The sequence below is a fragment of the Pteropus medius genome, unplaced genomic scaffold (genome assembly GCF_902729225.1).
Source record: "Pteropus medius unplaced genomic scaffold, Ma_sr-lr_union100, whole genome shotgun sequence".
Taxonomy (NCBI): Eukaryota; Metazoa; Chordata; class Mammalia; order Chiroptera; family Pteropodidae; genus Pteropus; species Pteropus medius.
In genome coordinates, this window is record NW_024345601.1 from 4,328,310 (window position 1) to 4,391,543 (window position 63,234).

The 63,234-nt window shown below is 38.9% G+C and overlaps 2 protein-coding genes and 1 non-coding gene across 5 annotated transcripts; all 3 read right to left on the reverse strand.

Annotated features, from left to right (window-relative positions):
• Positions 1-11,856: 11,856 nt before the first annotated feature.
• KAT14 (lysine acetyltransferase 14) lies at positions 11,857-41,669 on the reverse strand. 3 transcript variants are annotated; one of them, XM_039874422.1, is made up of 10 exons: positions 40,966-41,669; positions 39,001-39,119; positions 37,281-37,402; positions 32,112-32,293; positions 30,289-30,705; positions 29,603-30,171; positions 18,037-18,173; positions 16,885-17,060; positions 15,377-15,567; positions 11,857-12,851 (listed from the first exon to the last, which is right to left on the reverse strand). In XM_039874422.1, exons 1-10 carry the CDS (start codon positions 41,222-41,224, stop codon positions 12,678-12,680), a joined length of 2,346 nt encoding a protein of 781 aa, XP_039730356.1. In that variant the 5' UTR covers positions 41,225-41,669; the 3' UTR covers positions 11,857-12,677. The 3 variants fall into 3 exon arrangements, with proteins under 3 accessions (XP_039730356.1, XP_039730355.1, XP_039730357.1); XM_039874421.1 differs by having other exon boundaries at positions 30,289-30,708; positions 40,966-41,293; XM_039874423.1 differs by having other exon boundaries at positions 30,289-30,708; positions 37,281-37,425; positions 40,966-40,984.
• On the reverse strand, positions 22,869-22,975 carry LOC120612086 (U6 spliceosomal RNA). The gene has a single exon (XR_005655350.1). It is a non-coding gene; the product is annotated as a U6 spliceosomal RNA (small nuclear RNA).
• PET117 (PET117 cytochrome c oxidase chaperone) lies at positions 41,403-45,241 on the reverse strand. Its single transcript, XM_039874424.1, has 2 exons — positions 45,053-45,241; positions 41,403-41,669 (listed from the first exon to the last, which is right to left on the reverse strand). The coding sequence occupies exons 1-2, from the start codon at positions 45,146-45,148 to the stop codon at positions 41,523-41,525; spliced, it is 243 nt and encodes an 80-aa protein (XP_039730358.1). The 5' UTR covers positions 45,149-45,241; the 3' UTR covers positions 41,403-41,522.
• Between the last annotated feature and the right edge of the window lie 17,993 nt (positions 45,242-63,234).

Here is a 63,234-nt window from a genome sequence, read left to right on the forward strand (position 1 = left end):
GGGCATGGACTACAGACTAGTAGTTACCAGAGGGTAGGGGGTGAGGGTGGAGGGGGGAGGTAGACACGGTAAAGGGGAACAAATATAGAGGAGTTGGGGGAGGGCGAAGTGGGTAAAAGGGATCAAATATACAGTAGCTGAAGGAAACTGGACTTTGGGTGGTAAACACACAATAGAATACATAGATGTCAAATGATAATGTACACCTGAAAATTATATAATTGTACTAACCAATGTTACCCCAATAAACTTAACTTTTAAAAAGTAAAGTATAAAAATAAATAAATTAATTAATTAATTAATCGATTAATTAATTAATAAAAAGCAGGAATAACTAATGAGGAACAGTAGAATAACTAAGAAAATTGGTAATGAAACTCATTTAGAAACTTGAAAAAAATGCCCATAATAAAACATTAAGTGATAAAAGAAGGACACAAAACTTCATGCGTGCCATGATTACATTATGATTAAAAAATAAACTGACCCTCAGAAATAAAAGCAATTTGAATATAAAATGTTTTTGCTTTCTTTTTAAAATGTTCTATATTGTGTTTACAGCAATTTACATACAAAACATCTGATTTATATTAAGGAAGCACAACCTTCTGGATATAGGATGGAAGCTGGATTGAAGGTGGAACAATGAGAAGGTTAGTACAGTAACTCAGGTTACTGAGAGAAGGTGATTGAAAGGGGTGAAGAGGGCCGGTCAGAGTCAAGAAACATTTAAAAAGCTGAGTAGGATGAAGTAAATCAAGGCTCAACTCACTGCGTACAATGCATTGACTAGTGAGAAGGGCTTTTCCCTGAGCTAGAAAACACAGCAAGGAAAAAGACGAAGCAAAAAGGGCCCCAGCATTCCTTCTTCTTTTTTTTCCTTTTTTTAAAGTTAAAAGTTTTATTGTGGTATAATTTACATACCATAAAAGTCACCCACGTTAAGTGCATGTCTCAATGATCTTTAGCATATTTAGAATTGTGAAACCATCACAATTCCATTTTAGAACATTTCTAATAAGAAACAGTCATTCTCATTCTTATCCCAATACTGGATAATCCCTAACCTTTCTGTCTCTATAGACTTGCCTTTTCTGGACATTTCATATAAAAGAAATTAAATAATGGTTTTGTGTCTGGTTTCTTCCATTGAGCACAATGTTATGAAATGTTTTGATGATGATGTTTTGTCCATGTTGTAGCATTTTTCAGCGTCTCTTTTTTATTGCTGGGTAGTATTCTGTTGTAAGTATATACCACATTTGTTTATCCATTCACCAGTTGATGACTACTTGGGTTTTTCTCCATCTGGGGGCTATTGCGAATAATGCTGCAATTAACATTCATGTACACGTCTTTGTGTGGACATATGTTTTAACTTCTCCGGAGAGGATTGCTGAGTCATATGGTAATTCTATGTTTAACATTTTGAAGAACGGCCAAACTGTTTTCTAATATGGCTGTACCATTTTATATTCTCACCAGCAATGTATGAAGGCTCCTATTTCTGCAGTCTTGTCAACATTTATTATGTCTTTTTTGATTATAGTCATCCTATGAATATAATTTGCATTTCCCTAATGACTAAAGGTGCTGAGCATCTTCTCATGTGCTTACTGGTAATTTATATATCTTCTTTGGAGAATGGCCTTTTAAAATCGTTTGCCCATTTTTAAATTGGGTTGTTTGTTGTTTAAAATTTTTTTAAATAGACTTTTTAAAAGCAGTTTTAGGTTCACAGAAAAAATGAGAAGCTACAGATATTTCTCACACCACCCCTCCCCCACATGCTCATAACCTGCTACATTATCAATATCCCACACTAGAGTGGTGCATTTGTTACAGTAGAACCTACATCAACACATCATTATTAATTGAAGTCCATAGTTTATATAGGGTTCACTCTTTTTTAATATAATTTATTTTAATTAGTTTCAAGTATGCAGTACATTGGTTAGACATCTAGTTTGTAAAACGATGCCTCCAATTGCTCCTTCCCTCTCCTGAACCCTCCATCTAGCCAACATATTAATGCTAACTGCATTCCCTATGCCGTGCTCCCTATCCCCGTGACCATCCATCAGCTACTAATTTGTACTTCTTTCACCCTTCACCCCATTCTACCAGCCCCTCCCCTCTCCGTCACCAAATTGTCAACTATATTTGTGAGTCTGTTTTTATTCCTTAGATTCCGCATATAAGTGAAATCATATAGTGTTTATCTTTCTCTATCTGACTTAAATACTTTCTAGGTCCATCAAAGCAATATCTTTTTCCATCCCCTTCCTTTTAGTCTCTGTGTGTCTTTTAATCTGAAGTCTATCGTACTTTTTCTTCTTAAAGAAGTCCCTCCAACATTTCCTGTAATACTGGCTTGGTGTTGATAAATTACTTTAGCTTATTTTTGTCTGGGAAGCTCTTTATCTATCCTTTGACTCTAAATGGTAGCTTTGCTGAATAAAGTATCCTTGGTTGTAGATCCTGGGTCTTCATCCTGTCGAGTATTTTTTGCCAAGCCCTTCTATCCTGCATAGTTTCTTTTGAGAAATCAGCTGCCAGTCTTATGAGTTTTCCCTTATAAGTAACTATCTGTTTTTCTCTTGCTGCTTTTAATATTCTTTCTTTGTCTTTAACCTTTGGCATTTTAATTATGATATGTATCAGTGAGGGCCTTTTTGGATCCCTAATTTTTGGAATTATCTGAGTTTCCTAGGGTTTTATGTCCATTTCCTTCACCAGATTAGAAAAGTTTTCCATCATTATTTCTTCAAACAGCTGTTCAACATCTTGACGTTCTTCAGTTATGCTGATCAGACGCGTATTTGGACCTTTAATAGTATCCCATATGCTCTTTAAATTATTTTTATAGTTTTTGTATCTTATCTCTTGCCATTCTGCTTGCATGTCCTTTGCTTGCATGTCCTTCCTTTTCTTTATTCACTTTGTTTATTCCTTTGTTCATTCCATTTAATATACTTCTCATCTCACATAATGTATTCCTCATTCCAGACTGGTACCCTTTTTATAATTTCCTTTCCATTTTTTATTTTTTTATCTCTTTGTTAAAGTTCTCACTGAGTTCATCTACACTTCCCCTAAGTTCTTTGAGCAACTTTATAACCAGTGTTTTGAACTCTGCATCTGTTAGATTGCTTGACTCCATTATTCCTGGATCTCTGTGCTGTTCTCTTATATGGTTTGTTTCTTTGTCTTCCCATTTTGGGTGCCTTTCTGTGTCTGTTTCTATGTACTAAGCAAAGCTCCTAAGTCTCCCGGTCTTATTAGTGCAGATTTGTGAAGTAGGTGTCGAGTGGCACAGTCCTGAGAGGGGTTCTCCTGCAGGCCAAACTTAGCCCAAGCCTCTACCCCTCCGGGGCCACTTGTTAATCTGCAGATGCTGTGTTTATAGTTGCCTCAAAAGGCCACACCAGAAACAGAGGTCAGCTGCCTCCAGTGTGAGTCTAGGCACTGCTCAGCAAGGAGCACCTGACTCGCTGAGGATATATGTGGATGTGGTTTGGGTGGAGCCGTAAGTTGGGGGAGGCAGGGTTTCAGGGAATCCTCTGGGTGGAGTGACTTCTGTTATCCAGTTTGATGACCTCTGGGCTATGGCAGTGCAGTGTCCAGTGCACTGGTATGGGGGAGGACTCAACAGGGAACAATGGATATCGCCGGCACTTCTGTGCCAAGCGAGTCTCACCTCAGCCCTCACTCTGACGATGTCTCCCTGTAAGTCCCTGGTGCCTCCTGCACACAGCTGAACAGACACTGGTACTCAGAGAAAGCAGGTCTGTCACCTCGAAAATCTGCTCACGGGTGTGGCCTCTTTAAGAGGCATCTGCCACTGCTGCTGCTGCAGCCTCCATCTCACTCAGCCACTCGAGACAGGGCAGCACTGCATACTCATCCCGTCCTACCTTCTGCTATTGCAGGGTGCTTTCTTGGACTTCTCTCTGGTTGTATGGCTTGTTCCTCTAAATCCCAGGCGATTTTTCCTTGCTGCTGCTCCTTGTTTCCATCACAACTTTGATTTGGTCACCAGAGGGATGAACAGAGCCTCTATCATGTACGCCAATTTTTTTCCCCTCTCCCATTAGGGTTCACTCTTGGTGGTGTTCATTCTATGGGTTTGGACAAATGTATAATGTCCTGTATCCACAATGAAAGTATCATACAGAGTATTTTCACTAAAAATCCTCTGCTCTGCCTATTAACTCCTTCCTCCCATACTCCTAGAAACTGCTGATCCTTTTACTTGCTTCATAGTTTTGCTTTTTCCAGAATATCATACGGTTGAATCATACAGGATGTAGCCTTTTCAGACTGGCTTATTTCACTTAGTAATATGCATTTAAGGTTCCTCCATGTCTTTTCATGCTTAGGAGCTCATTCTGGCGGAGGTGGGGTTGTTTTAGTGCTAAAAAATATCTCATCAGGATGTACCACAGTTTATCCTATCCATTGACCTACTGAAGAGCATCTTGGTTACTTCCAAGTTTTGGTAATTATGAATAAAGGTTCATTTGCAGTTTTTCATGTGGACATCTTGTCATCTCATTTGGGTAAATACAAAGGTATGCACTTGCTGGATTGTATGGTAAGAGTATGTCTAGTTTTGTGAGAAATTGCTAAACTGTCTTCTAAAGTGGCTGTACAATTTTGCATTCCCACCAGCAATGAGAGTTCCTATTGCTCCACATTCTCACCAGCATTTGGTGCTGTCAGGATTTAGGATTTGAATCTAATAGGTGTGTAGCGGCATTTCATCATTTTAATTTGCAATTTCCTAATAACATATTATGTGGATCATCTTTTCATATGCTTGCTTGCTCTCTGTATATCTTCTTAGTGAGACATCTGTTCTTTTGCCCATTTTAAAATCAGGTTGCTCATTTTCTTATTGTTGAGTTTTAAGATTTCTTTCCATATTTTAGAAAACAGCCTTTTATCAGATGTGTGCTTTGCAAAGATTTTCCTCTCAAGTTTATGGTTTGTCTTCTCACTCTCATGGCAGTGTCTTTAACAGAGCAGAAATTTTTAATTTTAATGAAGTCCAGCTTATTAAATCTTTCTTTTATGGATTGTGCCTTAGGTGTTGTTATTTAAAAAGTTATCACAGTTCCCAAGGTCATCTAAATGTTCTCCTTTGTTATCTTCTAGTTTTATAGTTTTGCATTTTACATTTGTCTATGATCCATTTTAATTTTTGTGAAGGGTATAAGGTCTGCGTCTAGATTCATTTTGTTGTTTCATGTGGATATCTTGCTGTTTCATCACCATTTGGTGAAAAAACTATGCTTTCTCCATTGTATTGCCTTTGTCAAAGATCAGTTGATTGTATTTATGTGGATCTATTTCTGGCCTCTCTATTCTGTCCCATTAATCTATTTGTCTATTCTTTCACCAATATCACAGTGTCTTGATTATTGCAGCTTTATAGTGTAGTGACAGTCCTCCAACTTTGTTCTTCTTCAATACTGTGTTGGCTATTCTGGGTCTTTTAGCTCTCCATGTAAACTTTAGAATCATTTTGTTGATATGCAAAAAAATAATAACTTGCTGAGATATTGATTGAAATTGCATTGAATTTATAGACCAAGTTGGGGAGAAATGACATCTTGACAATATTTTTTATATTCACAGAATTTCTTCCCATATATTGTTTCATCATGGTTTTCTAATTTTCTTCATGTAGATCTTGTACATATTTTGTTAAGATTTATACCTAAGTGTTTCATTTGGGGGATGCAAACATAAATGTGTGTGTTTTTAATTTCAATTCTACTAGATCACTGCTGGTATATTGGGAAAGTTACTAACTTTGCATCCTACAATTTTGCTGTTCACTTATTAGTTTGTTTGTTTGTTTTTGTCAATTCTTTTGGATTTTCTATATAATCATGTCATCTGCAAATGAAGACAGTTTCATATCTTCCTTCTCAATATGTATACCTTTTATTTCATTTTCTTGTCTTACTGCATTAGCTAGAACTTCTAGTACAATGTTAAAGGAGTGGTGAGAATGGATATCCTTGCCTTATTTTTGATCTTACCTGGAAAGTTTCTCGTTTCTCACCATGAGGCATGATGTTAGTGTAGACCTTTTGTTGAGGAAGTTCCCCTTTATTGGTACTTTGCTGAGAGTTTTATCACAAATGGGTGTTGGATTTTGTCAAATGCTTTTTCTGTATCATGTGACATAGTCATGTGATTTTCCTTCTTTAGCCTGTTGATGTAATGAATTACCTTAATTGATTTTCTGAAGTTGAACCAATCTAGTATACCTGGAATAAATCCCACTTGGTCGTGGTGCATAATTCTTTTTCTAAATTGTTGGATTTGTTTTGCTAATATTTTGGTGAGGATTTTTCATCTATGTTTATGAGAAATATTGGTATTTCCTTTTCATGTAATGTCTTTGTCTGATTTTAGTGTTAGGATAATGTTGGCCTCATAGAAGTTATTCCTTCTGCTTCTATCTTCTGGAAAAGATAGTAGAAAATTTGTATAATTTTTCCTTAAATGTTTTGTGGAATTCACCAGTGAACTCATGTGGGTGATTGCCTTTTTATTGTTGAGTTGTAAGAGTTCTTTAGACAGCCTATATATAAGTACTTTATCAGATACGTAATTTCCAAATATTTTCTCTAAGTCTGTGGGTTATCTTTTCACTTTCTATGTGGTGTCTTTTGAAATGTGAATGTTAATAAGTCCAATTTATCATTTTTTTCTTTTATCACTTGTGCTTTTATGTTCTAAGAAAACATTCCTTAATCCAATATCAGTTAAGATTTACTTCTATGTTTTCTTCTAGGAGTTGTATAAAGTTTCCGTTTTTACAATTACGTCTATGATACATTTTGAGTTAATTTTTGTATGGTGTGAGGTAAAAGTACAAATTTATTTTTTTGCATATAGATTTCCATTGTCCTAGCACTATATGCTAAAAAGACTATTCCTTGCTCAATGATCAGTTGATTATAAATAGAAGTGTTTACTTCTGAGTTTAATCTAGTCCATTGTTTTATCTGTCCTTATAGTATCACCATATTGCCTTGATCACTGTAGCTTTGTAGTGAGTTTTGAAAATTAGATATTTAGGTTTCCAACTTTGCTCTGGAATTTCATCTTGAATCCCACAAATTGTCTATTCAAAACAAAAGTAGGAATGGTAGATATAGTACAATGGGTTGAATTATATAAATAATATAAAAACATTTTTTGTGGTTAAAGGTTCTGGAGCCAGACCGTTAGTTAGGCTGCGCCAGTTACTAGCTGTGACATTTTGGGCAAGTTACTAATTTCTCTGTGCCTCAGTTTTTTTTCCCACTAGGAAAAATGAAAATCAGAATAGTACCCACCTCACTGAGCTGTTGAGAGATTTAGATACATATCTGAGTTGTTCAAGGTTCTTAGAACAGTGCCTGCACATGAGAAACACTCAGTAAACAATAGGCATTATTATGATTACTATTGATTGCACCTCAGGATGGTGTATCTCCTTTAATCCAGCAATTCTACTTCTAGGAATGTATTCTAAAGAAACAGTCATAGATATATATCCAGATTTAGCTTCAAGAAATTTCAATACAGTATTGTTTACAATAGAAAAACTGAAAACAAGGGGGATTTGTTATACTCCTTATATTATACTCCTTAATGAAATGCAATCCTATCATACATATTTTTAAAATGTTTGATAAATGGGAATGCTATTTGTGATCACTTAAAGAAAAAATAGAAAAAAGATGTAGAACAAGATATACAGTATGATCACAGTTTATTTTAAACATTAGTATATGGAAAAAAGTTGGTACATGCAATGGCATGTGTTTGCACATAAAACAAAAGGCTTTGGAAGCTTTATACCAAAATATCTAAAGTGACTGGCTCTGCTGGGTTAGAGAAACCTCTTTGGTAGCTGGTAATAGAAACCAACTTGAGGTAAAGCAAAAAATAGTCATTTGACATGTTATGTCTAGAAAAGGCAAATCTATTGACAGCAAAAAATTGACAGTGGTTGCCTAGGGCTGAAGGTAGGAGCAAGGACTGCAAATGAGTACCAGGGATCTTTTTGGCCCTATGTTCTAACACTGGACTGGGTGATGGTTGCACAACTCTAATAACCTACTAAAAATCACTGAATTATACACTTAAAATTAGTGAATTTTATAGTACATAAATTATATTTCGATAAAACTTTAAAAGTGGGGAGAAGCAACTTATTCTAAGAATAGGATGGATGTAAGGGGAGGTCATTCCAGATTCTGAGGAGGAATCACAGCCAGGCCTCATGAAGAAGCCTCTCACCTCAAGTCTATCTACAAATGTCTCACCCTTCCTGGTCCATTCCTAAGACTGGCCCAGAAACAAATAAAAGACCACGGCCACTCCAGAGCTCCTGCACTATGGCCAGTAGTGGTACTCTTACAAATGTTCCCAGCATGGATGAGGTGTCCACCAGCTACAGACCACCCAGATGCCCAAAAGGGGAACTATTCCAAGCTGGGCAGCTGCCAACTAAGTATTAGAATGTTGGATGACTTTTCTATAATGGCCTTTTGTGTTTGACTATAGTTTGGCGGCCTCCCTCATGAACCACATATCCTAGTATTTGTCCCTGTGAAGCCCTCCCACATGGACTAGAAGCTTGACCATGTGACTGGCTCTTGCCAATGAGTCAGTAGTAAGCACGTTACAAGCAAAGGCTTGATAAGCAACTGGGGTTTGTTCTCTTGGAATATTGGAAAGATGTTCCTTCTTGGAACCCAGTCATCATGCAGTCCAAGTGGAGAAGCCCACTTGGGAGAGAACCAAGACCCTGGCCAGTACCTCCAGCTGAGCTCCCAGGTGATCACAGTTGCCCCAGTGCCCCAGCTGGCACCATGTAAAGATAACCACCCAGAAAATCAACAGAATCCAAGAGAAAATAAACTGATATGGTGTTTAGCCACTAGATTTTTGTGGTGGTTTCTTATGTAGCACTAGGTATTCTTTTTGTCATCAGAAAGTTCTGGTAAATGTTGAGATGTACAACCTACAAGGCATTGAGTGACTGGCCCCAGAATGAAGTCCCTCACCTTCCCATGACACTGCTGCTATGCTCCTGCAGCGGCAGAGGGAATGTGGGAAGACTTGGCAGCATTTTACTGAAAGGGGACAGATATGACCTACTTAATGTACCTGGGCCCTCCTTGAGCTCAGTGCTCCATGCACCACAACAAAAGAACAGGGCATTGCTGACCCACCTCCAAAAGCTGCTTCCTCAAGGAAGCCTGGACAGCTTTCTTCACATCTAAAAAGCTAAAAGGACATAGTTTGAATGCTAAACCTAGTGGTGGAAAGTTTGAAGGCTAACATGATATTTACATCTTCTCAGTAAACCTCCCCACTGAATACTTAGTTGCAAAGAGTAGATCAAAGTTAACTTTTCCTGAAATGGGACTAGTGGACAGTATGTGCTTTCCTAAATGATGTGCCTAGAGAACTCAGGATCATGTTATGGTATTCTTGCCAATGTGCCTAACAGAACTCCCAACAGGAGGAAAAAGCAGACACCCCCAAAAGTTCTGGGACATTCTGCAAATCAAGTAGCCAGTGCTCTTTAAAAATGTCCACACTAACAAAGACCAGTGCAGCTTCAGGTTGTAGAAGACTAGAGAAGCATGAAAACTGAATTCAACACTTGATCTTGGACTTCTTTTGCTCTAAAGGGCAGTATTAGAACAATTAGTGAAATCTGAATTAGGTCTATAGGTCTATAGGTGGCAATGTTAACATCCTTGATTCAATCATTGTTCTGTGGCTAGGCGAGAACAGTCCTTGCTTTTGGAAATGCACACCAAAATATTAAGGGTAAAAGGGCATTATATTTGCAACTTACTTTTAAATAGTTCAGAAAAAAGCATGTAAGTGTGTGTGTACACGTATGTAAAGAGAGCAAGGAAGAGAAAGGCAAATGAGTAAAATATTAACATTTAGGGAATTGGGATAAAAGGTATCTGGGAATTCTTTGTCCTCTTTTGCAACTTTTCTGTCAAGCCTAAAATTTGGTCAAAATTAAAAACAAAGCATTTTAAAGGTATTGTTTGCTGAGTCATTCCTTTTGAACCTTTGTCACAATCACTTGGCTGGCTCTATAAAGTTCCCTCCTCCAATCTGAACAGGGTTTGTTACTTTTTGGCTCACACACCTTTTGAATGTTTGTATCTGATGGAGCTTCAGACCCCCTTCCCCCAAAAACATTCATACTCTTACACTCTCACTTACTTGCCTTTGCACACAACCACCTCAGTTTATGAACCCTGATCTGGGAGACCCGCAAAGAAATACCCCCACGCTCAGAAGGTGGGAGGTCCAAGTAGTGAGTGCGGGAAGTGAGTGGCTTAGCACTGAATCACAGGTCACCATGCAGGGACCAAAGAAGACCCGTTGGTCTCAGGGAGAGCTCCTCCTCCATTTCACAGACCTGCAGACAGACAGAGGGGTCAGCACAGAGGCAGTACTAGCCTAGATGGGGTTGCTGTCCTCTGCTTTCTATCTGCACGCCCTTGGGCACAGTTACTCAAACTCTCAAGCCTCAGTTTTCTCTTCCATAAAATAGAGGCCATTAAAGCAAAATCTCATGGAGTCTTTGGGAGAATTAAGAGCTCAGAAGTGATAGCTGCTATTATTTTTGTATTTTTATAACCTAGTATGTGTCTACTCACTGTCTTATGGCTTTGGGGTTTTCACTCAACCCAACCTGCTGGCTCTAGAAATTCCAAGTGCTGTTCTGCTGCTCCTCAGAGACACAAGGCTACTGCCTAAGGTTTTAAGCCCCAGAGGCCTAAGATGTCAACCATTCTTGTTTTTCCAAGAATCTCTGAGATGGGGACTTTGCTTTTCATTCCACTTGGAACCTAATGTCTTTTGTTGGAAGTAGCTTTTACTTTAATGTAGCCTTTAGCCATACTCAGTTTAACTAGAATACTAGACATTTTGACTAAATGTGAACTTCTTAGTAGTATGTTTGCTTTTCAGCTGACACTCATCTTTATCTCAAAATTCTCTCAACATGACTCGAATTAAAAGGTGTCATTTAAAAAGAAGACAGGTCTGTCTTGAAACCCTTGAGTATCATCACTGAGGAAAAGAATGAGACGGCAGCTCTGAGCTGCACATCCATGCACTACAAGGGCTTGTATCAGCAGAGGCTCGAACTGCCCATCTTCCAATGCTACCTAAAGCTTTGGGGTGAAAAAATCCATTATTTTAACATTAGAACAGATATATTCAAAGAGTAAAATAAAACATACTTGTAATTTTAAAAAACCTTAAAGGACATGAGTGCATGTCAGGTAATAGCTGGTCCTACCCACTCTGTTGGGTCCTTGCAGAACAAGGCTGGGAAGTGCTGGTTTAGCTCTCTGGAAGGGGAGGAAGGTGATAGGAGTCCTGAGGACTTGTTCCCTGCACATGAGCCATCACTGCTTTGGGGAACTTGGCAGCAGAGTTGTTCTATGTATCCAGCACTGAGCCAAGTGCTGGGCAGGACAAAACTGGCACGGAAGCCCTGAACCTGGTTAACAGAGACAAGAGACAAAACAACTTCCAAATTGTCTTCACGAAGAAGCGTGACACATTCTCCTTGAACAAAGGGATTCGAGTGAGCTCTAAGCACAGTCTCTAGAGCAGAGGTTCTTAACTTGTGGTCCACAGGTCTCTGATCCAATTTAAACGTGCACAGTTTTCTAGAGAGTATTTGGCTTTCTTTGGATTCTCAAAAGGATCTATGTCCCCAAAAGTGAAGAACCACTGTGCTTAATTAAAGAGAGTTTGAAAGCAAACTGATTAGACTGAAGCTATGGCCAGAGGTTGTTACACGGAAAGATTTTTATTTGAGAACATCTAACACTTTAGGAAATGCTCCTGCTGGATCCAAAATATCCCAATGGACAGTCCATCTCCAAACAGCCTAGTCCTGCAGACAGTACAGATCTGTCCATGGCTGGTTCTTCTTCCATCACTGCACAGCTTCATCTAGTGGCACAATATAAATGCAGGTTGCTCAGCCCCTCCAACCCCAAACCAACTTCACATGCACAAGGACAATGAGACGCTCTACTCCTAGGCCAAGACCCTGGCGGGAGATGCTAACAATAGCACTAGTAAAGTGATGTGTAGACACATTTAGTTTCTTCTGACAGTGACCAAAGTCAAAGAGAGACAACAGAATCTCAGTTCCCCAGAAGTCCTGCTGGGTTCAATGATAACACATTGAAGCTGGGAAAAGGGTTGACATCCCTTTATGTAGTACTCTCATAATCTCTCATCATTCCAGAACAGGAGGGTGCCTCTCGGGCACTGCATGAATCTTTAATAGCAATCACGTTTGCTCATCCTTCAAATTAGGACAGACAGATTCTCCCTCACCCAGAGTGTCAGTTTGGAGGGAAAGAGGATAGCAGCATCTTTCAGCTTTAGTTAACTGTAGAGTCCCAAGATGTGGGTCGAAGGCCTCTTCAGAAAGGACTGGACAGTGATTTCAGTGAAGGGCTGCTCAATATTCATTCCACTGCCTACCTCTTTTCTCATCTCAGTTGAGAAGTTTGAATGAATGTCTAATCCCAGAAGGTTAGAACCCACGGTGAAATGAATAAGGTTTATGTGAAGATCTGTCTCTTATTCAACTCACATCAGCGTCGGAGCCTCAGAAAGAATGCATGTTTACACTCTGTGCTCTCCAAGGGGTAATACTTATCATAAAAATCTAAAACGTATTCCTCAGTCTTGAATCCAAACTTCTGGTACAGCAGCATAGCGGGGTTGCTTGCTGAGACGTGAAGGGTTACATCCTTGCCCATGCAGGTCTGCCAAAAGAGTGGAAAAATACAAGATGAAAAGGAGAAAGCCTGAGGGAAAATGAGTAGGTGAAGAAACTCTTTTAAGGGTAGGTAGGTAGGTAGTTATGGAAACTAAAGAAGGCAGGAACTGAAGTTGAGACATTGCAACACCTAGCAACCGCTGAAAACTGAATGACATTGTGCTGATCAAAACATTCATGAAAACATTCATCAAGACTAAGGAAACTGATGGTATGCTGAGTGTTCTTTCTCATTTCTGAAGCAAAGGGCCAAGGGGGATATTTTATTGTCAACTATATTATTTATAATTCAATTACATTTAAATATGTCATACATAGCAATATCAAACACTATGACAATCTTGAAGAAACAGCAAACAAGATGTTCTGCTTTTAAAAACTAAATGTTATCCTGTAAGGGAATTGTAACAATTGCCTTCCTAGACCTACTAGAAATATGTTAAATTATGTGGCCAGATATTAAATATTAAGACTTTAATTATAATACCGGAAGAGTCTATATAGACCTTCTGAACTCCAAAGTCCACCTCCCATTCCTCCCTACCTGATGGAATTCAATTCTCAGAACTGAGAGATCTATCTATATTTAGCATCGGCCCAATCCTAGGGGAAAAGAGTAATAATGGTTCTACCAATCTAAGGCAAGTCTTTAGATTCTTTAATTAGCTACACAGAATAAAATGCCCCAAAAGTCATATATAGAACTTCTTTTTAATGAGGAAGGCACTGAAGTGTGGAGGTTGATAGGGTTCTTGAGATTGTACAGCTCATCATTTCCCAAGGCCTCTATTTAAGAACACTGTCAAAGGTAGACAGCTACCTTCTTTTCTCTGCTTAATTCACATTCTTCATCCAAAGGCATTTTTAGGCTAAGATAGTACTACTAGTATACCAAGGATAAGAACGTGTTATGAGTGTGTATAAAACTAATTTTGTGGGGTGAGCCTAGTGTTCTTTATGCAGTCTGACCACGGCCATCACCCAGTACTACTGACTGTGTCTGGGCCTGAAATATATGTCTGGCTGTGTTCCAGGTAACTCGCATTCAAAGAATAACACTCCTCCTCCCACCTAGGAAACTTTCTGTGAGGACAGACTGGGCCTGGCCTTGTGTCAGGCACACACATCAACTGTCTTCCCTGCTCTGCTCTCAAGCCTTAGCCAGTGAAGGGAAAGGCAGAAATCCTGTAGGTGTTCTGCTAGGACAGGAGAATGACCATACAGTAGAGGTCAATTCTGTGAGATGAGTGAGGCAGAGAAAAGAGGGGACACAGTAGAAATAACCGAGAAGGTCTCAGTTCAAGACAACACAAGGTAGCACATATTAACTGCCAAGGGAAGAGAGACGAAAGCAATCTCTAGGAAAATGGTTCTCAAGGTTCCTGCCAATACTTGGGAATTATTGAGCAAGTTTCATTAAAAATTGGGAAAAAATGTTTTATCATCTCCATCCTCTATTTAAAAAGAATCCGAAAAAACCAAGCTTATAGAAAACAGACTAGTGTTGCCAGAGGTGAGGGGTGGAAAGTGGGCAAAATGGGTTAAGGGAATCAAAAGGTATTAACTTCCAGTTATGAAATAAATAAGTCACAGGATGTTATGTACAGCATGGCAACTACAGTTAATAATACGGTATTGCATATTTGATAGTTGCTTTAAAAGAGTAAATCTTAAAAAGTCTCATCATAAGAAAAATGATGTTTTGTAACTATGTGTGGTGATGGATGTTAACTATACTTATTGTAATCATTTCACAATATATATAAAAATTAAATTACTATGTTGTACAGCTGAAACTAAATCAATGTTGTATGTCAATAACGAAAAAGAATCTAAAAAACAAAAAAGGAATTGACCAATAACAAAATTATCCATATCAAATAATTTATAAATAAAAATTATCAGAAAAATTCTGGGAGAAAAAAAAAATCCTTGAATGTTTTTCTGATGTTAGTATATAAATACGTGGTATATTTTCTTCACAGATGTAACAAAGGATGAATTATAATTCGATATGAGAATCAAGTCTTAGAAGATTCATACCAGCTTATACAGGGATAGTAAAAACAATCAGCAATAACAGAATATGTACCACTGATTGATAACAGTTTAGCTAAAATGTTTAAAAATAATTAAAAAACTAAAATTCACAGTTCTACTTCCACTTCTCAGAGTCTGGTGGTGCTGCTTCTAAGAGCAGCAGCATTACCAATATGGATAATGCAAGTGCTTCAGGCTCTCACTTTTGGTATTTTATCATTTTATTTACTACATGTGTTCAAAAACTGGCTTCTTTAAAACCTGGATCTGAACAGTAATCTTATTTTAGAGGTGCAAACGTTTTGGTCTCTATGTTTTAATAAACTCATGAATGATGGTGCTTGGCCTTCTTTCACTTGGTCTCACATTCCACTGGGCAGTGCTGGGAGGGCCCTGCTCAGCTTCACCTCCTACAAGTCTTTCTGAAAAGCCCAAAATAAAGTGGGTAGGTGATGAGCACAGACAAAATACCTGAATCAGATGATAAATCATGAAAGTTGCGATCCCTGCTCTTCTCCATTCAGGATGAACAAACAGAAATGAAATATAAGCTTCGTTGTACTTCACATCGGGAACCATGAAACCAAAGGCAATGATGACTTTTTTATACAGAACGACAACACTGAAGTCTGGGTACTGCAGGCACTCAGACAGGTCAATACCTAAAGAAAGAGACAATTGGAGATTCAAACCATATGCCTTTTGGAATTAATGAACGCCAAGCTGTTGAGTCTGTACTTACAGCTACACCTGCATGCTAAGAAAAAAACAAAACAAAAAATGAGACAAAGATATTACTATAGACACCATACATCCAGATCATTAAAAGTGAATTTTAGAAAATAAAAAATTTAACATTTTTTTCCTAAATACATATGTTAAAAGGAGAGAGGCAAAATAGGGTGGGTAGTAGAGAGTGCACAGCTGCAGAACTGGACACACCTGGCTTTGAACTCAGCCTCTTTGGCCACGTGTATCAGCAAGCACATCTCTAAATGTCTCAGCCTCAGTTTCTACAATGCTTATAATGAGAGTGTACCTAGACCTGATAGATTTTGGGTAAAAATCTCATGAGAGTATCCATATCATTGTATTCTTTACCTCAGACATATTCAATTTATAAGCTCTTTTGTACAAATGCTACATTTTACAATAAAAAGATTAAATAAAAATGATTCCCTTGCATAATGTATGGAAGCACCTAGTGTAAGGGCAGGAAGTAGTAAATGCTCCCAGAATGTTCCTTTCAGCCCCTATACATTCCCAAAAGAGTGAGCACAACTCTGGCACCACATGCAGTTACATGATTATCAGACAATAAAGATGACAAAGCTCTCATCCTGATGAAATTTTACCTAACATCTGGAAGACACACATTATTTCCTTTACATCTCAAAGCAGAACAATAAAGCAGATCCGCAAAGAATGTGTTTATATTTAGCAATGAAAATGTGTTCCTTTAATTGATGGCTTTGGTCTTTAGAGACAGTATGTTAACAACAAATCATATTGAGTTTACTCTTACTTTCAAAGTCTGTGATTGGGGCATTTGGCTTTTTAACAACACCTTTTGGCTGTACTAACACTCTAAGGAATAGCTAAATAAACAAAGTATACAGAATTATTAAGCATCCAAAAGTATCCAAACGTCTCAGCTACCAGTCTGTGTATGGCTGATAGACATTACCTGGTATCTAAACATATGCGGAAGCAAACAGGATGAATCTTTTATTCTGGAAGCAGAGACAAACAGGAAAGAGAAATAAAAACACTGTTTATTACTTTAATTGTAGGCTTCTTCTTGATCTTAGGAAAAAAGAGGTTTTTATAGTTTAATATTTCTATGTTAAGTAGAAACAAACTGAATGAGATTATATGAGTAAAGGTTTTAGGGTCACATGGCATACACTAATTTTAAAAATTACTAAGGTGAACTATACAGAAAACTGATCTGCCCAGTTTGGGGTGGGGGGACATACCAGGCCAGAAAAACTCCTGACACATAGAGTTTATCGTTGGGATGTGATTTGGCCGGACGTAGCAGTAATCAAGAGGTGCATCAGGCTCCGGCATCCAATGAGGGTCACTTCTGTGCAGATGGGAACGAATCTGTGACAGGAGTTGCAGTTTGGGTGGCTTTGTTTCATAATCACGCCTCCAGTACCACAGAAAATAAATAAATAAATAAATAAATAAATTCAAGTCAATAAATAAATAAATAAATTCAAGTAAAAAAACAAACAAACCAATATTATTCCTAGCAATTTGATTCACACAAACTCTTCGAAATTTTGAACTAATTTGCACTAATTTATATGGCAGCTAGCTTGATAACAGCTACAATACTTTTCTGGTAGGAATTTAAAATTCACTCTATTAATATTTGTCAGATCAAACCCCTTTGCACCCGCCAGAAACTCTACTCAAGCTGGTCAGTCTTATGGTCAGAGTAAGGAAACAGACACACCTTCCTAATTTAGCCCTCTGAGTGCTCTAACCAGGACAGAGACCAGGACAGGGAAGGTCCAATCCTGCTAGGGCAGCTGAGGGGCACCAGACACCAGGGGAACTGAAGCAGGGTCACAAACTGCCTTTCCACATGTCTGCCTGGGTGGCAGTGCGGGGAAGGAGGGTCAGGTGACTATGGAGCTACAGAGCACAGATGGTCAACTAAGACTACGTGCTCTGTCAGTCACAGCCAGGACAGCACTGGGGGCCTCTCTCTTCAGCTCAGCTTCCACAGCACAGCCTAGACTCATTAGAAACTGTCCCAACATGCAGCCTAGATACAGGCCTGATTTAGACAATTGCTCCCATTTTTTTTATTTCACAGATTACTAAATACATACAACTTTAAAATTTAAAACAAAACAAGTATGATCATCCTAATGAAATCTAAGAGTTAACTTATCCTTGCTTTTTTATGTTTGTATCAAAGGACCATCCTTTATGCAAAAAAGTACACCTGAAACAGGCCAAGGCTGAGACTGAACACAGAGCACAGACCCAGTTCTTATCAGCACCTGCTCACAGGTTTCAGTATTTATTCACTCCAACAGAGGGATGGGGGAGCAGAAACTACAAACATTACTTCTCATGATACACTCAGCATCGCAGCTTTCTCTGTGTACCTGATGTATGGTTTCAAGATCCGAGAAGTGTAAGGGCTGACAATACTTTGGTCCACGGCTAAATCTTCTGATCCCACCAAACGATACAAAAACTTGGTGGTTTGGTGCCGAAATCCTTTCCTGGATGGCAAGGCAGTCTATGAGAATGAAACATTGTTCATACAAAAATAAAATTACTCAAAGGATTGGTTTAATTTCCACAGATAATTAGTACTCATGACATTTTATGTGTCAGAAAGGTCTTTTTACATTATGTATTTGGAAAGCTCAAGTTTGAACAAAATTTCATAGGTAACTTTGCATAAAATTAGATATGCAAAACTAATCATGGTTTTAACAGTTTAAAATCAAAATAATTTAAAAATGTTTATTTTAAAATGTTTAAAACCATTTAAATATTTGATTGAGTACTGAATTTACAGCTTCTCTAGGTTTCACTTTGTCTATAGAACACCATCAGTCCATTCATCAAATATTAACCGTCACTAGGTGGCATATAGGTAACATGGGTCATGTTTTATGAGTAGTTTGTTATGCACACAGCCATGGGGGCCCATTTTTGGTGTAATTGTATATGGATTTATTAAAATATGTCTTTATTGAAATGAGTAAATTTGACAAAAGTAGGACTGATGTAGATGATCATTCTTAAAACAAATCACGATAGTGGAGAGGCCCTGCTAGTGATTCAGTGAGGATGTGGTCTTTGCTCCTTAGGCAGGTTTCCTAACTGAACTGGTGGGTTTCACCCCAGGAGCCCAATTGGAGAGATCTGCTGCTCAGTGAGTGCTGCTCCAGGGCCCTCAGTCATGTAGTAACAGAACATGTGCAATTAAGGTTTTATAGCAAAGAGCTCAGATGGAAGATTAAAAGGCACATTTATAAAGTAGTTTGCCAAAAGCTGGATAAAGTTTAGAAACTTGAGTTGTTTTTATAGAATCAGTTTGCTCCTAGCCTAGAAATAACTTTGTTGGAAGAAGAGCAAAAATTCCTTCTTTTACAATTTGCTCTCATTACTTTCCCAAACTGGACAACAAAACTTTCAAAGGTCAACTTTGAAATTCTTCCAGGACTTTCAAATAAGTTTCAGAGTAAAATTGAAAGCTGTGGTATATAGTTTCCAAACTTGACTCCATACTTGTTCCCGCATCTCTCTAGGTACACGTGGCTTCTCAGATCGAAATGCAGAGTCAATTTCCCTTCTCCTTGAATCTGGGTGGGCCTGTGACAGGCTCTGACCATCAGAAAGTGGCAGAGGCAACACTCTGGGACTTTTGATCCCAGGCCTTAAGAGAACTGGCAGCTTCCACTTTTTCCCACTTTTGAGTTCAGCCGCTATGGTGTCCAGGCTGGACCACTGAGTGACTAGAGGTCACACAGAGACAGGCTCTGGAGGAAGAGAAGCCATCCTGTTCATTCCAGTCTTGACCCTGCTCCCAGCTGAATGCAGCCACAAAAGAACCACCCGGGTCAGCCTGGTCAACCCACAGAATCAGAAGAAATATTAAATAGTAATTTTGGGATGGTTTGCAATGCAGCAACAGATAACCAAAACACCAGCCATTGAACCAATAGACCAGGAAAGACTATCTGGTTAATGTCTCAAGATGAGTTCCACGGAACTCTATAGACGTTACACACTATCCCAACTTCTTTCCATCTTCACTGCTTTCTCCTAAGTCTAAACCACCCTCAACTACTGTCTGGACCACTGTTACTACCTCCTATTAGTCTCCCTGCTGCCTGCCATTTTTACCCCATCATCCATTCTCGATAGCCAGATTCTTCTTTCAAATCCTAATAAATTTGATGGAAATGTCTATGTGGCTTCCCACTGTGTTCATAATACAATTCAAACTCCTTGTCTGCCCTGCAGGATCTGGCCTTTATTACACCTGTGGCCTCATCTCCACTTACCCCCTTCCTCTGGCATCACTGTTTCAGGTCCACACACCAAACTGACTCTTGCCTTAGGTCCTGGGCCTGGGCCTCTACCCTGAACCTTCCTCAGCCTGGCTCCTCCTTGTGGATCAGGACTTGGTTCAAGTGTTACCTCCACAGAAAGGCTGTCCTTAACTACCGCATCCAAAGTGGTGCCACTGCCCTCTGCTCCTCCACAGCACTCACCTTGTAGGAAGTGATCCTGTTTGTTTAGGGTATTAGTACTGTCATCTCCCTGCTCACAGATGGCAGCTCCATAAAGGAGGTGTGGGGGGACTTTATCTGTCTTAATTCACTGCAGTATCACCAGATAGAATTGTGCTCAGCACATATGAAGTACTCAACTTAGGTTAGTTAAATGACAAAATGGTGAGAAAAAAGCATCTCAAAGTCAAATAACTTCAGAAAATGTTAAATGAGCTTCTTCAAACTTCTGGTTCTAAACAAAATGGAGATCTAGGTGGGCCGCTGTGTCCCTTCCCCAAACCCAATCTGGGAGATGCCAAAAAGTGAGAGAGAAGATTGAACACAAAAGCTGTGAGAAAGCCCAAACGAGATCAAAGGTAACCGGGTACAGAGAAAAAGGCTCATCATGATGGGGAAGCTTCCTAGTTAGGCTACTTCCTCTGCTCTGGATAGATCCCTGTCAAGCAACTCTGCGACCAAGTATCAATTAGAGGGATGATATCAGAGTAGTGCTAGAGCCTTCTTGAGGTAGAGGGCAGACACCCTCAGGACAGCCCCTGAGTATTCCATAATCCAAGCATTAAGAGCAGAGGGAGATAAAAAGGAGCATAGGGGCCAGACGTCCAAGGAGGTTCTGTGAGGTAAGGTTGCCTAATTATGAAAAAGGTGAGGATGAGAAGTGGTCACCTGATTGTGGAGAAAGTGAGGATGGGAAGTGGTTGCCTGATCATGGTAAAGGTGATGATGGGAAGTGGTTGAGCCAAGAGCCTCTCATTTTATAAAAGTTGCCAAGAAGGTGACAAGGCAGGAACCAGGCTTTTGCCTGTCCCTCCAGGTGTATATTGCCAACAAAGGCAACTTATAACACTAAGGGAATATGCATTCACAGGGGAAAAAATCAAGAGGTAAATAAGGAGTGCAAAACAAAAGACAACCGAGTAAACAAACTGTACTGAAAAAAGGCAGAAATAATTTACCAGACAGAAAATAATTTTTAAAAAGCACAATAACTAGTCATCGGGAAAATGCAAATCAAAACTACAATGAGATATCACTTGATACCCACTAAGATGGCTGTAATCAAAAAGACAGGTAGTAAGTATTGGTAAAGATGTATGGAGAATTCAGAATCTTCATACAGCACTGGTGGTAATATAAGATAGTGCAGCCATTTTGGAAAACTGTCTGGCAGTTCTTCAAAAAGTTAAACATGTTGTTACCATTAAACTGAGAAATTCCACTCTAGGTATACACCCAAGAAAAATGAAAACATGTACACACAAAAACTTGTACACAAATGTTCACAGCAGCATAATTCATAATAGCCAAAAGCTGCAAACAACCCAATGTCCATCAACTGATGAATGGATAAAGTGTGGTATATCCATATCATGGGATATTATTTAGCCATAAAAAGAAATGAAGTACTAACATATGCTCCAACATGGATGAATCTTGAAAACATTATGCTAAGTGAAAGAAAGCAGTCAGAAAATATCACATATTATGTGATTCTATTTCATAAGATGTCCAGAATAGGCAAATCTATAGAGACAGAGAGTAGATTAATGGGGGCTAGGTGTGGGAGATTAGACGGCTAGAGTTGAGGGTTTCTTTTAAGGATGATGAAATGTTCTAAAATAGATTATGGTGACAGTTACACAATTCTGTGAATATATTAGAAACCACTGAATTGTACACTTTAAATGAGTGAATTATATGGTATATAAATTGTATCTCAATAAAGCTGTTTTTAAAAAGCATAATAAATAGGTTCCAAAGTAATGAAGGAGCCTGGAAACAGGAATGAGTAGTTATGAAGCATCTCTACATCATTATCAGATATTAAATGCATGATCACAGAAGTAAAGCACTCGATGAATGATGTTATTAGAGACAGGTTGAGTGTCTCTTCAAAAAGGCAAAGGAAGAAATAAAGAAGTAATGGTGTCAACATCTATATTAGGAGTCCAGAAGGCGAGGAAAAAAGTAAAGGAGGAATATATTTAAAGAAGCAATGGACAAATTAGAGAGAAAAATCTCTGGCGGTAGGAGGGGTCCCATATTTTCGTGAGTTTTACTTTCAAGACCTCTACCAGGTTTTCCTAAGGATGAAAGAAAAATCCCCCCATGCCTCTGACAAGGGGAAGGGGAAAGTAGCCATTTTGAAGTACAGCACAGTACAGTGTATTCTTTTCAACAAGACCTGCCTTCAAGAGAAACCATTTTGCTAGAGCCTAATCTTTTGTTTTTTTTAAATAGCTTATTAGAAACCTTTTTTCCCCAATTTTATTGAGAAACAACTGACACATATCACTGCATAAGATTAAGGTGTACGGCATGACGGTTTGATATATATTTATTGTGAAATTATTACCACAATAGGTTCGGCTAACATCCATCTTCTCACATCAATACAATTAAAAAAATAGAAGGAAAAAATATTTCTCCTGGTGATAAGAACTCTTAAGATTTATTCTGTTAACAACTTCCTATACACCACTCAGCAGTGTTAGCTGCAGTCATCATGCTGCACGTCACATTCCTAGGATTTATTTATCTTACACCTGGAAGTCTATACCTTTTGACCACCTTCCTCCAATTCTCTTCCTCCCATCTCCCACCACTGGTAACCACAAATCTGATTTTTTTCTACGAGTTTTTTAATACCTCATGTAAGTGAGATCATACAGTATTTGTCCTCGTCTGACTTGGAAGGCTTCGCAGATTTGTATTATCACCATTGCACAGAGGCCATGCTAATCTCTGTGTCTTTCCAATTTTCGTATTTTATGCTGCCGAAGTGAGCACACTGGGGTTTTATCAGAGTCTAACCAACTGCAGCTCCCTCTAGCCATCCTGTCCTCCTTAACTGGGGAGGAAGAACTCAGAAGCACTTATGACTGTCACAGCCGAGGGGCACATGCTCACTCAAAGACAGGTAAAAGCTGTGTGCAAAGCATTAAGATCCCCAACTTCCACCTCGACTCCCTGCTGCTGAAGTCCAGAGATCTGATCTCTCAGATGAAATGTTAACTGGGGCTCTGGATAGGGTAGCTCACATAGCACTGATGTGTGAGCACTGTACAAGCTAAAGGCCAAGTTCCCCTTTCCCCACGTGGCAACCAGGGTTCTGAGACTGGAACACTCCTCTGTGGGGACTGTGATAAGAGAGACCTCAAGGAAGAAACACTGCAGATCTTCCTGAGGACTCACCTACACAATGGGGCTGTGTATAGAATTCCAGGTTCGACCTCATTTTCCCTCAGAATTTAAAAGCACTGCTCCATTATCTATTTGCTTCCAGTACTGTTGTCAAATTGGCTCTCAGCTTTAACCAATGCTGACTTAGGATTCTGGCTTTAAGTTCAAAGCCTTTTCAGATATGGAAAGTCTCAAATTTTACTTCCCAGGCAGCTTTCCTCAGGAAGCTACTAAGGATGTGCTCTATCAAAACAGAAAGTAAACCTATAAAAAGTAAAGATGGGTCTCAGGAAACAGGAGAGTCAATACAGAGGGGGGCAAATATATCTCCAGTGAGGGGTGATCGCAACACCACTGAGTATCATAAACAAAGGGCAGCCAGTAGAGTGACAAGTGTGACACAAGGGGCAGACACACTGAAGCTATCATCCTTGTCATCACTGGACCATCTTTTAACCCTAAGAAGTTGTGGCCCGGAGTCTCACCTGTGCCCTGCTTGGCTTCATTCACCATGTACTCTGACACTCTACTCCCTCCATGCCTGCTTGCTGTTATCAGCTGAGGACACTCCCCCCACAAATAACTGCTCTGGCCTCCAGCAAGCTGGAGGGAAGCATGTTAGCCCAGAGTCAGGAAATATAGTGAACCCCATTCCCCAGCTCAGACTCCTGCCACACTGCCTGGCATACATTGCAGCCTGACCTGATGCTCAGACAGTGGTAAGCCTTATGTTTCCCAGGACTCTCTAATGACCTTGACCACTGACTTCTCCAGGAGGGGCTCATGAAAGTTGCAGCCAAAACATGACTATATCAATTTCCTGGGGCTGATATGTCAACATTCCACAAACTGAGTGACTTAAAACAACAGAAATTTATTCCCTCACAGTTCTAGAGGGTAGAAGTCAAAAATCAAGGTGCCATGCTGTCTCTGAATGCTCTGGGGGATAATTTATCCCAGGCCTTTCTCTTGGCTTCTGGGGCTGCTGGCAATCATTGGTGTTTCTTGGCTTGCAGACGCATCACTCTGTCTTGGTCATCGCATGGCATTCTCCCTGTGTATCTGTCTCTGTGTCTCTTCTCTCTGAAAGGGTACTGGTCATACTGCATGAAGGGCCCACCCATTTTCAGTATGACCTGGTCTTAACTAATTATATCTGCAAGAGGCTTTTTCCGAATAATGTCACATTTGTGGGTACTAGGGGTTAGGACTTCAATATGTCCTTTTGTGGGACACAATTCAATCTACAACAATGACCCACAAAGACTGTATAGCTTATCTTCTAGAAACCTTCATCTAAGAGGCAATTTCCTTACATAGCTAGATATGTACTTCCTACTTCACTTTTTTAAACTAAAAACATATTGTGTAGGGATATAGACATTAATAAAGCAGAGGAATTAACACCAAATGTCAGAGAATGGCTCCCTCCAGGGATAGCACGTAGTGCACCCAAGGACTTCTCAGTCGTTTGTAATACTATTTCTTAACCCAGGAACTAGAAGCACAAGAATTTATTTTATTAATCTCTAAGCTATACTCATAAGTTCTATGCATTATTCTATGGGTATGACACATTTCATAATTAAAAAAATAAAGTATAAGAGACTGGGCAAAATGGCATAGATGATGGGGGCTTTGTTCATCTGTTCTTATGACCACATCAAAGGTGTAATGGAAATGAAGAGCAATCAGCAAGCAGAGTCACCTGGGGTCTAGATGAACAGAAGCTCTAAAACTAGGGAGAGAAATAAGAAATCACCCTGCAACAGTAGGAGGTAGGAGGGGGCGAAGACACGAGGCTGCTCAGTCCCAAGTGGCTGAGTGGGACAGAGGCTACAGCAGCTGCAGACATTCCTCTTAAAGGGGCCGTGTCCACTAGAGGACTCTCACGGTAATGGACTCGCTCATTCTGAGCACTAGCACTGGGTCTGCTGCTCTGGAGGGCACCAGAAATTTACAAGGAGACACTGAGTTGTTGGAGTGAGGGCCAGAGGCAAGGCTTTCTCCCTGGCAGAAGTTCAGGCAGTATCCATTGTTCCTCTGTTGAGCCCTCCCCCTCCCAGTGTGCAAACACATGGCTGCCATAGCTGAGACTTCACCAGTCTGGATAACAAAGGTCACTCCTCCCAGAGGATTCCCTGAAGCTCCGCCTCCTTGAACTCATGACCCCACTCAAGCCACATCCAGGTGTGTCCTTGGCAAGTCAGGTGCTCCTTGCTGAGCACCTCCAAGACTCACACTGATGAAAGCTGGCCTCCGTTTCTGGCATGGCTTCCTGAGGCAACTATAAGCACAGCATTCGTGGATTGCTTGCTGAATCTTAACAGGTGGCCCCAGAGGGACACAGGCTGAGGCTAAACTTGCCTGCAGCTGAACCCCTCTCAGGACTGTGCCACTGGACACCTACTACACAAAGCCGTACTAATAAGACCAGGAGACTTAGGAGCTTTGCTTAGTACATAGAAACAGACACAGAAAGGCAGCCAAAATGGGAAGACAAAGAAGTAGAAACCATATGAAACGACAGGACAGAGATCCAGAAAAAACTGAGTCAAGTCATCTAACAGACACAGAGTTCAAGACCTTGGTTATAAAAATGCTCAATGAACTTAAGGGAAGTGTAGATAAACTCAGTGAGAACTTTAACAAAGAGATAAAAAACATAAAAATGGAAATGGAAATTATAAAAAGGAACCAGTCAGAAATGAAAAATACATTATCTGAGATGAAGAGTGTACCAAGAGGAAAGTGGATGAAGAAGAGGATCAAACCACAGATATAGCGGATGGGGAAGTGAAGGACGCGCAATCCGAATGGCAAGAAAAAAAACCCAAGAATATAATAATTATTTAAGGAGCCTATGGGACAAAAATGATGTAAAATCACCCATGTCATAGGGGTACCTGAGGAGAAGAGGGAGAACAAGAAGTTGAAAACCTGTATGAAGAAATAACCAAGGAAAACTTCCCTAACCTGGTGAAGAAAAAAGACTTACAATTCCAGGAAGTTGAGTCCTAAAAAAGATGAACCCAAAGAGACCCACACCAAGGCACATCATAATTAAAATGCCAAAGGTTAAAGACAAAGAAAGAATCTTAAAAGTAGCAAGAGAAAAGCAGTTAGTTACCTACAAGGGAGCCCCATAAGACTGGCAGCTGATTTCTCAAAAGAAACTTTGCAGGACAGAAGGGCTTGGCATGAAATATTCAAAGTGATGAAAACCCAGGATCTACAACCAAGAATACTTTATCCAGCAAAACTATCATTTAGAGTCGAAGGACAGAGAAAGAGCTTCCCAGACAAAAATAAGCTAAAGAAATTCATCAACACCAAGCCTGTATTATAGGAAATGTTGGAGGGATTTCTTTAAGAAAAAAATAACATGTATCAAAAACATGAATAAAGACTAGTAATAACTACAGATCTATCAACAAGTACCTCAAATTGAAAAGAATTAAGAGCTCCAATCACAAGACAGAGTGGCTGAATGGATAAAAAAACAAGACCCCTACATATGCTGCCTACAAGAGACTCACTTCAGATTAAAAGACACACACAGACTAAAGGGAACAGGATGGAAACAGGTATTGCCTTAATGGACCTACAGAGTATTGTGCTAAATGAAGTAAATCAGATAGAAAGACAAATTCTACATTATTTCATGTACAGGTGAAATCTAAAGATCAAAATAAACAACAACAACAAAAAACGGAAACAAACTCATAGATATAGAGAATATTTTGAGGGCTACTAGATGGGAGGAGGTTGGTGGGATGGTGTAAAAGGGCAAATGGATAGTTACAAAATAGTCATGGAGATATAAAGTGTAGCATAAGGAAAATAGTCAACAGTGTTGTAATAAATATGTAAGGGGAAGAGGGATACTAGATTTAGTGGGGTTATCACTCTGTGAGTTATATAGATTGCTAATCATTATGCTGTACAACTGAAACTAATATATTTTATGTCAACTACACAATGTAAATATGTAAATATAAATGTTATATTTCAATAAAGCTGGGAAAAAAATAAAGTGTAGAGATAAAAGACAAACTCGTGGGAACAAAGAACAGGTGAACAGATGACAGCAACAAAAACATATGAATAAGTGGCAAATAACTTAGAACAGAGTGCCAAAACCTAAGGCAGCAGTGAAGACAGGCCAGGAGCAGTATGATTTACATGCCAGAGTCTCAGGATAGTGCAGCAATCGAAGACACCAGGTCCTGCTAAAGTTGAGTCTTTCTTAAAGCCCCCTCTGCCTACATCCAGAAATGATCTTCCCCACCAAAGCAAAACTGGAGAGGTTCAAAAGAGAGATTCTAGAGAGGGCACCTGACACTCAAATATGAAAGTATTGTCCTGAAAACAGGCCAACTCAGTGGAAGTTTACTAGCTGAATGGTCAGCTCCTGGCCCAAGTCACTTGGTTCCTAGGATACAGGCAGGCAGGTTAGTACTTTCCAGGAAAGGGAAGATAGAAAATAGGAGAAAAAAAATAAAATTACGGGGATCCATTTGGAGTAGGGGTCACTGGCAAACTATAGCTCATATAACAAATCCAGCCTGTTTTGTAAATAAAATTTTATTGGAGCACAGCTATGCTCATTCATTATATCTTATCTGTGTTGCTTTCCACTATAACAGCAGCATTGAATAGTTACAACTGAGACTATGTGGCCTGCAAAGCAGAAACTATTTACTATCTAACCCCTTACAGAAAAAGTTTGCTAATCCTTGGTCCAAAGGATCCAGTATCCAAAACGTGGTGCTCTAAAAAGACAGAACAGAGAAAATAGATGATAGAAAATTATGAAAACTTTCCAAAAGTCAAGGAGAGTTTCAAATTGAAAGGGCCCACATACCAAATGCTGAACACAATAAAAGAAAAAGCCTCAGACATTGTACATCACTGAAGTATCAGAACATTTGCAATAAGAGCCCACTAGTTTCCAAAGAACAGGATAGAAAAGTGTACAAAGAATCCTAATAGTCAATTCAGAGTGAAACAACTAGGAAACATGAAAAATGTTTAATCTTACATATAATCAAAGAAATGTAAATAAAAAACAAGATTTCACTTTACAGCCATCAGTTAGCTACACTAGTTAAAGGCTGGTTAACAGAAAGTGTTAACAAAGTTACAGGGAAATAAGACCTTCCATTCCTGCTGTGTGAAGGTATGTTCTGGCAGTTCCAAGAGGAATTCATTGTTCTAGGAGTCCACTTAGACTTGGGTTCCACTGAATAACCTCAAGCAACACTGACACCACTGATCCCTTGGCTGCTCTTTCTCCATGTTGTCTCCTAACCATACCTGTTTACATGTCTTCAATCCTGTTCAACACAGAGTATGGTATACCTAATTCCCTCAACACAACTGTCATCAAAGCTATGACACAAACCATGTATAGCTACACTCAGGGACTAAGAAATACAATGAAAACGTCTAGATTCTGCCTTGAATGCCCAAAGGAGAAAAAAAAAACTCAGATGTATTAAGGGGTATTCGTACAGAATAATTTCAAAAAATAAAGCCCAGCAATTTTTGTATTTTTTTCTCTTGCTGCTTTCTTCTCTATCCCAAAATTACTCAGGATTTTAAAAGTCCTGAGTGGTGTACACCAATGTTCATAGCAGCATTATTCACAGTGGCCAGGACATGGAAGCAACTGAAGTGTCCTATGATAGATGATTGGATGAAGAAGCTGTGGGACATATATACAATGGAATATTACTCAGCCATAAGAAGAGATGAAATACTGCCATTTGTAACAACATGGATGGACCTCAAGATAAGCATGCTAAGCAAAATAAGCCAGACAGAGAAAGTTGAAAATCATATGTAATCACTTACATCTGGGATATAAACCTAAAAGCAACAAATGAACAGGACAAACAAACGGAAACTGATGGACATGGACAATAGACTAGTGGAAGGGGGAGGGGAGGTAGATGGGATAACGGGAGTCAGATATGTGGTGACAGAAAGAAATCTAACTATGGGAGGTGAACACACAATGTAAATATATATATGTCTTACTATTAAAGTGTACAGGTAAAACATTGGATTTCATTAACTAATGTCACCATAAAATAAATATATAAATTTTTAAAAATAAGAAATAAATAAAATAAAAATAAAAGTCACAGCATAACTGTATCCACCCCATGGTGCTGCCTGTCCTACCTCCACTCCCACCTCTAGAGTTTGAGAGTGTATGCTGACTCACCTGGTATCGGTCAAGAATTCTGAAGTCCTGACAGGTGGTTCTATACGTGGCTTGGCCAGCCGGAAGCCGGGAAATTCCTCCTTCTTTGGCTCCATAAATCCCATCAACTAACAGAAGAGCAGCATTAACAACTTGATCCAAGTCAAAAAGTGGTAATCCCCTATCCCTTTTCGCTTGTCTGACAATCAATTTACGCTTCAGTCTCCGAGCTTCTGGTGTCATGGCAACAGCACTAGGACAAGCTTCCAGCCTCTTCAGGAGCATCTTCTCCTCATAGATGCTCACAGGGGTATACTTGGGCCCTTTAGGTTTCCTGTCCTTCTCCAGCTGTGGCTTCCTCTTTTCTCGAGCCCTTGTTTGCAAAGATGTGTTGGAATCTGTGTCTTCACTGTCAATGTCCATCCTGTCAGGTTTTTCCTCCTCACTCTCTACTTCCTGCTTTATTTGTTCAGGTGCTCTGACCTTCTTTCTGCCCCCGACCACTGTCCCAGAAGCTGCTGACCCAGCAGGGGGTGGAACGTACTCCATCCCTGGGTCTATGACTCCATCACCTTCCATCTCATCATCGTCTATGCAGAGAATAAGACAGGAAAGAAGAAATGCAGAGCACACCACCCACAAGGTAAAAACATAACACTTTTATATCATGTGCCACACATAAAAGACCCAAGAAAGGTAAATCTTACCGTGAAACAAGGCTTGTGGTGGCATCACATCTGGAATCAGATCTGCTTCTGAAAGCAAGCTAGGTGTGGCTGAGTGAGAGGCAGGGGTCCCAGGGGCAGAGAAATCCAGAGATGGAGAAGGAGATGGGCTGGTCAGTGGAGTGCGGTCAGAGGAACTCAAGGATGAAAAATCAATCACTTCTCCTTTTTCTAGAATCACGTCAGGCCTGCGGCCTCGGCTTACAAATTTTACAGGGGTCGAAGAAGTGCTCCTGTCAAGAAAGCCTGCTGCCTCCTTCTGGGCTCTTCTAATGTCTTTTGCTTCCTGAGTACGAGACCGTTTTTCTTTTAATTCCATGGCGGATTCCACAGGATTGCGACTTGCCCGTTTTCTAAGTCCCTCAACGGTAATGATGGGATCTAAAGTTGGTTTTGAGGCTGCTGGAAAATAATAAATATCTAAATGTTTAAATAACCATTTAATCTTAGTTCCTTTTACTAATTTATTATTGTGAACCTTCTACCATATTCAAAATAGAGAAATGTTCAACGAATGCCCTAAACTGGGACTTAGATATCTCTTACCAAGAAAAAAAAATTGTCATGCAAATTTAAACAATTAAAAACTATCTTTCACCTATTGGAATTGGTAAACATTAAAAGTTTAACAATGCTCAGTAAGCATATGGGGTAATGGACATTTTCATGCCTTATTAGTAATTTAGCAATACTGATTAAAGTTTTGAATGAACATATCTTTTGATATAGCAACCTGTTTCCAAGAATTTATCACAAAAGAAAAAATTTGCACATGTATCCACATATATACAATTGTAATCTTGTTTAAAATAACAACCAAAGGTAGAAATAACCAAAATGTCTATCAACAGGGGTATAATAAATTATCATAGAGACATCAGATGGAATAAAATGAAATAAAATTTTTAAAAAGGTAGATCTACATGTACTGCTATGGAAAAATATACAAGATATACTGATAAATGGGAAAAAAATGGAGAACAAGTATTATAGTATGAGTCCATTTTTTTTTTTTTTTTTAAAAGAAAATGCTTAAATGTACGGAGACAATTCTAAGTGCATTTACAACAGATAACAGTGGTTATTCTGGGGAGTGAAAATGCAGGCAGGGGTGGGTGCAGAAGAGCAACTTTCATCCTTCAATTCTATTTTATTTTTTTCCCAATTATATTTTTAAAACTTTAAAAGTTCATTAAAAACTTTTTAGATTAAAAAATCAGATCAATGTGTTGTTACTATTAAAGAGCTACTATTAATTTTTTTGAAGTGTGAAAATGGCATTATGGTTAGACTACAAAAAAAAAGAGTCCTTTATCACTTAGAGATACATAATGAAATATTTAAGAGTGCAATGTTGATGCCTAGAATATGCTTCTAAATAATCCAAGGGTAGGAAAGAGTGGAGATTTGGGGTAAAGTACCCACGGTCTAGATAAAATGAGATCACCAGCCGTTAACTGTTGAAGTGAAGTAAAAGGTACATGGGGATTCATTGTATTACTCTCCTCACATTTGTATGATTAAAAATTTCAGTAATAAAAAGTTTAAAAACAAAATCAGATTAAAATAGAGAACCTTTCAGATATCAAAGGAAATTTATAAAACTGAGAATCTGATTAGGAAATTATCAAATATTTTCACGTAATATTTATGGCATACAAAAAGCACGTCACAATAAAATTGCCAAGCAGAGTTGCTCAGGAGGCAGATGAGCTGTGCCTGGCAAAAGTGGGCCTGCCTCCTAAGGTCATGCTTGCTTGGCTTTGCTCTGGCTAGCACCCCTTGTACTGCTCTCACAACGGTACCTTTTACTTTCAAAGCAGAGACAGACAACTTCTCTCCTTCAGGTTTCATTGTTGGGGGCTTGTTGTGAACAAGTTTCCACCATCCTGGTTCTCCGAATTCTTGAGCACCCGAACGGAAGTACATAGGACTTCCCACGCTGAGGCAACCTGCTACTGTGCTCCACCAGGTTGAAGTCTTTTTCCTGTAGGGTCCCAGAATTCAAAAATTATTGGCTTTTCAATTCTATCATCATATGGAAAATACACTCTAAGTATACTCTGTGACTCCTAGCCTGTGATATGCTACAGAACCTCCAATCTTTGAAGAAACAGAGATGAGAATCAAGGGGGCTCTGAAGTCTGTCTGGCTTCAAATCCTGGCACTACCACCTTCTAGCTGCCTCAGTTTCTTCATCTTTAAAATCTGGATGATAGAACTTATCTCACAAGATTGCTGCGGGGATGAAATAATTCAAATAAAGCTCATGAAACATTTCTTTTCACAATCATCATGATTACAGACTTCAATAAACTAATTTTAATTAACTTGAGTTGCTTTTATATGTGAATTAAATACAGCTCTCAAGAAAGCAAGCAGGAGAATTATTAGCCTTGGTAAACTGTTCATTTTACCCAAGGTGTCAAATGCATCTCTAGTCTGCTCCTATTGGCCTTTAGCAGTAGAGTGGGAATAAAACTACATAGTATGTTCCATAAACACAGAGTTGATCCTTGGAGGAATACAAAACTTTGGCAAAAGAAAAAGGCGAGCATTTCAAAATCACTACACAAGAGAGTATGTAACAAAAATTTTAAATATGTAAAATTTCAACTATTCAGTTCCCTGTCAAAAATTCTTTTAAAGGCAACTGTTCTACTTCCACCTTGAAAACATAAGTCAATTACCAGAAATCCTAAAAAAGTCATTCATAAAAAGGCTAGTGTAACTGTTGGAAAATATTGCTAGGGAAGCGAAAGGAAAATACTTTCTTAGGAACAAATATGTACTAGAAAACACATTAAAACCAAAAAAGTCAACTTTAATAGACATAAGCACTACCTGAGATGGGGCAAACGACACCATAGCTTCTAGCCTCAGTGTTTTCATCCCAGAGGACCTCTCCCCCATTTGTAACTTTTTCTAACCTTTCCCCTCCTCTTGCCCAAAGGATATACCAATGAGGAAGCCATCCACTTGCTTTCTCACACAATGTGTATGTTAGTCCAGTTGGTGGTGTCCCATGGGTCCCTTAGGCTCTATTTGTTCACTTCTCTTTGATCTTTTTCTATTCCTCAGACCTGATAATTCCCATTGTCCTATCCTCAAGTTCACCGAATCTTTCTTTTGCCTACTCAGATCTGTCTTTGAACCTCTCTGGTGAATTTTTCATGGCAGTTATTGTACTTTCCAGCTCCAGAATTTCCTCTTTTCAAGTTTTCTATCTCTTTGTTGTATTTTTATTTTGTTTATACATCATTTTCTTGACTTTCTACACATCTTCCTTTAGTTCTTTGACCCTACTTAAGGCTATTTTAAAGTCTTTATCTAGTAGATTCACCAATAGGGCTTTTTCAGGAATGATTTCTGTTGGTTAACTTTTTTTCCTTTGAATAGGCCTACTTTGCTCTTTGTATTTTTCCTAATTTTGTTGTTGTTGTTGTTGAAAATTAGACATTTGAATTTAATAACGTAGTAATTCTGGAAATTATATTCTCTTCCTTCCCCAGAGTTTATGGGTTTTATTCTTTTGATTGTTGTAGGTTGTCCCCCTGTGCCAAAGATCAGCCTGAGTTGTATAAACTTAAGGTTTTCTCAGGTCATTACTGAGCCTGTGCCTTCTCCTGAGCATGTGTGGTGACCTTCTAATATTCCCTGTGTGTAGTTGCTTTTGAATATCTTAGTCTTCAATGTCTGGCCCCCAAAAGAGAACAAAGAAAAATGAAGAGGGGAGAGGAAGGTGCCAACCTGTTAAATCTCCTTAAAGTTGGTTCAGGCAGAGGGGCAGGGGTTTGCAACAATGGGGGAGGTGCAACAATAGTGCTGCCCACCTCTTTGTCTGCACCTCTGTGATGAGAAGCAGTAATCAGTGATCAGAGCACAGACCCCAATGTTTAGAGCAGAGTGTCCTTTCTGTTCACCCTGGCTCCCAGAGCTGTGCACAAGCTGCTTTGGGAACATGCCAGGAAGTATGGGATAGGCAAAAGCTACTAGGCTAAGTTTAAATTGATGAAATTAACAGTAAGTAAGTCTTCAATAGACTCCAGAAATCCAAAATAGTTACGTAAGACAGATTCTGCAATTGCAAATTTTGTCTAGGTCTGGAGACAGATTTCTGGTGCTTCCTACTCTGCTATCTTCTGAAAATCCTTGTCATATAATTTTTCAAATTTTAAAACTATGAATGTGTTGTATCATATTTCATCAACTATAAGAGCCATTGAGTTTAAGATATGTCATTTCATGTACAGAAAAATAATAATAAAACTATCTAATTTTGACACACCATCACTTGTAAGATAGTTCCAGTGGTCAGAGAAACCAGCATTTGAAATAGTATGCATCTTAAATCGATTAAATATAGTAACACAAAAAGTGTTCAAACTATCCTTCGCCAATCAGTTATCTCTTCCAGAAGAATTCAAGGCTAGGATTCTAAAAGCAAATTAAGTGATCACACATAAAATAGCAACTAAACTGTAGTAATTAATAAAGCTTTTGTATACTTTTTGTTTCTACAATAGGTATATAGTTATTTAGGTTAGCCCTAAATAATCTTTTTCATGCTTAAACTTTGATAAAAAAAATTAAAAGCGTAAAAGCAAAACTTGTAAGTATCTGAAAGAAAATGTATTCAAACTTAGAACGTTATTACACAGTACACTATTCTCTTAGCTGCTATGGCAAATGAGAAATAGTTATTATTGTCGAGAATTTAAAATATGTTCTATGAATAGCAGAATTAAAATCTTTAGTAGCTATAAAAAAAGTATGACTGTAAATGTTCTGTGGAGCCTGCTTCTCTGGTATGCAGTCATTCGGTATATGTTCATACACAGAGATGTCTGAGTGTGCACTGATGTTTAACACCAATCACTGAGTGTGCAGTGATGTTTAACACCAATCACTGATGTTTAAAGCAGAGTTCCCAAAGTGAAGGTTAGCACTGGGCAGGAATCTGAGTGACAAGGTCACGAAGTAATTTTTAATTCTCTTTCAATCCTGGTTAGATCAAGGAGAAAGTTTGTTGCTTGAAATTCTCACTAACACATGCAGTCTCCTTTTTTTTTAATCAAGAAAGAGGGCCTCAGACTGCCTCTATAGGCCATGGAATTGAGCTACAACTTAATGGCACTGTTTTATTTTTAGTGCATTTATTTTTATAGTTTCATTCTATTTATGGCAAATAATAAGAGTTTTTCACCTACCAGAGTGGTGTGAAGTTTCTTTTTAAAGTGAATGTATTTTTTTAAATGACTTGATTTAAATAAGTAAATGATAATTCAAGTGATACACTAATATGGCCAAAACCACTAATTTAATGGTTAAACTACACAGCAGCTGGAGAGTAATTAATGCCTTTCAGTAGAAGTATTAAAGAAAAAAGCTTTAGCTGATTCCTCTCAGAACAGGCTGTAGAAATGAATAAATGAAACTAAAAAACTTCTGTTAAAATAATGGCGACATTCTTAAAAATAGGCAATTTAAATCCAATTTCTTTCAGAAGACAATCCATTAAACAAAACAGCACTGAAAGATCATGAAAACATTCCAAGATCTAATTTTATCAGTTTTTTTCCCTTTCTTGTCCCTTACAAATGGGGTATATTAAGTTCCACAAATAGTGCTAAATCATTAAACTAAGACAACAGATTTCCTTTCTTTGAGAAAAAGAATGAGTTATACTGTCATTTCTTTTCTTAGTACCACTAAAATACTCAAGAACAAAAATAACTCCTTTGTAAAAATGTTAGTACATTTTTTCTATTTTTTCCTCACAGCTAGCCTTCAGAAAGTCACACCTCCTTTCAAATGCCCTCCCTGATTTCTTAGCAGTATTAGCAGAGCTGTGACTTCTCAGCATCCAAGGAAACAGAGGCTGCAGTGAGTTCAGAGTGAGGACAGGTACAAACTCCCTGCTCTGACCTGATGTGATTAGAGCCTTTATCTTGTCTACACTGACACAATATGCAAGATTTATGAATCTCATAGAGGATTTCAGATGGCAATTAATAATCAGAATCTCCAGACAGAAAGAAATCTAACTACGGGCAGTGAACACACAAGCAATATATATATACGCCTTACTGTTGAATTGTACACCTGAAACTTACTGGATTTCATTAATCAATGTCACCATAAAAAAAAAAATCAGAATCTCCAATACAATTCACCAATGCAGTTGCAAACTCACTAATCCCTAAATAGCAATAAAGATATCAATAACGATCTTATTAGATCCATGTGGACCTTTAGTTAAAACATATGGTCTCAATGTCTGTGCACTGGAATCCCTAAGTCTGATGAACCAAAGCAGCCACCAAGGAGGGGTGCACTCAGCCACAAAATCAAAGCATTATGATGAAAAAAAGAATGAATGAATAAGCCATATGTGTATTAATGTACCTTGACTGTACTAAGCACTGTAGTACCAAAAGGTATAAAACAGTTTCTCCCTTCAGTTAATGAAAACAAATACTAATAACATAAGACTGTTAATGAAGAGCAATTAAAATGAATGCAGTTATTAACTGCCATAATTTTTCTTCTTCTGATCTCCCATAAGGCATTAATTTTAAAAGGACATAATAATGCTATCTCCTGAAATGAAATAGTTACTTATCCAACTATCAAAGAGCCTCATTTAATCAAACACTATTTTTTTACATTCTACAAAACTCTTCGAAATCTCTTCATGCTCTGTAGAAACCAACCGCTTCTTCTGGAAGTAGGATGAGTGAAGTATGAAAATCTATACTTTTAATAGTATACACTTCCATTTTGATTTTTTTATAAAGAAGTTTTTTAACTTAAAAAGTAACAAGATTTTCTGGATTACAAAATTCTGTGTAATTGCCATAAGGAAATGCATACTCTAATTCTCTACAGGGCTGCATTAGGCTGTCTCAAATCTTATATACTTTGTTCTTTGCATCTTTGTTCAAGGGTAAGATTTTTTAAAATCACATTACCTATTTCCTAGTAAAAAAGTCCAATGTTTCTCAATAAAAGCACAGATATCTTCTTTCCACCTGAAATAACCTTGACGTCCACTTCCTTCCAGAGACAAGTTGTACATTGCCAACATGACAACCTGAAACACAAACGAAACAAGGGCTGGGAGAAAGGCATGATTAAGGGTTAATCTTTAGGGAGAAACATTTGTTGTTTTATATTCTGGGTAGTAATGCTGGGGAACAGAGGGGAAAAAAGGAAGAATATCTTGAAATATTCTCAGTATAGAATTTTGCTTCCCTTTTTGCTTTCAGATGAATAGCACTAATCCACTTAATGTGTACAGTTGTTCCTTACATGTTACATATGTAGAGCTGATGTGTTGTTGAACTGATATGATAAATAACCACTGCCCTAAGTAACTACCTCCCCCATCCCAGTATCCCTCCATCTTACACAATGCAGCACTAAATAAGGTGTTAACTACTGGCCATCAAGGAGGCCTCCAGGTGCCTACTCCAGCCAGCATCTTCTGACAGTGCTAACCTAAATTAAAATTTTTGAAAATCACCACCACGTATATATTTTTCTAAGCTCTTAAAATAATATGAGACACCACCTATTCAGTATTTAACCATTTTTAGCTGTGAAAATCTGTCTTCAAATGAAATCAATATTAGACAGGGGCAGGGACCCGAAAGGCCTTGCTGCTCAGCCCATTCTCAGAGGGCTCCAGAGCTCAATGTGAAAACTCTTAATCTAGTCCAACCTGGTTATTTTATAGGTAATAAATTCATGGCCCCAAATTGGTATTTGCCAGACATATAAATAACACGTCTGAGTCCAAAGCATTAACTCCTCAATGATCCCATGGGAAGATCTATGACTCAGGTAATTCTGACGATTCCACTAACTGAGTTTCAATTTCGCCCATCCTTAAACTTGTAAAACCTGCTGATGGTTTAACAAATAATTAACCCATGAACAGATTTTTCAAATTCTTCCACTTATTTCTGCATCAGGTCTACATCAGCCAATAAGCGTCCTTTAAACAGTTATTGTCCATGGGGAACTACTGTTTAATGGATATAGAGTTTCATTTTGGGAAGGTAAGAAAGTTCTGAAAATGTCTCCTGGCCTAAAATGGTGCCTGGTTCATCACAAGCACTCAATATCTGTTGAATGAATAAATATAAGATATAGTATGTATAATTCATTCCTTTTTAGAACTTAAAGACTATACATACATTGTGCCTACCACAGACATAGTAATACAAAACCAAAACCAAAAAAAATTAATACAACCTAAGATCAGTAAAAAGCTATTGTTCAGTCTACATGGAAAGAATAAGGATGTTGGTATTAAAGATGGTTAAAAGTGGACATATTCATCAAACAAAAAATAGTCAAACATGTTTGAGTTCAAATGCAGAAAAGCTAAATTATCCCTCCCCACTGATGGAGACCCGATGCAGTCAGCCACATTTTCAATTAAGTTTGGTATTATACATAAATAAAATTCTGTGTGTGAAGTTTTCAAGAATCTCGAACTCAATTCACTAAGTTAGCAGTGAGTACCAAGTACTCTATTCACCATACACTCAGTATACAATTTTCATTGTGAAACAGTGGCCTTGAAGACAACTCAAAAGTGCTACGTATGTTCCTCTTTATATATTCCAATAAATTCCTTGGGTGACCATCCTCATGAATTCCACAGGAAGAGATTTTACTCACTTGCTGCCATGTAAGCTTCAGCCTTTCATACTGCTCCTTGCCATCTTCTGAGCAATCAGAACAAGTAAACCTAAAAAAATTATCACCCTTAAGGTAACTGAGCTGTTCCCTCAGCTGACCTAGGAGAAAAACAAAAAGGCATATTATAGGTTTATCTAGAGCAGCAGTAACCCAAAAGTTTAATTCATCAACCTGATTTTCCAAGTTTTTCATGCTGTTTTTCCTTTTTTGAGCCAGTCCATAGCAGGAAACAGGTGGGAGAGGAAATAGAGAAGAAAAGTTTTTATTCTTTCAGTATCAAGTGTATGCTCAGTAAGATGAGTGGTTCCCTAATTTTTAGGAGAAAAACACTAGGAAAAGCAGGTATTATTGTTCTCACTGGTTTTTCCAACTGTTAGCATTCCTGTCTCTTATAGGTCTCTCCACATGTCCTTTCAAAAACTATCTGAGCTCCCAGAGAGTGTCGGGCACTAGGCTAGAAAATACAACACCCAAGACAGGCATAGTGCCTGCTCTCGGCAGTTAACAAATTCTGTAAGGGAAACATGAGAAAATAGGTAATCACAACAGCACAGTACTTCTCCACCCTCACTGTGCATCAGAATTACCCAGGGAGTTGTTTGAATATGCCTTGGCCTACCCTACATGAAATGAATCAATCTCTGAGGTGGGGCCTGGGTCAGGTCTCTGTATTTTTTAAAGTTCCCCAGGTGATGCTGATGCTCTGGAAGAAATGAAAACCACTGCAGTGGAAGATGACAGATGATAAGGGCAATGTGAGGACACATAAAAGTGGTACCCAATCCATATTAAAAAGATAGAAGAGCTAGAAACAGTGAATTCTACAGAATGATTCAAATTGGCCAGAGGAAGAGAGGTGTTTGTGTGTATGGAGGGCATGGAGGCTATAGAGATGCATATTAGAGAGGAAATTAAAATGTGCTAAGTCATAGGGATAAGACTGGTTTGTGGGGAATTAAAAGCTCATACTAACTGCAAAGTTTAAAAGAGGCTAAAGAAGTTAGCAGGGGCTGATCATAAAGGGCAGTTTAAAATGTATCCTGTGAGGACAAGAAGAAAGCCAGTGAGATTTCTAGGCAAGACCCTGAGTAATAGAAACACCTTAGAAACAAAACTACCTAATATGTCATAAATTCTAGGTTTGTTTTCTGTGAAAAAGTTATTAGTAGTAACTATTAATTTGAGTAGTGGAATCTTAATTAAAACATTTCCACATACTAGAAAAATGACCCACTTTACAATTATATATATGTGTAAATATTTCTCTGACCTAGTTACAAATTCTATCATTCAAAGATTCCTCTAGTATGTATATCTCTACTGGTCTCCGCCTAATGGAAAAATCCTGTTTTGGTAAGACTCAAGATAACTGACAAAGCATACTCTTCCTTGAGAACTAGGAAGGTAGCAGTTGAAAAGACTGAAAGACTTAACAGGGAAGAATATGTATGTTATCTCTAGTCAGCAGATCAAAGAGGCCAACAAGCAGAACACAAGAATAGTTCTAGAAAAAGAGCACCAAACACCTTTAATTTGCTAATTCTGACCTTACTTCAGCATATAACAGCAGTTTTCCATGTAAGTTAAATATTAAGAGTAATTTTTATGAATGTGAACTTTAATTCTGCACTGGGCCTAAAATTTGGCCCCAAATTCTTAACATGATTTTGTTAGAAAAATCTGGCTATTTAAGTAACACAGGATTTCCAATTTTCGAATTTGTATTGGGTTATCATCAAGAATGTTAATTTAACAACATGATAGAGGTTGACAAAAATTTTTATTAGTACAAATATCTCAAATAAATTTGTAGTTAATCAACTAAACTACAAATAAATAATTATCTTTTTATTTAGGTCTATTTTACATTCATGTTTCTTTCACAGGTTAGAAAAACAAACCACATAGGACTTGGCAAATCAAAGGAATTGAGAAGCTCCTTACTGGCCGGTATCCATTTCTGGCACTTGTCACAGAAGTAGGACAGCTGCTCCTCCATCCAAGAAACATCTCCTTCATCACTGTTGAGGGAATCCCCACTCTGATCATGAGACAAGTCCACTGATGCCTGGTCCTCTGATTCAACAATCAGGAGAGTCTCCCCCTCCACTTCACCCTCCTCCAGTCCTTCTGAGGTAGATGTTCTCGTGGCTTCATCATCATGGCGACTTATCAAACTACTCAGGTGGATGTTACTATCCATCCCTTCCTTCTCACACGGTCAGAAGTGCTTTTTGTAACAATCCTAAGCTCTGGACACCAACCTTAAAGGAGCTTCTATCTGGATTACACAAACAGAAGCTTTTCAGAAGAGTGCTATTTCTCTGCTCAGAAATAAAGAATTTTTAAAGGAATAATTTAGAATATATGATCTACTGTTCTTTTACGTGATGGTGTTTAAAAGGACAAAGACAAATAAAAGAGTGAAGATCTCACTAAGCTATTTTCCATCAACACACTCAACACTATCTGTCTCATCAATAGTTCACATTCATTTCAAGTCATGTTTTTTGAGATCCTTTGCCAATAACATCTTCTCTTTCTGTTTCAAGTTTCTCAGTCAAAATAATCTGTTCTCCCAAAAGACGAATGTTTTCTTTTTTCCGAATTTGCCTCTCAATGTCTCTGATCACTCCGTCACGAAGCCTCTAAAAACATAAGAAACAGATTTCAGTAATACTCTGAACAGGTGGTTCCCATCCTTGTGCCATTCAAGTCCAAATAACAGTGTTACCAAAATATACTTGAAACTTTCAGATTCCAAATACCCAATTACTATTTTAACTTTCTGTACAAATGTAAAATGTAATAAAGGTGTCATCAGATCAATTTGGTAGTATGCTATAATGTCATCATTTAAATGATTACTTACCATATTTTAAGAAATTCCTAAACATTTAGTATAGAAGACTTAATTGGAAATAACAATTAAAAGAGAAAAAAATTGACACTATGTTGAATTTTAAAAGGAGTTTAAATGATATATGACACTTTAAGTTTGACAAGAGTTACTACAGTAACTCTGTAATCTACTTTCATGTTAGCAATTATCTTAGCTGAATAATAAACATCAAAAAAAGATTACTAAAATTTGAACAAGCTGTAAAGTGCATGCAAGAAAGTAAAGAATCTAGCTTCTACTAGTACATAAAAAGTAAAAATTACACAGGATTACTAATCTAGTACATAACAAAGAGAGAAAGGGGGAAAAAAAAGAATATTACTACCAGAAGAAAAAATAAAAGGCCCATCAATGGTAGTTACTTTGACAAGCACTAAAGACACATAAAAAATTCCAGAACATGGACCTGGCACCTAAGATGAGACTTTTTAAAGTGTCAATTCAGTCATTACTAATAACTAACATTTTATAGTGTACAGGCTACAAAATGCTCTAATAAGTTTTTAACAGTAGCCTCGTGAGGCAGAATTGATGGGGATAGGGCCCAGGGTCTGGGTATCTTTTTTAATTATTATTATGTCTTTTTTAATTATTATTATGTCTTTTTAAAAGACTCACAAAGTACCTACTTGCAGTACCTCCTCCAGGCCTAGAGCTTATTCCCTATAATGGGGGAGTAGAGAAATTTGAGTCCTGAGACTAATAACTCAACTGAGAGCCAACTTTCTTGATCCCTGCACCGTTGGCAAGATCTCCAGAGACAGAAATGGAGATGCTCATTCCACTCTGCCCTCCCGCTCTTCCTATCCTGTGCTCCTTACACCATGACATACCTACACACCCACCCAAAGCCCTCACTGTCCACTGAAATCGTTCTACACCTGCCTCTGAAATCCTGCCCTGCCTTTTCAGATACTTTAGCACATGCTTAGGATCTTGTTCTCCATTCATTTGCTATCTTTCTCCAAATTTCAACATCTATGCTCATTGCCTCCCACATCCTTCCTGTGACATCCACTCAATGAATCATTACTAACCATTTACCTTCCTACTAACCATTTCTCTTACTAATCACTAAGACATGTTTGTTTACTATTCCGATATTTACAACTCTGGCTTCTCATGTAAGTACTACTTGTTTTGCTGGGTTCCTGAGAGGATTAAAGATGATGTACACAAAGTGCTTAGTACAGTGCCTGGTATGTGATAGACAGTCAAGAAACAATAAGGAACAACAATCATTATTTTATTTCTTGCTTCCTTGAACCTTCCAACACATCCACTGTCAATCATTTGGCCAATTCTTTCCCTCTGTAGAAAGTCTACAATGAATGGATGTAAGATAAATATTGGCTATCCTAGTCAATCTTCATCTCTGACTTCCAAATATCTAAATCTTCTTGTTCTTCCACTCTCTAACAGTGGTTCTCAACTCTTCCTACATGCATGTTAGAATCTCCTGGGTTGCTTTGTTTTCTTTTTCAGCTCCCCATCCTCACCTCGCCCCGGTCGTTTTTAAAGCATACCTAAGACAGATCCCTATTCCCAAGAAATTCTGATCTAATAGATCTGGAGTAGGGCCCAACCTCACCTGCATTATAAAAACTTCCCAGAAACACTGAATGTATAACTAGGGTTCAAAACCAAGCTCTAACTCAGCTCTATCCGACACTTTTTGAAAATTCCAATTCACTGACCTGAGCAGCATCTGACAGACCAGCCTCTACTCCAGCAGTCTCGAACCTTTTTGGCACCTGAGACCAGTGTTCCTATGTGAATCTAATGCCTGATGATCTGAGATGGAGCTGAGGCAGTGATGCTAGCGCTGGGGAGCAGCTGCAAATACAGACGAAGCTTCGCTTGCTGGCGCACCACTCACCACCTGCTGTGTGGCCCAGTTCCTAACAGGCCACGAACTGGCACTGGTCTGTAGCCCTGGGGCTGGGGACTCCTGCTCCACTCCATATCAGATTTTCTCAGGATCATCATCTTTTCCTTCTCTGAGGAGGAAGACTCTATACCAAAAGTACCCTTAGAACACATGCTTTAATCCCAAATCTCTGATTTTTTTCCCCATGCCTCCTCATTATTAATCATCCCATTCCCTCCTCCCCCAAATTCTTGTAATCTTCACAGGCTTCTTGTCTGATTTCCACAGACTGGGAACACCAGGACAAAGATCTCATCTGCTTCATCTCTGTATAGTGAGCACACAGCACGGTCCAATGCAAGAAATGAGTTTACTATTGATTCATCCAGTTCACTGCTTTCACCCTTGGCAAACTAGGCTCAACCAATAGCCATACCAAGGTGTTCTCTGAGAGTTCACCAACGACCTAGCTCTTGTTCTCACACTAAACATTTAGCACTGTTTTGAATCATTTATAGCCCAAGGAGAGGCTATGCTTCCTTATCTTTGTTTCTCCCAAAGTGCCTAGTGCTGTGACTGGCACATAATGATAAATCATTAAATGTTGGACAACTTAAATAAATTTGGAGGCCAACATCGCTATCGTTCCCAGAATCTTTTTTTCAAAGCAAACTGCTCTTAAAAAAAAAAAAAATACAAGCACCTCACCAAAATACCTTGGCCAAAGGCACGAAGGCGGGTACAAGGAGGCCTTCTTCATCGTGGGGTTAAAATAGTATTAGCATTTAAACCAAGTAAGATCCAACCTTGGGCCTGGGACTGGAGAGAGGCAGGTAACAAGCTGAAAGCACTCCAAGAAAACCCTTTCCCCTCCTCTACTTTCTAGAGGCCTCAGTAAGATGCTAAACGGTCATATCACTGCAAGCTGGCTGTGACTTGAAAACGGTACTGCTGACTATCCTACGGGTGCGCGTTCACCGGAGCCAAGCAACTTCAGGAGGGAGGGCCAGGCTCCCAGACGCCGGCCAGGAGGGGTTGGCCTGGGCCCAGAGGTCACACGCGGCCGCCGGGGCTGCAGCGCTCAGAGCTCTGCCGGCGGCTGCCCGGCCGCAGTCGCAAACACCTGAGGGTGCCCGGCTGGGCCGCTAAGGAGAGGAGTAGGGAGAAGACCAAGAGGAGCGAGGAACCACTCGGAGAGACCAGAGAGACCGAGGCCGCTGCCGCGTGGGCCGCAGAAGAGACGGTCACGTGACACCGACCTGCTGGTCCTGTCGCTGTTTCACATGCACGCCGACCACGGTGGCCACCGTCAGCACCACCGAGAGGCCCAGCACCGTCTTCGAGCTCCTCGACATCCCCACGCGGGGCGCCGCGGCCTCCCCCTCCCACTCGCGCGAGGCCCCAAGGCGGCAGCAGAGCGCGTCGCTGCCCGCGCCAGCCAGGCCGTACACGTCGAGCGTGGAGTCCCAGCCGCCGCCAGGCGCGAGCAATCGAGAGCCGAGCGCCAAGCGGCGCCGCTATTCCACTGCAAGCGCGGCTTGGAGTGGGAGCCCCGGGACCGGAGGGATCCACTCCTTACCTTGCGGGCGGCCGGATTAAGACACTCTCACTTAAAATTCTAAAGAGCCCCAGCCCAAAGGTGGCCCCAGCACCTTGCTGGGTGGGGATGGGGTGGGGAGACCCATGCCTGAACCACCTCATTTTGTCCCCCCCACCAGCGACAGGGGGCATCCTGTGGGCGGCGCGGGATTCCCACTAGGGTACCTTGCTGTCTCAGATGATTTACTCCATACTAGCTTCATCAAACGCAGCCCTTATTGTCCCCTTGGCAGGGTAGGTAACACCAGGAGATGGAATTTTGCTAGCTAAACGTAGACACGGTCAGCAACTTTTTCACCTTGACGTTGTGGGGTGGCTTCTCAGAGTCTGATTTTTGAAATTGAAAAACCTGGCTAAAGAGCATGCTAACTGGACAGCGATACCTCCTTGCCTCCTGATATGAAAAAAAGCTGGTCACCTAATTGCCCATGTAATCCTTAAGAGATCACTTTTACACCCTTAGAGCCTCAGTTCCCGCTATCTCTAAGACAGTTCCTGAGCCCAAGTCTCTAGGAACAAATGATGGAATAAAGTAGCCTGTCGAGAATAGCGGAAAGTACTTTCAAAAGACGTAGAAAGACGTTTGGCTTTCTAATGAAGAGGTATTATCAAGTTATTCTTTCCCACTAGAATTTACAGAGAACAAACTTCTTCCTATGGAAACAACTATGTACGATATTGATTTAGGCTCGGTCTTGGTTATTTTCTCCCAAGATCTTCGACATTCAAGTCTGTAGTACTTTGCTCTTCCAAGCCTCTTATGCGAGCATAAATGGTACGATGTGCTATTGCTCTTAAGAAATGTAATATAATAAAAATTTTAATAATGAAAAAATTTTAAATACCCTTTTCAAATGTTATTTTGTCTGAAGCAATTTTTTTTTTTTTTTTTTTTAGCAGGGGGAATGTACCACTGAATTGGAAAACGGGGTTCATGCCCTAACAGACCTTGGAGTCAAAAGCAATTTAATTCAGGTTGTATTTGCATATTCTCTAAAGAAAAAAAAATACATTAGACTGTTTTTTTTGCTAATAGTAAACTCCAGATACTCTTTCCATCTAAGTCAGTGAGCCTTCAACAGAACTATATATCTTTAGAAGGTACCCCAGAGAGTCTGATGGTCTTTCATTCTATCATGATTAATTTTTCAACTTGCCTTCTTGAATGTTTTATTCTACTTTTAAAAAATCTTTTATGTGTTAACTGTCAAATTAAAACATGGATTATCTGTTTAAATATTTATAAAACCTAAGCAGAATGTTTTGTGTGATTATTGTCTCATAAATTACTGAGTTGTGAGAAAATGACTGCATGCCATCAAACATTGAAACCAACTTTTTTTCCCATTAATATAATTTCCATCTACTATAAGTACATTTTTAAGTGTTTGCAGTGTGTTTGAACAAAAGCAGTTTTCTGGGACAACTTAAAGAGTCTCTACTAATGAATATATTTTCAAATAGAAAATGTCTAGACTTGCTGATTGACTTTTTTTTCCAATAAACTTTTTGAAATTTTTTTTTTATTTTTCAGTTATACTTGGCATATGTTATTATATTAGTTTCAGGTATACAGTGTAGTGATGAGAGATCTATATAACTCCCAAAGTGATCACCACAATAAATCTATTATTGACTACATTCTTTATGTTATACTTTATATCTCTGACTATTTGTAACTACACATTTGTACTTCTTAATCCCTTTGCCCCAATACCCTCCCATCTAGTAACCCTCAAAATATCCTCTGCATCTATGAGTTTGTTTCCATTTTTTTGCTGTTGTTCTTGTTGTTGTTTATTTTGTTCTTTAGATTCCAAACGTATATGAAGTCATAGGGCATTTTTCTTTCTCTATCTGATTTATTCTATTTAGCACAATACCCTCTAAGTCCATCATGAAATACCTTTTACTGTGTGTGTGTCTTTACAGTCTGTGTGTGTCTTTTAATCTGAAGTAAGTCTCTTATAGACTATATGTAAGGGTACTGTTTTCTTATCCATTCGGCCACCCCATCTTTTAATTGGAGTGTTTAATTCTTTTTCATTTGAAGTATTTGTTGATAGATACGTAGTTGCTGCCATTCTTTATTTATATTTTTGATCCTTATTTCTTCTTTTTCTTAAAGAAGTCCCTTCAACATTTCCTGTAATACTGGCTTAGTGGTGACAAACTCCTTTAGCTTTTTCTTATCTGGGAAACTCTTTATCTGTCCCTCAATTCCAAATGATAGCTTTTCTGGGTAGAGTAATCTCGGTTGTAGATCCTAGGTTTTCATCACTTTGAATACTTTGTGCCAAGTCCTTCTAGCCTGCAAAGTTCCTATTGAGAAGTTGCTTTTCTCTTGCTGCTTTTAAGATTCTCTCTTTGTATTTAACATTTAGCATTTTAATTATGCTGTGTCTTAGTGTGGGCCTCTTTGGGTTCATCTTATTTGGGACCCTTTCTGAAATTCCTGGGGTTGTATGTCTATTTCCTTTACTTAGTTAAAGAAGTTTTCCATTATTATTTCTTCAAATAAGTTTTCAATTTCTTGCTCTCTCTCTTCTCCTTCTGGTACACCTACAATGCTAATGCTGTTATGCTTGATGTTGTCCCAGAGCCTCCTTAAACTATCTTAATTTTTTTGGATTCTTTTTTCTTGTTGCTCTTCTGATTGGGTGTCCTCTGCTACCCAATCTTCTATATCAGTGATTTGATATTCCCCATCATCCATTCTGTTGATTCCCTCTAATGTACTCTTCATCTCAGATAATGTATTCTTCATTTCTGATTGATTCCCTTTTATAATTTCCATTTCCATTTTTATGTTTCTTATCTCTTTGTTAAAGTTCTCTCTGAGTTTATCCACTTTTCTCTTAAGCTCCTTGAGCATCCTTATAACCAGTGTTTTGAACTCTGCATCTGGTAGATTGCTTAACTCCACTTTATTTAGATCTTTTTCTGGAGCTCTGTTCTGTTCTTTCATGTGGAACTTGCTTCTTTCTCTTCCCCATTTTGGCTGCCTTCTGTGTCTGTTTCTATGTACTAAGTAAAGCTCCTAAGTCTCCCAGTCTTAGTAGCATGGCTTTATGTAGTAGGTGTCCTGTGGGGCCTAGTGGCATAATTCTGAGAGGGGTTCAGCTGCAAACCAAGTTTAGCCCCAGCCTGTGCCCCTCCAGGGCCACCTGGTAAGAGTCACCAAGCAATCCACATATGGATGCCACCCATGCTATGCTTATAGTCGCCTCAAGAGGCCATGTCAAAAACTGAGGCTGGCTGTCACCAGTACGGGACTTGGAGCTGCTTAACAAGAGGCATAGGGCACACCGAAAACACCATTGGATGGGGCTTGGGTAGGGCCACAAGTTGGGAGGGGCAGAGTTTTAGGGAATCCTCTGGGTGGAGCGACCTCTCTCATCCAGTTTAATGATCACTCAGCTATGGCGGCACCTGTGTCCATACACTGGGAGGGGTAAGGGCTCAACAAAGGAACAATGGATACTTCCAGCACTTATGCCCAGGAGAAAGCCTCCCCTCTGGCCCTTGCCCCAAAGCCCAACAACTCAGTGTCCCTCACCCATATGTCCCTGGCACTCCTCAAGCAGATGCCCAAATGCTGGAGCTCAGAGTGAGCAAGTCCATCACCACCAAAGTCCAGTCGTGGTTATGGTCCCATTGAGAGGAACGTCTGCACCTATTTGCTGCTGCTGCCATAGCCTGTCTCGCTTAGCCCACATGGACTGAGGAGCCTCACGTCTCCGCCCCTCCTACGATTCCAAGGTGATTTCTTATTTTTCTCCCTAGTTGTAAGGCTTCTCTGTTCATCCAGACCCCAGGTGACTCTGCTTGCTGTTTGCTCTGTGGTTTCATCATAATTTTGGTGTGGTTGCAAGAGGAAATGTACAAAGTCTCTACTCTCTATACCATTCTGACTGGTCTCCGCCCAATAAAGTTTGACTGAATGTCCCAGGAGCAGTGTATTGCAGATACCCACCCCATCCCTTGAGCAGCTCAATGCCTGAAAGGAAGATAGACTGGTATATCAAATAATTACAATAAAAAGGACAGTTGACAAGTAGCAATTGTTATGAATTGCACGTTGAAATCATAACCCCCATTCTTATGTTGAAATCATAACCCCCAATGGCATGGTATTAGAAGGTAGGACACACACACACATACACACACACACACACACACACACACACACACAAAAGATAACTATGTGAAGTGATGGATGTGCAAAATTAGCCTGATTGCATTAATCATTTAACAATATATAGGTATATTAAAGGATCACATTGTACACCTTAAACATGTACAATTTTTTATTTGTAAATTATGCCTCAAAAAAGCTGGAAACTTAAGAAATTTTAGATATTTTTAAAGAACCAAGAAGAAAAATATTATATGCATACACACACACACATACTCAGAAAAACAATTAAGTTCTGATATATGCCACAACATAGGTGAAACTTGACATCTTGAAAACACTATGCTGAGTAAAAGAAGTTAGTCACAAAAGACCAGTTATTGTATGGTTCCATTTATATAACATGTCTAATATAGAGATGGAATATAGAACACTGGTTGTCAGGGGCTGGGGAATTTAGGAGATGGAGACTGCTAAAGAGTTTCTTTTTGGAGTGATGAAAATGTTCTAGAATTAGATCATTGTAGTGGGTGCACAACTCTGTGAATCCACTAAAAACTCTTCAATTGTAAACTTCAAAAGGGTAAATTTTATGGTATATTAATTACTACTTCAAAATAAAGCTGTTAAAAGGTAAAAAAAAATAAAGCTGTTTATATCTATCAACTCATTTCATCTTCATAATGACCCTATAAAACATATGCTGTTAATATCCCCATTTTCTAGATGAGGAAACCGAGGCGTAGAGCAGTAGGTAACATGCCCGGAGGCATCAAGTTACAAGGTGACCTGATTAGTTTTGTTTTCAGAAGACATAAAGGATTACATTTGCCTGGTTTAAAACAGAAAACATATTTCTTCAGTCAATAGATATAAGGAGAATGTGTATATTTTGAATCTTCCAATTTCATATCATAGCTACTTAAAAAATGAGAGGAGAGAGATAGGCAGGAGAGAGAAGGAAATATGAGGAGATACACAGATGAGAGAGAAGAGAGATAAACAGAACAAAGAAACCGACAGGGAATCTAAGTAAGTTTTGAGGTGGCAGCATTTGCCTCCCAGGAATGTTGAATGGACTTGAATGGACTTCTGAGAGACATGCCCATTCGTGTGGCCCTTTGCAATTCTGCCTTAGGGTCTTCTATTCCTCCCTGCAGCCCTCCTTCAGGATATTGTTTTCAGAAGCTGGCCTCTGTGACCAAAGCTCTGCTGCAAAAAAGAAGGCTTCTGGCTTTACTTGGGACAATCCCTTACATTTTGAGACCTCAGTTTCCTCCTCTGTACTATGGGGACAATGATATGTCTGCTACCTCCTTGCCTTGCTGATTCAGATGATTAATTAGTAGCATGGCTACATCAAAATCGGCATGTGTCCCAGCCAGTGAACCTCCATTACCCCCACCTCCCTGCCCCAGTCATAAGACTCACTACCTGGAGAGAGAGGGAGGGCTTCTTTCGCTACTGTTGCCAGCAGTGCCCCTGAATCCTTGCCTTCACATGTTTAGAAAGCATCTGTTCACTTGTAACTGAGTGGGCCTTTTGGTGACATCCAGCATGAGCACTCTCCCCATGCTTGTGGATTAGAGTTTAGTTGTTTCGCAATGCTTGGTTTGACAGTTCCTTCAGATTTAAAATCCAGTCACAGTCAGAAAAAAATGTCAACATTATTGTTATTAGTGGAAGAAAAGAGCTGTTAGATCCTTTCAATATAATTTCAACTGCTCTAAATTTATGAATCATTGTTAAAAAATAATGGCTTTGACTGACAATTGCACATGTTGGCAGACGTGGAACAGCTGGAATGCTCTGCACTGCTGGTGCGAATGTCACTGGAGCCACTTCAGCTGTATCCTCTGGAGCTGAATGCGTGCGAAACTCATGGTCCAGTAACTTCACCCCCAGATACAGGCCCTGTGGAAAGCATACATGTGTGCATCAAAAGACATGTTGCAAGTATATCTGTATAAATCTCACTTATATAGTAGTCACCTTGTTGGGAGGATGAGAAGAGTATTTCCTGGGAAAAGGCATGAACAGGACTTCTGAATGCTAGTATCATTCTGCTGCTTGATCTGGTTGCAGGTACTAAGTGTATGTGAAAAGTAATCAAATGGCACATAGATATTGTATTCATATCTGTATACATGACCTATCTATTTGCAAAATCTTACATGAAATTATGAACTGGAAAAAATGGTTATACATTTTTTATTTTTACTTTTTTCTGGCTTTATTGAAATATAATAGACAATTCATGCTCATATTTACATTGTACAATTCAATAACATTTTTTTCAGTTATAGTTGGCATACAATAATATACCAGTTTCAGTTGCACAGCACAGTGATCAGAGATCCCCATAACTCACAAAGCAATCACCTCACTAAATCTAGTACTGCTCTTCTCTCTTACACATTTATTACATTATTAACCCTCTTCCTCTCCTACATTCTACATCTCCATGTCTATTCTGCAACTATCCACTTGGACCTCTTAATCCCTTTGCCTTTTTTTGCACTCCCCCAATCCTCCTCCCATCCCAGTGTCCCTCAAAATATTCTCTGTATCTATGAGTTTATTTCCGCTTTTGTTGTTGCTGATGATTTTGTTCTTAAGATTCCACATGTACGTGAGATCATGCAATATTTATCTTTCTCTATCTGACCCATTTCATTCAGTGCAATACCCTCTAGGTCCATCAAGGCAATATCTTTTTCTATTCCCTTCCTTTTAGTCTGTGTGTATCTTTTAATCTGAAGTGAGTCTCACGTAGGCAGCATATGTAGGAGTCTTGTTTTCTTATCTATGCAGCCACTCTATCTTTTGGTTGGAGCACTTAATTCTTTTCCATTTGAGGTACTTGTTGATAGATATGTAGTTATTATCAGTCTTTATTCATGTTTTTGATACATGCTTTTTCTTCTTATAGAAGTCCCTCCAACATTTTCTGTAATACTGGCTTGGAGTCGATGAATTCTTTCAGCTTATTTTTGTCTGGGAAGCTCTTTATCTATCCTTCGATTTTAAATGATAGCTTTACTGGATAAAATCTTCTTGGTTATAGATCTCAGGTTTTCAACACGTGGAATATTCTGTGCCAAGCCCTTCTGTTCTGCATGGTTTCTTTCAAGAAATCAGCTTCCAGTCTTATGAGTGCTCCCTTATAAATAACTAAATGCTTTTTCTCTTGCTGCTTTTAAGATCCTATTTTTGTCTTTAAACTTTGGCATTTTAATTATGATGTGTCTTGGTGTGGATCTCTTTGGGTTGCTCTTTCTTGGGACTCTCTGAGCTTCCTGGGGTTGTATGTCTATTTCCTTCACAGAGTGAGAGAAGTTTTCCATCATTATTTCTTCAAATAGCTCTTCAACATCTTGTTTTCCTTCAGGTACTCCCATGACATGGATATTTTTACATTTAATTTTGTCCCATAGGCTCCTTAAATTATTATTATAGTGTTAGCTTCTTTTTTCTTGCCATTCTGATTGTGTGTGTGTCCTTGGCTTCTCCATTCTCTATATCGGTGATTCGATCTTGTTCTTTTTCCACTCTGTTCATTCCCTCTAATATACTCTTCAACTCAGAAAATATGTTCTTCATTTCTGACTGGTTCCCTTTTATAATTTCCATTTTCCATTTTTTATTTTTTATCTCTTTGTTAAAGTTTTCACTGAGTTTATCTACAGTTCCCCTAAGTTCATTGAGCATCTTTATAACCAGGGGTTTGAAATCTGTGTCTGTTAGATTGCTTGACTCCATTATTCCTGGATCTCTGTTCTCTTCTCTCATATGGTTTCTACTTCTTTGTCTTCCCATTTTGGCTGTCTTTCTGTGTCTGTTTCTGTATAGTAAACTAAGCTCCTAAGTCTCCCGTCTTACTAATGTGAATTTTTGAAGTAGGTGTCCAGTGGCACAGTCTTGAGAGGGGTTGAGCTGCAGGCCAAATTTAGCTTAAACCTCTGCTCCTCCAAGGCCACCTATTAAGATTCAACAAGCAATCCACAGATGCTGTGCTTATAGTTGCCTCAAAAGGCCATACCAGAAATGGAGGCCAGCTGCCACCAGTGTGAGTTGGCTCTGCTTAGCAAGGAGCATCTGACTCTGAGGATAAACCTGGATATGGCTTGGGTGGGGTTGCGAGTTGGGGGAGGTGGAGTTTCAGGGAATCCTCTGGTCAGAGCAACAGCTGTTATTCAGTTTGGTGACGTCTCGGGTATGGCAATGCTGCATCTGCACACTGGGAGAGGGAGGGCTGAACAGAAGAACAATGGATACCTCTGGCACTTCAGTCTGGGCGAGATCCTCGCCTCTGGCCCTCACTCCAACAACTCAGTGTCCCCCATAAGTCCCTGTGCCCCCATGCAGTCGACCCGGTGCTGTTGCTCAGAGTGAGCAGGTCTGTCACTGCAAAAGTTCATTCAGGGACTCAGCCCCTTTAAGAGGCGTCTGCAGCTGCCGCAGCCTCTGTCTCACTTAGCAGCTTGGGACCAGGCAGACTCGCATCCTAGCCCATCCCACCTCCTCCTGTTGCAGGGTGATTTCTTAGATTTCTCTCTAGTTCTATGGTTTGTTCATCTAGATCCCAGGCAACTTTCCTTGCTGTTTGCTCCATGTTTCTGTCACAACTTTGATTTGGTCGCAAGAGAGATGAACAAAGCCTCTATCATCTATGCTATTTTTTTCCTCCTCCCAAAAATGGTTTAAATTTTTTCATTACTTCTTATACCAAGAAAGTTTTTTCTCCATGACTATCAAGAATTGAAGATTATCATTTAAAATGTCTTGATCAGGAATTATGTGCAGATATTTTAAATATAAAATTTGATTTTAAAAAGTTAGACAAATTGAAGTAAGTTCTAGTTTTTCATTTAAAAAAATCACAGACTTGTTATTAGGAAATTTTACACAAATTCAGCATTTAAATCTGCCCCAATATTTTGTTTTTATTTTTCTTCTCATAATTTATGGTATCATAGATTTTATGTTTTCATTTTTATTTTTACAACATTATATAAAGAGAATGTGAATAATTATTATCTACAAAGCTAAATTTAAAATTATTCACACTCCCTCAAGTTGCCTCCAAAGAGCTATATAAATATCCTTTTTTTATGTGTATCAGGGTGGGACAAAGATTAGGAAGTGTAACTAATTTGACATAATTTGCTTTTTAGGCTAGAACTTCTAAACCTTGTGTATTTGCTTTTATTCTAGTGTCTTGGTATCCTGAGATCACATCAGCTCCCACCTCTGAGCTGTGGACTGACCCAGATATGCCCAGAGTGACAACTGCTCTTCTGGAGGTGACAATGGTGCTCCATGCACAGCTGTTGTCCCTTTAATGTCAATTCTGATGGGATCTGGAGAAAAGGCTAGTGGTGACATTAAAAAAGGAAGCCTTAGATGCAAGTATGTTCAAACTCAGGTGTACTGGAATCTGAGAGCTTCTAAATACCCTACCCTTGCTGAGTTGTTTCCAAACCATGAAGTCCCTTTGAAATTGATTACTTGCATGGTAATTCTTCCTTTGTAAAATCACCGGGAGACATAATCACTGCCATTAGATTGAACTTACTCTCTAAGACAAAAAATATAAAGCTGACTTTCTTAAAAACCTCTAAGTGGCTTCCCATTCCTAAAGAATAAAATCTCAAACTCTTTAGACTAGCATACTACTCTCTGCCCTCCTCTTCAGCCTTTTCTAAGTAAAAAGAAATATCAAAAAGAAGTACACTTGGAAATCAGGGTCTTGGAGAAGAACCAAGAAATGAAAACTTAGTGGAGGGGAGTACAGTCAGCTCCCTGTGTTTGATCAACATGATCACACAATGCTTTTTTTCACCTTAATTCATAGAAGGGTGGGACTTAAAAAATGCCTTCACCACTGAGTGTGTAATTTGGCTTGTGTTATGTGGGCTTGAATCAGGGCCAGGTCTTTAAAGCTATTATAGGAGAGATGGATTTCCAAGTCTTAAAGAACATTAATCATCACTACTCTAGTGGGAAGTATTAATAGGAACGCATAGGTTTAAAATGGACAGATCATGGGCACGATCTTAACAGGTGAGGACGGAGGCATAAGGCAATGCATTAAAAGGGGCAGGGCTGAAAAAGACAGAGCAGACAGGGAGAGGGCAGTTTGTTTAGGAAGAAGGTAGAAGGTATAGCTGAATTGGCACCAGTGACCAACTTTTGTGTAAATGTTCCAGTCTTAGCACCCAGTAATTGCAGAAACAGTGCAGCACATCGCACTCTGTAAAGCACCATTATGACTATTCAAAAAGCAAACATGAAGCCCTGCCTCAAGAATGGCCCTAGTGGGCTCTACGGGTTAATACAATGGGGTCCCATCTTCTTCAGGCTTAGGATCTAAAGTCAGCAATCAACATGTAAGGCAAAAATCACAGTCAAAACTGCCCTTGAAAATGCCTTAGGAAGGTGACATGTTGGAGACAACAGTCTTTCAGTAAGTCTAACACAGTTTTTCCTCTGGCACAGGAATTGATCACTGTGAATTCAGTGGAGGAGAATTCAATGATTTGGAATTCTGAACAGAAGATTTGTCTCTCCTTTTCTCCATCTGCTAATTTATTTAATCATTATTTATATCAGTTTAAATTTATGATACTTATTTTATATTTTGGGTTATAATATAATATTACTTTATTTTCTTGCTCAAATTTCTTCAGCTTTGACCACTAGGAGCTCTTTCAGTTAGCTCCTGTGCCCTTTAATACGTCCCCATCAATGTGGGTTTTTCTTTTCTCACACTTTCTTACTTTCTGGCACTACCAGATGCTCCAGGTTCATCTTGTATATTTCCTGTCTCAGGTTTAGAATTAGCCATTTCTCCAAGGAACCCTGCTTCCTTTTATTGAAGAGTGGTATTGGAAACCAAGACCTCAGCCCTATGTGTGCTGTTGCTACTGGAGTGTTGTTTCTTTTAGGCCTTGACAGATGATAAAACAAATAAATATATGTGCATGTACTAACCTTTGCATATACATATAGCTATAAATATTACTCTCTGTGTAACTATCTGAATCTATATTACGTTAAAAATTATGTCCCAACCGTAATCATTATTACATGGATCATTCTAGTCTCCTCCCTTGTTTATCTGTGAATTCCCACTCCAATGGTGAAAAACCGAGCTCCCATCACCCACTACCGATTTATTTAATTTTTCAATTTCAGCATATAGATAGAGCAGTCTCAGGATTGTTAACCCATACCCTCATGGGAAATCACTTTATCAGCTGCAGTACTATGCATTTTTGCAGTTCCCTTGTTTTTAGCCTTACAGATTCCATGATTTTCCAAAGTGACTATGTCAGCACCTTTCCCCACCTGTCATGAGGTTGTTTCATACCTTTCCAATACAGTATGTTAGATTCTCTGGTCACAACCTGCATTCTTTCCTGGGATCTTCCTGAGAGTATTTTTTACTCCCTTCTATAAACTTGATGTAACTGGTATAAATCCACTCTCCCCACCACAGTAGATAATACTGTTTTTAACCTTTACCTTTTATAGCTTTAAACACATTTAGACCTCTGTGCTTGATTTATCAACTCTAAATGATATGTTCTGACTGCCAGCACTAAATATTGAGGAAATCAGTGTACTTATCCTACTTCCCACCTTCTCTCTTTTTCTCAACTTTTGTTAGTTATATTATTTCTTCACTGCCAGAGTTTATAAGACTTACATTCTGTTCTGTAAGTATAATCCCCATACTTGTTTTCAAGTTAGTCCCACATTTAAATGGATTCCACAGTCCTTAACAGTCCTTTCAAAGTTGTTTCTCCACTTATCCCCTATTAACATCTTTTAAAAGGAGTTATAAAAACTGTATTCTCTAAATTCTTGCACATTCAAAAACATTCTTATGTTGGCTTTGTACAGAAATACAGTTTATCTGGGTATGTTTTATTTTTAAAGATTTTTATTAAAATGTAGCTAACATACAATATTTATTAGTTTCAGGTGTACACCACAGTTATCCAACATTTATATACCTGAAAAAGTGGTCACCATGATAAGTCCAGCAACCATTGGACACCAAACAACACTATCATAATATTATTGACTGTATTCCCTATGCTGTACACCACATCCCCATGACTTATTTGTTTTATACCTGGAACTTTGAACCTTTTACTCCTCTTTAGCTCCCCCTCTTTTTTGATTTTTCAATTACAGTTGACATTCAATATTATTTTATATTACTTTCAGGTATATAGCGTAGTGGTTAGACATTTATATAATTTATGAATTGACCCCCCTCTGACTAATCTAGTACCCACCTGACATTATACATAGTTGTTACCATATTACTGACTATATTTCATATGCTTTACATCTGTGTGACTATTTCATAACTACCAATTTGTTCTTCCTAATCACTTCACTTTTTCACCCAGCCTGCCAACCTCAATTCTATCAGGCAACCATCAGCTTGTTCCCTGCATCTCTAGGTCTGTTTCTGTTTTGTTTGTTTCTTTATTTTGTTCTTTAGATTTTACATATAAATGAGATCATATGTTATTTCTCTCTGTCTGACTTATTTCACTTATTATGATACCAGGTCTATCCATGTTGTCACAAGTAGTAAAATTTCATTCTTTTTATGGCTGAGCAATATTCCAGCCATCTATTAATGGGCACTTAGGTGGTTTCCATGTCTTGACTATTATAAATAATGCTGACATGAGCATAAGGGTGCATATACCTTCACAAAACACTTTTCGAATTAGTGTTTTGGATTTCTTCAGATAAATACCCAGAAGTGCACTTGCTGGATCATATGGTAGTTCTATTTTTAGTTTTTTGAGGAATCTCCAAACTGTTCTCCATAGTGGCTGTACCAATTTGCAGTCCCACCAACAGTTCATGAGAGTTCCCTTTTCTCCACATCCTCACCAACACTTGTTTTTGATTTATTGATGATAGTCATTCTGACAGGAGTGAGATGATATCTCACTGTGGTTTTAATTTGTATTTCTCTGGTGATTAGAGACATTGAGCATCTTTTCATATGTCTATTGGCCATCTGTATCTCCTCTTTGGAGAAATGCCTATTCAGGTCCTCGGCCCATTTTTTAATTGGATCGTTAATCTTTTTGGTGTTAAGTCAAATGAGTTCTTTATAAATTTTAGATATTAATCCATTATCAGATGCATCATTGGCAAACATCTTCTCCCATTCAGTAGGTCATCTTTTTGTTTTGTTAATGGTTTCCTTTGCTTTGCAAAAACTTTTTAGTTTGATATAGTCCCATTTGTTTTTCTTTTGTTTTCTTTGCCCGAGGTAACATTGCTAAGAGCAGTGTCAGAGAGCTTACTGCCTATGTTTTCTTCTAGGAGCTTTATGGTTTTTTTGTCTTACATTTAAGTCTTTAATCTATTTTGAGTTTATTCTTATATATGGCATAAGAAGGTGGTCTAGTTTCATTTTTTTTATTTCATTTTTTTTTTTTTTTTGCTTTTATCTGTCCAATTTTCCCACACCATTTATTGAACAAACTGTCTTCACCCCATTGTATATTCTTTCCTCCTTTGTCATAGGTTAATTGACCATATAAGTATGGATTTACTTCTGGGCTCTCTATTCCGTTCCATTGATCTATGTTTCTGTTCTTATGCCAGTACCATGCTGTATTGATTACTATAGCTTTGTAGTATAGTTCGATAGCAGGTATTGTGATACCTCCAACTTCAGTCTTCTTTCTCAAGATTGCTGTGACTATTTGGGGTTTTTTTTGTGGCTCTAAATAAATTTTAGAATTATTTGTTCGAATTCTCTGACAAATGCCATTGATAAGGATTGCATTGAATCTCTAGATTGCTTTGGGTAGTATGGACATTTTAATTATGTTAATTATGTTAATTCTTCCTATCCATGAGCACAGTATATGCTTGCATTTATTTGTATCTTCTTTAACTTTCTTCTTCAATGTCCAGAAAGAAACTGAAGATAGTAACACAGACAACTTTCAGGGGAATTGGGCTGCAAAGTAAAGACATAGAGTGGTAGAGATTAAGAGAATGTTGTTTTGTTTTGTTTTTTAAGCTGTGAGCAACAACAGCATACTTGTGTCCAGATGAGAATGACCCAGTAGAGGAGGAAACACTGGAGTGATTTCTTTGAGTGAGAGAGAGAGGATAGTATTTGATATACAAGGAGAGGCATTGGCTTTAGATAAAAGTGAATAGTAATTACAGCATCTATGGTAACAGAGTATGTGAGTACAGATGGTAAAGGCACATTAGATGTGGCTATGGGAGTGTGTAAAAGCTACAAGTGAAGATTCTAGGATGCCTGAGGTAGGAAGCAAGGTTGTCAGTTGAGACCGAAGTGGAGGAGGCATCTGCTGTTTGAGGAGAAAGGAGGTGTGAAATAGCTGTCTAGGAGAATAAAGAGTGAATGGACAAGAGAAGTAGAATATAAATCCTGGATAGCATCTAGGATCCAATTGAAGCTCTTGACAAGCATTTAGTGTTTTTCTCCAGCTTGTTCAGCTCCGTGGGCATAATCACAGAACAGGGAGAGAGGTAGATTTAATCAGTTTTGAGGTATGGCCAAATGAGTATGATACAGTGAAAGACATGAAGAAAGAGAGGGTGTGATGATAATTATTGGTCATGGAAAATAAGCTGGATAAGGATGAAACAAAGGGCAAGAAAGATAGTACAAAAGTGACAAGATTAATGCATTGGTTCTGGTAGGCCAAATAATTGATTGTTGGAGATATAATAAGGGATGGTAGTCAGAAGTGAAATGGGTGAAAACAGATTACGTCATGGAAACAGTTTCCACTACTGACAAGGCAGGGACCCTCAAGACAACTGTGGTGATGGATCAGGTGTTTTTCTTTTACCTTCTCACCCAATCTGTTGCAAACTACTTACCCTCTTCCACACACAAATTATGAGAACAAATGGAAAATTTGTTTCAAAAGACATAAAATACACTGATCAAAAAAGCACTGATGACATGGTTGGATGTCATAGTATCGTCAAATTACTATAAAAGCTTTAAAATGTTTACTTTAGAATTTCTGTTCTTATCCCATGTGGACTACTAATAAAAGTTGCTGGCTACCACCACTAGCCCATGGCCCACATTAAGCAGGGCTGATCTCGGATGTGACCATAGAAATGAGTGGCTGAGGTGGTATAAAGGCAAAATTTATTGGAAAAGTCCAAGAAAGTAAAAGGCCAGAGGTTAAAAAGATCACCTACATGTCTATTGAAATCACCCAGCATTAAGATAGGAATAATGTTAGAGAGTGTGATTTTGAACCAAGAGCTAAAATTGTCAAGAAATAAATGAGGTATGCCCAGAGGGAGCAGATGACAGCAATGATGGGGTAGTGGATGATATAAGCTCATAGATGATATTTAAAGCTGAAATTTGGAGAGAAGAGAGGGAGAATAATCTGGACACATCAATGCAGAGTAATGATGACACCTGCTTCACCTCCTGCCCAGTGTGGGAGGGGAAAAAACAGCCACTCTTGACAGGGGATGCAATGTCCCCAGAAGAAAGTCAGATTTCCATTAGAGCAGGAGGGAAAGATCGTATAAAGAAGTTGAAGATACGGAGAAACTTGGTTGTTGCATGGTAGAAGAAAGGTGTTATGTATAGGCATTGGTGGGAAAAGGATAGAACAAGGAATATGCAGGGCTTTTCTGGGATTGAGTGTAAGAGATAAGGGATGAGCTGGGTCTCCATGGCTTCTTAAACATGAGTGAAGTGCATAATGATAGAAATCCTGGATTTAAGGCAGGTAGTGGAAACAGGGTTGAGTGTTCAGTGTAGATAGGAATGGGGGGTCTGGGGATCTCTCCAGACCCTCATCCATGGAGGTAAGGAGGTCTGAGGAAGCTGGGTCTCTTCTTGATCTCAGTGATGGGGATAAAAGGCCTGAGAAGGAGTGTGTCTCAAGACTTCTAGCAAAAAGGGTCCAGGGAAGATACCACCAACAACCTATATAACCCTTTCCCGCTGTTGTACACAGGAGGCTATTGGTTTTAGTATTCAGGATGCGACACTTATTTTGGGAAAGTGTTCTATGCTGATTATTTTCTAATCTCTGGAGTTGCAAGTATCCTCTACCCATACTTTTTCTGTAGTTGGGACTGACCTCTGGCTGTTCTAACTCCATATTTTGGTTTAAGGTTTCAGAGCAATCTTAGCTTTCCTGATAATGAATTTGCATTTCTGTTTCTTGATCTCTTTATTTTGAATATTTCATATTAAAAAGAAATGTTGACTCTACTCCATTATTTTAGAACTGAAATTTCCCTTTTTCATCTGTGAAAAACCCTTACAGTACCTCATTCTTCAAACATTCTTGGGGAACCCTGAATGTTTATACCTATAGGTCTTTTCTCATATGTTGAGAATTTTTTTTAAAAAGAACCCTCTAACATCCTGCCTTTGAGATAATAGGTCTGACTGTCAACATCCTAGGAGCCCAGCAGGAGGACAACAGGAATCCCCTCATTAGTAGGTGGACTTTTGTTCAATTCCCGTTTTCTAGTAAGGTCTCATCTATGCTTGGTGTCCCTGAGCAGAAAATTTCTCTGGTTCACATTCTTCATTCCTAGGGCTGGGTAGGAGTTGATGGACAACGTGGGACAGGGGAGAGGCCTTAGGGTTCTAGCCGCTCCTTCCTTATATGAATATCCCTATAATATACTCCATCTCTTACCCCTATAGCAAATTATATTCTCCCGAATGGCCACACCTATGTATAGCCCACCCCACAAACACTTTTTACAAACTGGTGTTGACACACCTCAACTGAGGTGGTGGGGGCGGGTGGCGGGTGGCGGGGCGGGTCTCTGTTCCTTCCTCTTGATTCTGTGTAGAATTTTGTAACTGCCATGGCCAATTCTGTGAATGCAGCAAAAGTGATGCTTTGTGACTTCTGAGCTAATGATAGAAATCCTGGATTTCTGATGGAAATCCTGGATTTCTATCATTAGCTCAGAAGTCACAAAGCATCACTTTTGCTGCATTCACAGAATTCTATCATAGAAGGTGACATGACTCCATTCTGCCTCTTTGTTCTCTTTTGGGATGCTTACCACAGAACCCAGTTGTGAGGAAATCCAGGGCATATGGAGAAGCCACATTTGGGTGTTCTGCCCAACGGCCCCAGCTAAGGTCCCAGCCAACAGCCAGCATTAACCACCAGAGATGAAAGTGAATCCTCAGGTGTCTCCAGCCCTCACTTTTGGGACTTCTAGCTGAGCTCCAGACATTGTGGAGCAGAGACTAGCCATCCTCACAGTGCCCTGTGTGAATTTACCATGGTCCCACAGGAACCATGATAAAAAAAAAAATTATATTTGTATTAAACCACTAAGTTTTGGGGGTAATTTGTTACTCAGAAGTAGATAAGTAATACACCCCTGTCTTCGGCAGTCTCTTGCACCTCTAATTTCTAAGCTTTTTCAGTGTTCTGATGCAAAACCCAGCTTCCTTCTTTTTTATCCCCTTGCTTTTCCCCACAAACCTGCTTCCCACTGCAGCATTTCGTTATACCTTTCTCTGATCTATTAAGTCCATTCTCACTGTCTGTCTACTTTCCCACTTTCAAAATTGTGTGACATCTCTGCATGTTGTCACTTCTCCTGTCTGTATTTTAATAGGGTTTGCTTGGGTCTTTTTAATCCCTATGTGTT

Bases quoted from the DNA above. Each gene is read 5' to 3' on its own strand.
- KAT14 (XM_039874421.1), bottom strand. From the start codon at position 41,224: ATGGATAGTAACATCCACCTGAGTAGTTTGATAAGTCGCCATGATGAT. The intron at 32,294-37,280 runs GTAATGTGATTT...GGGACCCTACAG, and splicing joins ACTTTTTTACTAGGAAATAG to GAAAAAGACTTCAACCTGGT. The intron at 12,852-15,376 runs GTATTTTGTCTG...CTCTTTTGGCAG, and splicing joins TGATTTATCATCTGATTCAG to ACCTGCATGGGCAAGGATGT.
- PET117 (XM_039874424.1), bottom strand. From the start codon at position 45,148: ATGTCGAGGAGCTCGAAGACGGTGCTGGGCCTCTCGGTGGTGCTGACG. The intron at 41,670-45,052 runs GTCGGTGTCACG...TTATGTTTTTAG, and splicing joins AACAGCGACAGGACCAGCAG to AGGCTTCGTGACGGAGTGAT.